We start from the raw sequence: 70,806 nt of genomic DNA on the forward strand, positions 1-70,806 counted from the left end.
CTAACCTTTCCCCCTCAGGCTTTGTTTATTTGCAGCTCTGGTGGCCACAGACCCAGGGCTTTGCCTTTGCAACCCCAGCTGCTGCTTCTTGACTCCTCCAGCCCCACCCCACTGGGCAGGGCAGGGGGCAAATGGGGCTATGACACCAGGGCAGGGCTACAGCTCCCTCCCCAGCATGGGCAGCACTGCCTCTCCTGCCTGCACCACTGTCACATGTGCCACCCCGGCCCTTCACAGCCTCCGGACTGGGTGCTCTCTGCTCATCTGCAGGGCTCAGACACAGCAGTGGGGCTGAGCAGGGGAAGGAGTCTTCTCCTGGGGGTGGTTTCTGGCTGAAGGCTGCAGAGAAGGAGAGGCAAAAGTGACTGAGAGACAGGTGAGAGGCAGGAGGTCATGGGGCCAAAGGCTTTGTTAGCAGTTCCCTTTGGGTCCTTCCAGCAGCCCCAGGTGAAAGCTGGCTGTTGATTTGCTATGTACAAGTGGGACCAGTTCCCATACTTTCTGCTAAAATTGGGTTTAGACTGAGCAAAATCTTTGAGCACCGTCTTGCTAAGGCCAAGAATCAATTCTGATGCTGAAGCACCGCAGACAGATGTTGCCTCTGCACCCCAGGGGTTACAGCTCCCCGTGTCTCACCCGGCGGTGTTCTGGCAGAGCCCTGCTGTGGTCGTGGTGGGCACTGCCTTCGCCCTCGGCTCCCTGGTGGCATTTTGCCCCTACAGCCCCTCACCCAGGGCTGGGCAACCCCCATCTGAGCGGGGTCCAGAGGCTGCTAAGCGGGCGGAGGGCGGTGCGGAGCTGCCGGAGCTGCAGCAGGGCGGCTCCGAGCACAGCGCGGCTCTCGCGCGACCCCTGGCGGCAGAATGAGGGGCAGCGACGGCCCGCGGCGGGGGGCAGCGGGCATCGCCCCCTTGCTGGCAGCGGGCATCGCTCCCTGTCTGGCAGCTGCCATCGCCCCCTTGCTGGCAGCGGGCATCGCTCCCTGTCTGGCAGCTGCCATCGCCCCCTTGCTGGCAGGGGGCATCGCTCCCTTTCTCCCCCGGCGTTCCCACTGCAGGGGCCATGTCAGGTCAGAGAGGCCGGCAGGGAGCAGGATCGCACCCATCCCGGGCACGGTGACGAGTACTGGTTACTATCTGTAAGAACAATTTAAGGTTGATTTTGGCAGGGGCAGACTGGCTGTGGGCAGTCCCCCTCATCGCAGCCAGCTCTCAGGGAGCTATAGAGAGCAATGAGGTCTCCCTTCAGCCTCCTCTTCTCCAGGCTCAACACCCCCAGCTCCCTCAGCTGCTCCTCCCCAGCCCTGTTCTCCAGACCCTTCCCCAGCTTTGCTGCCCTTCTTTGGACCTGCTCCAGCTCTCAATGTCCTCCTTGGAGTGAGGGGCTCCAAACTGACCCCAGGATTCAAGGTGCAGCCTCACCCGTGGCAAGCACAGGGACTTTTGCACCCTCCATGACCCAAGGTCTGTCCCCTCACCGGGACACTGGAGGCTACTCCCAAACCAGTCAGTGAGCAGCAATTATCTCCCTGCCGCCTCCCCAGTCCCTCCCCAAAGCCCTGAGACAGCAAAGCAAGGACACACGTGAGAGAAGAAAAATTTAAAAGTTTATTAAACATTAAGAATAACAGACAAAAACCCAAACCCAAAAAACCCCAACATAAAACCAAAAAAAAAAACCCAACCAAAAACCAAACCAAATAAAACAAAAACAAAAAAAAGAGAGATTTGGGCTGAAGAGCACACAGGATGCAATCCATGCCACGTCCCACAGCTCAGCTTGAGCCCTGCCACCAGACTTTTTTGTGTGTTTCACCCAGCTGCTGCCTGGAGGTGTTGCCAGGAACACCATGGCTGAATCGCTTCCTTTCCTCACAATTTTCTTCACAGATAATGAAAAAGTCAAAGAAATAAACCCAAACTGCACAGCTGGAGTGGAAATTACATGGAAAAAAACCCCCAAAACAAAACAAAAAAAACCCCAAGACAAAAAACCCAAGTGTGAAAGCACTGCCCAGGGGCTGTTACAAACCCACAGAGGGCAGAGATTCAGAGCTGAGGGCACAGCAGGGCAGGGGGCCCAGCTCAGGTGCCCTCCTCCTTTTGGTCTGAATTTCTTGCTTTTGTGGGTTCAAGTCAGAATTTCATTTCCATGGTGCTAACTTCAGCACCACTCAGCTAAAAAGATAAAGCAATCTCTGTTCCTCCCCTCCTTTGCCACAGAGCTTTCCCCATGGAGAGCCCCAGGGTGCTCCAGTTGGGTTTATTTCCAAAGGACATTGGTTTGTAAAAAGAAACAATTCAGAAGGAAGAAAACCCCAAACAAAACCAAAAAAAGACATAAAACCCAAGACAAGCAGCATTTTACCAATGCTTTATGGTGTAGGAGAGGGCAGTGAATTATTCAGTCATCGTTCTGCAAATATATATATTTCTATTTTTTATAAAATTACAATTTCTTATACCTACAAAGCTCCTTCATGAGCAGCCAAGCCCTCAGAGGTGTGCTGAGCCCAGCTGAGCCAGCCCTGGGACCTGAGCAGAAGCTCAGCTTTCAGTCAGAGACACAACCTGGGCTTTTAGCCAGGTTTTACCCCTGTCTTGTGCCTGATTTTTCAGCCCCCCAGGCTGGCTGAGCTGGGCAGCCCTCCCCACTCACTCCAGCACAGCTCCAACCCCAGCCTCACGCTTGCTCCACCACCCTCCCGCACAGCAGGAAGGGACCAGGAGGCATCTGAGCAGCTTCTGGGCTGCTGGAGAACCTCTGTGCTCCTCTGTGGCTGAGACTTAATAAATCTGTGATACCCAGCCTACAAAAACTAGCATCTCCCACCCCTTCCCTGCCCCAAAGAAACTAAAGGATTTCCTCTCACCCTGCTCCAAGCTACCTTTTACATTCTAAAGAAGGTTTTGTGGTCACCATGTGACTGCCGCTGGCCCTAAGGCTGACCTCCTGCACACCACTGCTGCACACTCAGCACCTCCAGAGCAACCCTGCTGAGGGGCACTGTAAGCTGTGATGATTTGCTGTGCTGCTGCTACAAGCACCCACAGCAGTGGCCACCTGAGCCCTGCCACCAGGCCCCTCTTCCAAAGGGAAGAGCTGATGCTGTTTCCGTGGTGGCTGCAGCAGGACTCCAGCCACATACCCTTGGTGTCTCTTCCCTGCCCATGCTGACCTTTAGCAAAGCACTTCCCAGGCTGTGAGCTGCTGCAGCTCATGGAAATCCACTCTGCTGAGGGCCAGTGCTGCCTCCTAAGAGATGCTGACAAGCCTGGGATGTTTCAGGAGGAATACTGGCAAAGTGCTGGGGGTCTGTAAAGCTGCACAAGGCGCTGGGTGCTTTGTGACAGCCTCCCGAAGGCTGCCTCCCAATCTCATGGAATGAGTGAGCTTTGTGTGGGGAAACAACACCAAAACACCCAGAAAACTCCGAGCAAGATGTCTAGCACCAGGCTGCCCTCACCTCTTAACAACCATCTGCAGCACAAACAACTCCACAGGTGACCAGAGCCAGGGGTTCAAGAAACGCCAGCTGGAGGCAGACTCTAGCAGCAGCAGCAGCAGCCAAGAAATGATTACAAGGGGGGTTTGGTTTTGTTTTTCAGATGATTTCTGTGCCTTTACCAAAATGCAAGAGGTGACTAAAATACACCTTGTGTTTCGTCCTTATTAAACAGTTTCTGCTGGAAAATAGCAAAGTCTCTTTATTTTTTGTTTATTTTTTTTCCAGGAATAAAACCCAAGCCACCTGTAAAGCACAGAGCCGATGTGCCAGCAGCAAAGGCTTCAAAATATTCAAGAGTTAAAAACTCAAAAAAAAAAAAAAAAAATTAAAAAAAAATAAAAAGCAACCAACAAAGCCCAAAGCATTTCCTCTCTGTACACCAAAGGAGAATATAGATCTTTGCTAGATTAAACACGAAATAGCTTTTTTTTTTTTTTTTTTTTGCTATATATATATATCTTTCTCTCTCTGTCTCTCAAAATACTCTGTCAGTATTTGTCCTTGAAAAATACTGTACAAAAGCAAGGTGCTAGAATTCTTCTGTATATAAACTTTACACACTTGATAAACCTCTCTGTCACCTTTTGGTCTCCAGTAAACCCCTTGGTTTCACCACAGTCCGTGACAACACCATCCCCTTTTCTGAGCTCCCCCAGTGTCTCTTTACATTCATTATTATTTTTTTCCACAAGTCCACTTTAAATCAGAACATCCACGTTCAGAAGCAACTAGAGAGATTAAAACAATGAAAGTTCAGAGCCATCAGCTGGTGTCACACTCAGAACCACAACCACTAAGGGATAAAACAAACAAAAAACAACCACCCAAAGGGGCTCCTGCAAATCAGCGACTTCGCCTAACCCAGGAGGGAGTGAGGCTGGAAAACAGCAAGAGAGAACCCACAGAAAATATATTACAAAACATGGTGGGGAGGGGGGAAACCCAGGAGGATGTCAGGTGTTCATTTCACCTCTACTCACAAAAACGGGATGGGAGCAGTGTGTGACCAAGTGGAAAGAGCAAAGCCCCTCCTGACGTGGCCAGCAGAGCCACACTGACAGCTCTGCTCTCAGCAGCAATCCTGCTCCCCACAGTGGCACTCCCTACGCAGGGCCATGCTCAGCATGCTGACAGCAAGAGCTGCTTTGCCTTGCAAGGGTCTGAGGGAGTCAGGGGGCTGCTGCTGGGTGAGGACACCCAGCCTCCTTCCCCACAGGGCCACTCCCCACACACGGCCACACTCAGCATGCTGACAGCAAGGTCTCCTTTGCCTTGCAAGGGGCTGGGGGAGCAGCTGCTGGGTGGGGACACGCAGCCCCCAGGAGGGCCCCCCTGACAGCAAGCGCTAGTGACAGGATTATTGCTTCAGGTACGGGAAGTGCAAGGTGGGGGGAGAGGGACTCTTACCTGCCTGGGGTCTGTGGAAATCAAAGGAACCTTAAGAGCTACAGAGAAGCTGTTATGGGATCTACCATGAGCAGAGCTAACTCAGGCTACCAGCACTTGAAATCTGCAGACAATTATCACCAGAACTTAAAACACAACAAAAGCAATCTATAAATTAATAGAGCTGCAGTGGAACACTACGTGATTTGTGCACTTGAGGAGCATGGTGACTGCTCTGCTCAGACAGAAAACAAGAGCTTGGAACTCTCCAAAAAGACAACTCAGACCTACTTTTTTTTTTTCTTTTTTCTCTTTTTTTTCCCCTTTTTTTTTTTTTTTTTTTTTGTTTATATACTGGGATCTTTCCAAGTAAATCAGGAGGATGGAACTGGTTACAGGAACGTAAAACCCCCTACTCTGAAGCAGCACTGAAAGAAATCAAACAAAGGAAAAAATAAAACCCCTACTAAAAAGCTTTCCTAGGGTGGGGTCTCAACAGTCCAGGTCAAAATGTGGCACCCTTTGGAGAGGGCTTGGTAACAATGGGAAGTGCTGAGATGGGGGCACACACGCAGACATGTACAGACGTGGCACACACGTAGCACACACAACAGATGTGCAGATGTGTCACGTGTGGCATGTGCACAGATGCGGCACACGAGTGGCACACACCTCTGTACACACACACACAGGCACACACACACACAGACGTGGCACAGATGTGGCACACATGCCTGCACACACACAGATACACGGCACACACATCACACAAGTGTCACACGTGGCATAGACACAGGCACACAATGTACAGACATGTCACATGTCCCACAGGCACACACACACGTACAGATGTGGCGCACACATGTCACACGTGCCTCTCACACACACACAGGTGTGGCACACACACATACAGACGTGTCACACACACGTACAGAGGTGTCATGCACCTGTACAGACATGTCACACACACTCGTACAGAGGTGTCACACACATGCCACACACGTGCCACACAGTGTCACACACACACCCCCCCGAACAACCCCTCAGGGTAAAGTCGTTTTTGTTTCTGCTTCTCAGTAAAGTGCTGAAGGCAGAAGGGTTGGTCTGGGCGTGGTGCTCTCAGACAGGAAACACATTGTCCAGCCAGCCAGTGCCAACCCGCCACGGAACGCGACCCAAACACCAAGAGAAAAGAATAAAACAACCATAACCGAACGGAACCGCAAGAGAACCAACCCCCCCGCCCCGGCACCCCCCGCCCAGCCCCAGCCCCGGCCTCCTGCCGCCACCGCCGCTCACAGGGGGCCGTGGCGTGCCTCGTACTTGGCCAGGACGTTCTTGCACTTGCCCAGCTCCTTGCGCAGGTCGGCCACCTCCTGGCGCAGGGCCGAGTTCTCCTTCTCCAGGAAGGAGGCGCGGATGGCGATCTGGTTCTCCTTCAGGCGCCGCGCGTCGCGCGACCGCTTGGCTGCCATGTTGTTCTTTCTGCGCCGCGCCCAGTACTTGTCGTCCTGCCGGGACACCGACCACAGCTGCTGGGCACGGGGCTGCCACCGACCCCAGCCACCGACCCCAGCCACTGACCCCAGCCACCAATCCCAGACACTGACCCCAGCCACCGACCCCAGCCACCAACCCCCAGACACCAACCCCAGACACCGACCCCAGACACCGACCCCCAGACACCGACCCCAGCCACCGACCCCAGCCACCGACCCCCAGCCACTGACCCCAGCCACCGACCCCAGCCACCGACCCCCAGCCACCAACCCCCAGACACTGACCCCAGACACTGACCCCAGCCACCGACCCCAGCCACCGACCCCCAGACACCGACCCCCAGACACCGACCCCAGCCACCAACCCCAGCCACCGACCCCAGCCACTGACCCCAGTCACCAACCCCAGCCACCAACCCCCAGCCACTGACCCCAGCCACCAACCCCAGACACTGACCCCAGCCACCGACCCCCAGACACTGACCCCAGCCACCAACCCCAGACACTGACCCCAGCCACCGACCCCCAGACACTGACCCCAGCTACTGAGCTCCAGCCACCAACCCCAGCCACTGACCCCCAGACATTGACCCCAGCCACTGACCCCAGCCACCGATCCCCAGACACTGACCCCCAGACACTGACCCCAGCTACTGAGCCCCAGCCACCGACCCCCAGACACTGACCCCAGCTACTCACCCCCAGACACTGACCCCAGCTACTGAGCCCCAGCCACCGACCCCCAGTGACCAACCCCAGCCACCGACCCCCAGACATTGACCCCAGCTACCGACCCCCAGCCACCGACCCCAGCCACCGACCCCCAGACACTGACCCCAGCTACTGACCCCCAGCCACCGACCCCAGACACCGACCCCCAGACACTGACCCCAGCTACTGAGCCCCAGCCACCGACCCCCAGACATTGACCCCAGCTACTGAGCCCCAGCCACCGACCCCAGCCACCGACCCCCAGACATTGACCCCAGCTACTCACCCCCAGCCACCGACCCCAGCCACCGACCCCCAGACACTGACCCCAGCTACTGAGCCCCAGCCACCGACCCCAGCTACTGACCCCCAGCCACCGACCCCAGCCACCGACCCCAGCTACCGACCCCCAGCCACTGACCCCCACCTGCACCTGCGCACCAGCCAGGAAGGGGTAGAAGAGGCCCACCAGAAAGCTAGGAAGGGGCTTTGGATGAGGCCTCATAGTGCTAGGGTGAGAGGGAATGGATCGGAGCTTGAGGAGGGACTTTGTTACTTGTAGTGATATGATGAGAGGGAATGGATTGATGTTGGAAGAGGGAAGATTGAAACTGGTGATGAGGAAGAAATTCTTGGCAGTGAGGGTGAGAAGACACTGGCACAGGTTGCCCAGGGAGGTTGTGGATGTCCCTCCCTAGAGGTGTTCAAGGCCAGGTTGAACGAGGCCTTGAGTAACCTGGGCTGGTGGGAGATGTCCCTGCCCATGGCAGGGGTTGGAACTGGATGGGCTTTAAAGTCCCTTCCAACCCAACCCATTCTATGAATCTATGAACCACACCAGGCCTCCTGCTGCTGCTCTGTACCTTCTCCTGCTGCTTGCACAAAGCAAAGCAAGAGCAAAACAACTGCTACAAGTGCTCCAGAGCCACTTTAGAACAGTTTATCTTAAGGAGGCATGCAGCAATGCTGGTCTGGAGCCAGTGTGTCTCTATACTGCTCTTCACCTGTACACAGACAGGACCCCCAGAAATCCTCTTACAAACAAGCCTGCAGCAAAAAGCTGTGACCCAAATCTTGTTTATAATTTCCCATCTCATTCCCCTCCATAAAAATCAGCTTTAAGCAATTTATTAGTGTGCCACCTAGGCTTCATCCCTCTTTATTTTAACAAATTGCTATGGCAAATCCCTTAATCCAGGCCTGGAAGAGGTAAGGCTGGCATTTCACAATCACATGCAACCCAGAGACGATTGACTGCTCTAATCTGCTTACCCTCCCCCAGCACCCAGCTCCACATGCCAGGGCAGAAGCAGCACTTGGGTCAAGCACTCTGCAATGAGTCAAGGGCACCTGATGGGATTATCTCAGGGAGACACAAGGCCCTGAACTTCTCTACTCTTAGGCTAAAAACTTTTGTGTCCCACTACTACATGCAGAACACTGGCATTGTCCACCTCTGGCATGGAGCAGTCCAGCAGCATCCTCAGCAAGGTTTGCTTTGATGAGTAAAGACACCTGGGAAATATCATCAATGGCACTAAGGAGCACACTCCTGCCTCCTGACACCCACACAGCCACTGCTGTATCACAGAATCCCACAATGGTGGGGGCTGGAAGGGACCTCTGAGATCATCCAGTCCAACCCCCTGCTAAAGCAGGGCACCCACAGCAGCTTGCCCAGGATCCCAATGTCCAGGTGGGTTTGGAATCTCTCCAGAGAAGGAGACTCCACAACCCCTTCTTGGCACACTACTGGATCATGGTATCAAACACCTCTCCTCAGGGTGGCCTCCCTGCCATGCCATCAGTAAAATCTGCCCTGGTAAGTGATGGCACAGGACAGAGAAACCTTCTAACCCCATGCTGAGGGTTCTGCAGCCCAAGTGACAGCAACACACCACCTAAACACTGCTGGAATTGTGATCTCTGTGCTTTTAAGGTGCACTTTAATGTCCTCAGGGATGGAATCAGAGGACAGCAGCAGCTTCTTTCCCTAATGCTGGCAGTCTGCTGGAAGTAGAGGGCAGCACAGCCTCTAAATTGCACAACCAGGGCTGCAGTCTGTGTCTTGGGCAGCAGCAGCAGAAGAATGAGATTGGGTCCTGACTTCATCTGATAAAAAAGATCCTCTTGGAAACAACAAAGTGGGAACAGAATTTTGCAAATCATGGCCGTTTTCACAGTTGTGTGATAAGCTCCATCAGTTGATCAATTTGTTCTCCTCTCTTCATGCTCTTCACTCCCTGCATCTCAGCAGCAGTGAGAGGCATGGACAAGGCTGCTCTAAGTATTGCATTAATTAGATTTTTAAATATTGTATTAAATCAGTTCTTGGCAGATTAATTTTGTTCTGTTTTCCTATAACTAGTTGAGATTCTTTCACCTAGGAGAGTTCCCATTCATTATTGGCCACAGAGCTAAAGCAGCTTCCAAAAAAGACTCAACCTACTTCATGATGTCAATGTCAGGGACCTCCATGGGCCCTAGAAGAGATGGAGCCTTCCTTGGGGAATTCAGCCCTTGCTGGTGAGACAAAGGATGGAGGAAAAGGAAACACAAGCAGACTGTTTCATAAGTGGGGAATATGGGACAAAGTAAGGCTGTCCAAGGTCACACAGGAAGTCTCTGGCATGCAGAGGAAATGAATATTGATCTCATGAATTTCAACTGTTGTGTAACTAATAAAAGACATCCTCCCCTCACAGCCTCATTCAGAACCCTGCACAGCTTTGCTCCACGACACAGCCCCGACTGGGCTGGCAGATTTAGCTCACCTAAGAAAGCAGATTTGTGCTCAAACTGTATCTCAGAGAGTGAACTGCCACAGAGCCTGCAGGAAGAACCTGGTCACCAGCTCCAACTTACCTTCAGGTCATCTGGGATGAAGACTTTCCGAGCCTTCTTAATCATGGGCTGCGGCTTCAGCTCTTCTTCAGAGAACTTGCGCTTGCGAGGGTCGAACATCTCCTGGCCGGGAATGCTGGAAAGAGCAAGATCTGCAGGGTCAGGTTCGTAGCCAACAGGAACTTGGATAGTCTCAGGATCAATGGGACTTGGTGTGTTTCGGTTTGCTGGCAAGATCTGACCTACAGGAACAAAGGACAAATTTGGCTCTCTTAGAAGGAAGCACGTACATCAGATCACTGAGGATGATTTTACAAGACCCCTAAAGACTTTGGAAGCAATAATCCTTGAAGCTTTCACTGTAAACCTGGGGTTGCTAAATTCTGTAGGATGCACATCCAGATCCAGACATGCTCATGCTGCTATTTTCAGAGCTGGTTGCCAGTTCTGGTTGCTCAGCTTGGATGGCCACATAAGACGCCCCCCCAGTCCTTCCTGCACTAGGCTGCAGGAAGAAGTCGCAATGCTCCAACCCATGCCCCTTCATTAGGATCACACCCTCAGAAACAACCCCCAGGTGGTGTCATTTCACTCAGCTTTGTCCACCTCCCCAGCTGTCTCATACACAGAGTTCTTCTCCTGTCCCTCTGAGAGCACACTGAGTTTACAGTTAATGTGCAGTACTTGCCAGAGGACAATGTCTCAGCAACCTGCACTTTCAAGCTGTGCTGAAGCACTCTGCCAAGCAACTGCTGCTGTCCATAAATCCTGCCAGTGATACTCCAGAAGACAGTGAAGGGTGTGGAGACACTGGAACAGGTTGCCGAGGGAGGCTGTGGAGGCTTCAAGCCTGGAGGTGTTCAAGGCCAGGCTGGATGAGGCCTTGAGCAGCCTGGGCTGGTGGGAGGTGTCCGTCCCTGCCCATGGCAGGGCCTTGGAACTGGACAATCTTCAAGGTCTTTTCCAAGCCAAGCCATGAACCTACAAATCTGAAAGAAGCAATGTGAAAAGCTACCTAAAGGTGCTCTGCAGCAAACAAAGAAGGCTGACTTATGTCACATTGCTCTTTTATGGTACAAAAAAACCTCAGAGAGAGGAGCCTCTCCCCAGGCAAGAACGGCACCCCCCTGGTTTTAACTGTAGGTAAGACCTTCCAAGACGTGACAGCACAGAGCTGGGCACCATTCCCACTAAAAGTCCAATTTAAAATCTCAACCAAAGGTTCCAAATATAGGATCCTAAAGTCAGCTGCCTAATAGGGACTATCCCTGGGGGCAGAACTTTCAGAAGTTTTTCACATGCCTCAGAAGTCCAAGCCTCACAGACTTCAGAGGGAGGGCTGATTGAAGCAGATACTCTTTTATAGTTTTGGCTATCAGCTAATTCACTTTGACATTAGAGACACAGTGGCTTTCATAAGAACTTACCAAAACATCCTGTAACTGCATAATATTTCCTTATTTGTGCCCTCATCTGCAATATTTGGGGTGTAAAAGGGTAAACATGAGATGCCATTGCTAACTCCAAGGCCAGTGCTAACAATGTAGGTCTTATTTTAATCTAGAAGATCACTGCAACAATATTGAGGCTGCAGAGAAGGTGCACAGGGGAATTGCACTGCACAAAGCCAGGCTGGGTAACAGAGGGACTGGCTTTTGGAACTCCTATTTTAAACCACTGCTGATAAAAATCAGCTTCCAGAAAGCGCTAGGAAGGCCCTGGGAGAAGTGGAGGATCGAAGTTAGTACAGAATGTATACACCTATAAGAGAGGGAGCGAGAGGGAAGGATCCTGCACAGCCTGTGCTGCATCAGCAGCAGAGCGCATGCTCCCCTGCCTCCGGGCCCGGCACGGCGCTGCCAAAAGCCTCGGTGATGGAAATTGGACGTTTCCTGAAGGGCCTCCTTAATAATAAGTCAGTAACTGCGGTCTGCTCGGTGCTGGCCACAGGGGCTGAGGCAGCAGGCACCGTTAGGGCACCATGAAAGCATTGACAGAGGCGGCAGCACCGCTAGGGCAGCGGCACAGGAGGCTGCAGCGGCACAGGAGGCTGCAGCGGCACAGGAGGCTGCAGCGGCACAGGAGGCTGCAGCGGCACAGGAGGCTGCAGCGGCAGCAGCGGCAGGCAGCAGCAGCAGCAGCGGCAGGCAGCAGCAGCAGGGGCAGGCTGCAGCAGCAGGGGCAGGCTGCAGCAGCAGGAGCAGGCAGCGGCACGGGCAGGCTGCGGCTGGCCGCTCTTTGCCCGCCCGAGGGCGCCCCTGGCCGCCGCCTCCAGCCGCCACGGCGTGCGGCACGGCCCCACGTTCCGCCTGCCCCCGCCCCGCCACCTCCAGCCGAAGCAGCGCCCAGGAGCGAGCGGGGAGGTTCTGCTCGGCCCGGAGCCAGCTGCCGTTACCCGGGGGGTGTCGGACGCTGCTGGGGGCACAGCCAGGCCAGGAGCGACTCTGAAGCCAGCCCCGTCTCAGCGCGCCGAGGCGAGCTCGGAGCCCTGCTTTAAATGGGTGGCTAATCTCATTTCGGCTCCATGGGCTGGCAGAAACAGGCTTATTTAAAGGATTAAACGCAGGAAAGCTTCCTCTGATGTGAGTGTGCTTGTAGCAGAGCAGCCAGATAGGTTTTTAACGCACAGATAGATCTCACCAATTCTGTAATACAGATAAAAAGGCAGACATTAGCTCAGGACATGGCTACAGTGAGGATGAGGAGTGGTTCTGGAAGTCAAAACTGATTCTGAAACCTGCCCCAGCTTTCTAATTGCCACAAAAGAGCCTGTAAGTAGCGACTGCTGAAACTCTGGATAGAGGGTATCAGTTTATCACTGATCAGGAATGTGCCACATTACACAATGCCAAGAGCTTCCCAACCACTGGCCTCAAGAAATTCTACAACATCTCTGAAAAAGAAAGAGCAAAAATGCTTCTTTTAAACAGGGGAAATATTGAGGCATTGCAGCTTGCCAAAGCAACAGCAAAATAAAGAGCAGTGCATCTCCAAGGTGATCTAGGAGAGGAACCCAGAGCGATCAAGATCCTGCCTTGTTCCCTCTGTCACACATTTCATGGATTCACAGAGTGGGTTGGGTTGCAAAGGACCTTCAAGATCATCCATTTCCAACCCCTGCCATGGGCAGGGACATCTCCCACCAGCCCAGGTTACTCAAGGCCTCGTCCAACCTGGCCTTGAACACCTCCAGGGAGAGGGCATCCACAACCTCCCTGGGCAACCTGTTGCAGTATCTCCCCACCCTCACTGGAAAGAATCTCTTTCACTTCCCCTGGTCTACAAAGTTCTCCCCTCCTTCAGCAAACGTTAAGATGTCCCAGTACCAAAGCAAAGCTCACTCAAGGAGAATGCTGTTCACCAAAGTAAAGCCTAAACTCATGTGCACAACTGAACATCAGCAGCCAGGAGCCTGAAGCCCTGGGAGATACTCCTATGTGCACACCTCTATCAGCGCCTGCAGCTTGGCTCTCTGTTCTGTCATGCTCCAGCAAATGATCAGGAGCTCCACTGAGAACACCACAGTTAATGAGGGTGTCTAAAACCCCAGGCAGAAAAACTTGTACTTCCTTGTCCAACTCCTGGCTCTTGGTCTCATTTGATTCACTCCATCAAGTTCTGCCCACGACACGAGCCAGGAACCTGTCCTCATTAGCTCACTGGCTAGTGGCCATCACGTCTATGTGGTGCTGGGGCTCATGGTAAGCCAAGAGGATGGCAGGGGCTGTGCTAGCCTTGGCACTGCCATTGCTGCAGGGCTACAGTAAGCGGCCTCACGTTACAGGGCTCTCCCAGCCCCTCTCCCCGTGGGTGCCCAGCACTTGAGCTGTGCAGCCTCCTGCCAAATCTGTGCAGGGTGTTATTTTTATGCACTAAATTCCTCGCAATCAGAGGTAGGTCAAATAAGAACAGCAAGCTGAACGTCATGTGCCCAGCAGCCCACTAATCCTCACACCAGCAAGCTCCACAGCTGTCAAAACAGCCAGAGAAAGAGCTGGTCGGAGGCTGTGATGCACAAGGAATCGGCCAAGGAGGAAGCCTCCAGCACCAGCAGAGGTAAAGCCCCTGGCTGCTGGGGCTCGGGAGCCAGCTGCCTTTGTTGCCAGTCCCTGTGTTATTCCAACAGCCTGCAGGCACAACAGAGGCCAAGGCTGCACTGTTTCATATGCTTAGCTTTGTTCTCAATGGGGGCCGAGGATTGCCAAGTGTTCTGGAAAGAACTTGGCCCCTCTGTTTAAGCTGCTGAAATGAGAGCTCTTGAGCATTGAGCTCTTTTGGAAACCCAGCTGCACAGCTCCACGGTGGTGGTGGATGCAAGCTGGGAACAATGGTTAATGGAAACTTCCCCTCATACCACCCTGGGGATGTGTCTCAAGCATGGCCTGGAGAGACCACAATTATGTCAACACTGGCCTTTGTCTGGAGGCCTCCCTGCTTGTGGAACTCCACTCAAGCCACACTGAGTGTGCCAGGACAGGCAGCTCCTGGTGCCTCCTGGCAAAGGAAGCTGCAGGCTGTGACAACCCCATCAGGCACAGCTGCCCCAGCATCTTGCCTTGGCTAATGCTCCTGGTGTTGCTCTGGCAGATATTAGCAAGAGCAAAACATTTTCCAGCAAGGACTTGAAAGAAATGTGGCTGTTCTAACCCTTCCAGTCCTCGTCCTCCTCCCAGCAGAGACTGCCAGCAAGGAAGTCCAACGTAATGGCAATATTTCAGTGCAGTTCCTTGTTCAAAGAGAGAGATGGACTCAGGCCATCCACTTGTGTCATCTAGGTCACCAAACGGCTGGTGAGAGAAAACAACCAACCCAGCAGCTTTTAATTGCTTGCAGTGATTAAAATTCACAATTCAAGAGCACAACAGTGTTTTCATGCACCTAGAAACCCAAAATGCTGAGCTGATATCGTGGGGAGCAAAAGCACCATAACCTGACCCTTAACTTCCTCCTCGGGAACACCCCAGCTGTGCCCAGAAGACTTCAGATGGAAAGAACCTCTTCAGCTGCACAGACTTCTTGCTTGTACTGCAAGAGATCCCCGCTGAATTACGTGGAGCTCAGTGTTGAATCACTCAGCTCCACAGAAATGTGCCTGATTTTCAGAAACTCTCCCTCCTTTCACTCAGCCCTTCCACACTTGAGCAGCTCAGCAGCTGGCTGGAGAACAGCGAGGAGGGAAAAGACAAGAGAAGGGAGTGGAAATGTTCTAATCAAAATATTTTCCCCTATTTTCTACACGCATCTTGGAAAGAAAGCAAAAAGGAGTTTCTCGTTCAAGTTATTAGCAGCCCAGAGATAAAGCAGTGTTTGCTCACAGTTTTTCCTTCTGTCAGCTGAAAGCACTCTGGGTCTGTTAGCCAGACCACAGGGCAGTTACACTGCCAGATGCTCCTCACCCTACTGCTCTGCCTATGCAGTTTCCAAATCTCTACCCACCTGGGTGCTGGCCAGCTCTTTGGGATAGTTCTGTTCCTCTAACTCACAGCCTGGCCCAGACTGATCTGTCATCCATGTCTGCATTGATCCTTTCCACCTCCACCAAAAGTTCCCTCAGTGCAGAACACAAGGCAGTGGGCAGGAACTGAGACCAGCAGAAATCCCCACAGGCAGGAATTCAAGAGGAGTAAGAGGAGCATCCTAGAACTGACTCCAGAAGAGGCCACAAAGATGATTTAAGGGCTAGAGCAGCTCTGCTGTGAGGACAGGCTGAGGGAGCTGGGGTTGCACAGCCTGGAGAAGAGAAGATTCCAGGGGGACCTTAGAGCTGCCTGAAGGCATCCTCCAGGAAGGCTGCAGAGGGACTTTTCATGAGGGTGTCTGGAGACAGGCCAAGGGGGAATGGTTTGAAGCTGAGGCAGAGCAGGGTTAGACTGCAGCTGGAGAAGAAGTTCTTCAGGATGAGGGTGGTGAGACTCTGGCACAGGCTGCCCAGGGAGGCTGTGGCTGTCTCCTCCCTGGGGGTGTTGAAGGCCAGGCTGGATGAGGCCTTGAGCAGCTGAGTCTAGTTGAGAGATGTCCCAACCCAGGGCAGGGAGGTTGGAGTAGATCACCCCTGAGATGCCTTCCAACCTGAGCCATTCTAGGATTCTATGATGTAAGGACAGCATCTCACCAGACTGTAATTCCTCAGCTACAATGTTATAAACATCATCTAATTTTCCTCCTATGAGTATCTGAATGTCTTCCAGAATGAGTCCATGGACCATAAGACCATAATCTGTACCTGCACTCAAGGGAATGACACCCCACACTGTGTGACCCTCCAGCCCTCACAGGGCAGGACAAACCCAACCCCTCTCTCTGCCTTGGGGGTGAAGAAGACACTTCACCCCTGGCTGTACTGATGCAAGCAGCTAGTAGAGGAGCTTGATCTTCTCCTGAGGCAAGAGGAGATTGTTTTGCCCAATGCTCCAACCTGGCACAGCCATTCCTCTGTTTTCTTACACCAACTCGATTCTGCTGAACACGGGGTGACTGCAAACACTTCCTGAGGAAAGAAGGGTTTTAATCCAGTGCAACCACAACATAGTTCCTGCTCGTAAAGACCCCCAACAGCCTGGCACACTGCAGTGTTTTTAGGAGGTGTACTTTTGAAAGCCTTCAGCATTGTTTACAAACCCTGTGCATTTAATTACAACAGAGCTGTCACTTCCCCTCTCAGCATTGTGTGCCTCCCGCTCTGGGCCTCTCCACTATTATTACAGGCAGGACTGGGAGTCTTATTAAGATTGTCTGACACTTCCCATTAGAGGATGCAGTCTCCAGTTCCTCAGCCCTTTGCCAGATTTCAACCCTTCTGTTTGGATTTGTGTGCTCCAATCAATGGTGTTGCTGCCAAAATGGTTCTAAGGTTTCCCGAAAAAGGTCCAGCAAAAATACTTTGTTTTGAACCTGTTAAAAATGTCTGGCAAGCTTTGCACTTCCCTGTGCTAGTGGCCTGGGCTCTGGGAGGGAGGGAAGCTCCTTTGCCTTCTTAACATCTACTGCCTGCATGCTCAGGCTGGGTGAGAATGGGGCAGTTTGCCATCATGAGCACAGTCAGACACTGGAATAATCTCCCAGGGGAAGCAGTGGGCAGTTTTCATCTCCCCTGCAGTGGGCAGTTTTCATACTCAGCTTGCCAGGGTGCTGGGCCAGCTCACTGCAACTCCACTATCACCGAGAAAGGTTGGGCCAGGTGATCTCTGGGCTCCCTTCCAACCTGGCATTCTGAGATTCTGTGAATTTCAGTAACCGATTAGGACTCAGAGCTAAGAAAGGGGCAAGAAGGTGAGGAGGGTGAGGATGAGGGAGGCTGGCAACCAAAGAGTAGAGAGGGAGAGCTTGGAAGAAGCTGCTTGAGCAAAAGCTGGGATGAACACTCAGGAGAGCCCTGTGCTGATGGCACAAACATGGCTCCAGGTTCCCCACTGCCACAGATCTTCTTCTATCAGCACTGGCAAAGTGCCCTGTCCCTCTCCAGCTCCTTAGAGCAAGCATCCCCTCCTCAGCCCAGGCAGCTGGACTGTGTAGGGTGCTGACAGGTCCATTCCAACTCATTTCCAAGGTGCCTGTTATAGGGGGGTTGCAGGGGAATATCCAGGTTGCCTTTTCCATTTAACATGAAATGCAACAGCTGGAGAAGCCCAGCCATAGTTTCAACAACCTTTAGTTCCTATCACTACTTTTCCCAGAACATTTGCTCACTCAGCAGTCATGTGCATCACCCATTTGGATCTCCTCAAGTGGCCCCATACATTGTTTGTCACAAATTAATCCAGAGCCTCCTGCAGAGACACAGCTGAAGACTTTTCAGGAGTTCCCTCCAGCACTGACAGCTACAGCACCTGCCTGCTTCACACGGAAATGAGGAGCAGGCAGCCAGTCTCTCAGGTTAGCCACTGTTAGAGGCACTCTGTGTCTCAGAGCAGCTCTCACCAGCTGCTGGTGCAGGAGTGAGGGCCACCCAAGGTGTCAGTGGGCTCTTGACAAAAGGGATGCAGACACACAGTGTGAGAAGCTCATGTCATCGAATGACTTGGTCAAAGTTGTGCTGAAGCTCCATAGCAAAATCCAGGCTCTCCAGACAAAATCCTTCTGTCCTTCCTGCCAGATTTCCCCTTCTCCTCCTGCCTTCCCTGCATCCTCTCACATCTGCAGCAAATGAGGTCAAGATCCAAGATCCTACAGACAATCACTTCCTTCCTGGTGCTGCCCTGATTCAACCCAGAGCTGCTCTGAGCTCTGCATTCAAAGAGGGAAAAGAGAAAAAAAAAAGGTGGGACCTAATGAAAGCCTGCAAGTAGTCAGGGGAGGGGGGCTGGCTATCTGAAGCTGCACATGTGGCTTTCAGTCAAGCATCTGCAGACTTCTGAGGGCTTGACTTTGCAACTCCTGCATGTAGTTAGCACAGTGTGCAAGGAATATTCTATGCCTGCTGTGCCAGTAACATTCTGCCCTCCAAAAGCCATAAATAAACAAATAAGAAGCACCAGCAGGTAACATTTTTCCATTATGTCTACTGGACTTCAGGCTAGATCTTCCCCAAGGTCCCTACTCTGAAAGCCTCACCCCTCTTCAGCCTGTGTGAAGGCAGCACTTAGCTCAGCAAGGGCCCAGCTCTGAAAGGAAATCGATCTTTGATTCCCTCCCAAACCAAGCCCTGCAAGATACCTGGAAGCAGCTGTTCCTGTTCTCTGCGTTTCCCTTGCCGAAGCGCTACAGCAGCAGAAGGTTTGATCCTGCTCCAAGGACACTGCACAGGATTTTCAGACTCTGGAAAAGCAAGAAATCCCTCTGAAATGCTTTTCTGATTGTGTGGGAGGGTGCTGCTCTCCTTAACAAGATGGGTCAGGATGGCATTCAGTGAGGCCAGGGCCTGATGAGAGGTTGCAGGGCTCAGGTGCTCAGACAGATGTTTAGCTCTAGTTCATACTTGGCTTAGAAGCACTCTTCAGGATGCTGATATTCTCTGGTGCATTGGAGCTTCCTGACATCCTTTGGCACATCATGGCACTTGGGGACATGCATAATGGCCATGGTGGTGTTGGGTTGATGGCTGGGCTCAAGAGGGCTTTTGCAACCCAAACAATTGTATGATCTCTGTGTATTTGTGCTAATTCACAGTTCACATACAGCAAGGCTCCTCAGAAAGTACAATTCCTTCTTTTCTTAAAGGGAAGGTTCCAGAGAAGCACCAGAATCGTTAATCTCTTCTGAAGGAGAAAAAAATGACCCATTTTTCCTCCCTTGGACAACTACATACCCAGCTTTAATAACCCAATCTCAAGGAGCAGATCTTAGATAGAGCCTCTGCTTTAGGTAACAGCTCATACAGCACCCATTGCCATGTCCTCACCTGGAACACCACTCAAAACAGCTCCAAAAGGACAACACTTGTCCTCAAGATGAGCTCATGGCACTGCCAGTGTGCTCTGCAAGACTCCAGACTGAGCTGCTGTCCCCTTGCCCCGGCCGGCTGGCTGCTGGGCATGCAGGACAGCAGGCAGGGAACAGGTCCTGCAGACAGCCCCTGTGTCATCCTGACAGCATCGTGCCACCCATGACCCACCTACCTGTTACCCAGTTCTGCTACCCAGACCCTCCTTGCCTGGGTGTGTTATCAAAACACGGCCAAGGGAGATTTCAGCAGGCATGAAGCAGCCACGTGAAGCAGGTCCCTGTCCCCTGGCTGCCAGGCTGGGAGGCAGGAAGCAGATGCTAGCAGCTGCTCACGGAGATCCCTCAGGAAAAAAAGGGGTCACTGGGCAGGGTTACAGCAACCTGCAAATCTGCTCTGGACACACACAGCTGAACCAGCTGCTGCAGCAGCTTTAGGCTTTCTGCCTTTATACTTTTTGACACTCTTTGTTCACAAAACCAAAAGACACTCTTATGTGACAAAACTACCTTGCTGCTTCAGAGGGAGAGGTTTGTACAACACAACCACAGCTGAAGAAGTGGAGATGCCAGAATGGGGACACATTGTTCCCATAACCTTCTAAGTAAGACTGAGGACAGGTTTTTTTCCCCTCTCTGCCTTAAATTAGGACCCTCCAACATGTTTTGGAAAGAAAGAAACACCCCAAACCAGCAAAACGAGGAAACTTCTGCTCAGTTTGCTACAATCCAGTAGCAAACTACAGATCTCATTTGCTTTTACACACAAGTTTTAGGGATAAACAAATCCAGAAGAGCAAACCCCCAAACCAGCAAAACCTTAAATTAGCAAAACCCCAGAAGAGCAAACCAGCCAGAACAGTAAAAACCCCAAACCTGCAAAAACCCCAAACTAGCAAAAACCCCAAACCAGCAAAATGGGGAAACCTCTGCTTGATTTTTGCAGCCCAGTAAGTGCAGAGGTATGGTTTGCTTTTCCACCACCAGTTGTGTTCCCAGTGAGCACACACAGAGCAAGCACGAGGTGTATGTTTGTGTCTCCTGCTCTGGTGATGCATTTATCTTCATTTCTGAAGGACACAAATGCATCAAGCTCAGGGATTCTGACAAACAGGTCAGAAGAGGAAGGGAACCACAGCTCTTGTGAGACCCCCACCTCAAGTACTGCCTCCAGCTCTGGTGTCTGCAGCATCAGAAGGACACAGAGCTGTTGGTGTGAGTCCAGAGGAGGCCACAAAGATGATCCAAGGCCTGGAGCACCTCTGCTATGAGGACAGGCTGAGGGAGCTGGGATTGTGCAGCCTGGAGAAGTCTCCAGGGGGACCTTAGAGCTGCCTTCCAGTACCTGAAGGGATCCTGCAGGAAGGCTGCAGAGAGATATTTCAGGGGATGTCTAGAGACAGGACAATGGGGAATGGTTTGAAGCTGAGGGAGAGCAGGGTTAGACTGGAGCTGAGGAAGAAGTTCTTACAGTAGGAGGGTGGTGAGACTCTGGAACAGGTTGCCCAAGGAGGGTGTGGCTGCCTCCTCCCTGAAGGTGTTGAAGGCCAGGCTGGATGAGACCTTGAGCAGCTGAGTCTATCTGAGAGGTGTCTCTGCCCATGGTGGGGAGGTTGGAGCAGATGAGCTCTGAGGTCCCTTACAGCTTGAGCCATTCTGTGATTAACTCCACTGCCACTTCTTTCAAGCTCTTTCCCCTCACTTTGGGTGTCCGCAGGTTAAAAATGCACACAGAGGACCTCGTGCCCTGGGAACTGTCATGAAATGCAAGCCAGGAGCAGCCTCATTTACAGTATCAGTATCCAGAGCTGCACATTTCAACATCAGCTGCCAATGGAGGCATCCCAAAGAACTTTCAAACCGTCCTGGGACTAGAAGGTTTAACAGAGACCTTTCTCCCCTCTGAATGCAGACTATGCTGTAGAAGCCTCTGCCCACCCAGGCACAGAGCCAGCAGGCAGACAACCAGCTGAGCACCATCCTGATGAAAGCCAACATGTTCTGCTGCCTCCAGAGGCAACACATCTCTGCTCTGAACACCACTGTTGTGAGGGTGTTTAGGAGGGGGGAAGTGCCAATGGACTTAGCTCTGCCAGCCTCAGTCTCTACAACACTTAACAATTTACCTGAAACCTCCCCATGCTGACCCCAGGTAGCAAACCAAACTGACTGCTTGGCTCCCTTCTTACAAACCTGGGCACCCCACAGGATACCTGTGAGACAGGACGTTGTTATCCAAGGCTGGGGGAAGGGCAGGGCAAGAAACAAGCCTTCATTTCCCTCTTATTCAGCAGGTCACCCGCAGACAACGATGGTGCAGCCATCAGGGCTCCTGCAGAACTGCCACGCTGAGCCCCCAGCACCAGGTCTGCAGGAGCTGGCCCTGCAGAAAAATGCCTGGCTGTGCCCTGGTGGAAGGAGAGCACTGAAGAGCTGGCAAGCACTGCAAGCTGAGGGCAGCAGCAACTCACAGGCTGGGAAAACTATGTGGGCTTTACCTTTTACACTCCTGTTAACTCTGATTTTCATGAAGTAGGTGGTGTTGCTACAGCAACTGTCACATCACATCATTTCTGCTGTCTCTGTCACAGAGATCATCTTATTTTATCTTAAAGTCATATTGTGCAGCTTTTCTTCTTCCATTCCAAAGCATTCTGTGTGTTGGATATAAAAAAACCACACAAAATAGAGCGGTGCCACAGAAAAGACTTTTTTTTTTTTTTTTTAATGCAGGAAAGCTCACAGAAGTTTTTTATTTGTTCTCTTGTTACCAATGCAGAAGGAATAAAGCAAACAGCACTGACCAGGTTTATGGTGCTCCAGGGCTGGTCTCATGATAAAGATGCTTCTACCTACAGAAGCTAAGCCTGTGTTCTGGTGCACTTCACCAGAAGTAACTCCCCTCTTCTCTTGCTTCCTCATGCCCAGGCCATCTGTGTGCACACACATTCCACACAGCTCACACCCAGCAAGATGCTGCTGCCCACCCTCTGCTCACACCTACCCTGCAGCCTGGGAGAAGCACTCACTGAAGCAGAAGTCTCAACCTATCTTTACCTGGTTCAGAAGGCTTGTCCTGGCTGCCAGGGATGAGGTGGCCACCCAGCCTTGCAGCTCCCTTGCTTAGTAACCTGTGAATTTGGCCCTGCCTCCTTTGCCTCCATTTTGCTGCCTGGATTGAGTCTTTGAAGGCTTGATGCCTGAGCAAAACTCAAATGCTGGTGATGGAAAGGCTTTATTAAATCCTTGTTATTAACATGCATTCCACCTCCTGCACTCACAGAGCTTCCTTTCAAAAAATAACCCCCCAATGCAGCACAGTAAATATTCAGTTACACCCCCAGGCTACTCAGAGAGGACAGGAGAGCCCTCTCTGCACTCAAGGGTTACTGCACAGACTACTCAGCATCCACCAGATCAAGCTCTGCCACTGCCACAGCTGCTGAGCATTTCCATCTGCTCCTTCCCAAGCATTTCCAGGCACTGCTGGAACAATCAATGCAGTCACCAAATTACACCTCACTCCTGCAGTGACAGCTCCTGGGCAGATGGAAATCTGCCTGCATGGATCTAACCTGTGGGCAAGAACTGTTCCTGTATGCCTGGCTAAAGGCTGTGCACACAGTGAAGACACCAAACAGCCTTCCAGTTACTCTGCAAGCTTCATTTCAGTGCCCCACTACTTGACAGCTGTTCTTCAGCTCAATTTCCTGGAGAAATGAGTTCTGTGCACCTCTGCCTAGCCTCCTCCTGACAGCTTCAGAAGTCGCTGGCAGAGAGGTACCCACACATTTTGCTAACAGTGTAAATGAAAGGAGCTCTTAACTCCCTGCCTGAAGAAGGCTACAGGAGCCTCCTTACACATCAAAGAACCCAAGGAGATGTTGCTGCTCATGAAACCAATTCCTTGGGCAGAAAGGAAAAAAGGAAAGCACCAAGTTATGGTTTTAGCAGTCAGGAAAGTCACTTAATCCTCTTGTTCTGTACTAGAAATGAGAAAATCTTTTCACCTCATCCCATTGACTCATTTACTAACCCCAGTGATTCCATGCAAAATGATTTGTATGACAACTGCCCTGCCACTTGACAAGCTCTCTGAATTCCACACAGACACATGGAGAGCCATTGAACCATTCATGCACATGTCCTGTCTTAACAATCCCTGGAGAATACAGTCAGGTGTGGCCAGCACAGCTCTCTGGTATGGTCTGAGCATTTCTTTCTCCTTATAAGATGTAGTGGAACCCAGAGCCCTGATAGAAAGAGCTTTTTTAGGTTATGTGCAGCACTTGTTATGCAAGCAATTCAAGTCTTCCAACCAAGACACAGTAGGAGTGTTTGGGTATCAACAAATTTGTTCTGGCAGCAATGAAACATTCAGTGCTGGGTTTGGAGCGAGGAGGGGCTTGGTTGCAGGGGGGATTTTGTTGTTGTTGTTAAAGATTTTGTTCAAATGCAAGCCAAAAAGCCAGGTGAGGGATGCTGGGTGGGACTCAGTTAGGAAGCAGAGGGCTCTAGATTTATACTGGAACCTACGTGTTGCCCACTTGAGGGACACCACTAAAACACAGATCAGCACTTGCAGGATCAAAGGTCCTCTCCAATCCTCTTCCTGCTGCTATCTCAGAGTCATGAACATCCACAATTGCTGAAGATTGGGAGAGAATGGGTTAAAGTCAGCAAATCAAAGACATGCAGGAGAAACACCTTGCCTCTTTCTGCTTAACTGGATAATTGCTTAGCAGAAACCTGCTTGATGAGTTTCAGCAGCTCCTAGAGATCAGGCAAGGCTGTTTCTGAGAGCAGCTAAAGCTGCTGACTGTATAAACATCTCTGAGCTGACCCCCAGGGTACCCCTCAGCAAGGCTTTGGAATACCTAGCATTTCCAGGAGGCAATGAAGCAGTCTGTGTACCAAAAATCCATCCAAACCCAGTAAGAGCAGTGAAGTGTTCTAGGCAGAATATTTTATAGATGTTAGATACAGAAAACCTTCTTGTGGCCAGAATAGAGAAGTGGTTTAAAGAAACGTTTAAGTGGCTGAAGAAAGACTAAATAATTCCCTCTGCAAGGTAACAGCAAGGTTCAAATGAAGAAGTAACAGATCCTGTCCTAGTAATGTAAGGGGTTAGGAAAATTCTAGTCCTGAAGGCTCATGTGACAAATCAAAGGGCTTCACTGGATCTGCACAATCCTCTGGGCTTATTACTTGATAGCATTTATCTATAATGCAAAGATTTGACTCGAGTAATTAGTGACTTTGAGTCCATCTGGCTAAAAGGAAAGTAGAGAGGGGCTGGTTTTCACATGGGGATTATCTTGTCCTGTATCAGCTGTGTGCAAGCACGTGAGATTTTACCCTGGGAAAATCCTGCTCTGAGTTCAAACCAGTCACAACTGTACCATCCCCAAAGCAGCTCCTACAGCAACCAGGGCAAAACCATCACAGAATCATAGAATGGTCCAGGCCAGAAGGGCCAGAAGGGCCAGAAGACCTCCAAAGGTGATCTAGTCTGACCTCCCCACAGTCAGCAGGGACACCCCCAACTAGACCAGGTTGCCCAGGGCTTCATCAAGTTATTCATTACTCATCTTCATTTCTATTTATTCACCCTGAGGTTTCAATTAACACTGCAACTGCTAATGGACATTTTAAAAAAAGCCAAGTTTTTTAAAACCAAGAACCGAGCTCTCCCTCCCTGATGCTGATGCCAGCCAAGAGTCTCACCACAGGGGACTCTCTCCGAGGTTCTCTTCTCCCTAAGGATGCAGGGCTGAGAAGGAAACTAAATTTCTATCCTAAAGAAGAATGCTCAGATCTGGGGGGCAGTAGTCCAGCTTTCACCAGTACTGATCTGCTCAAACACAGTTTGAAGTGTCTGGTAACGTCACCCTAAAACCCAACTTGCAGGCTCAGCACTGTCCATGTAAAACAAGCCAATCAAACTCCAGCTCCCCTGGTTGTGAGATGTCCCTCATCAAGTAACATGAACTGCTCCTCAAACACTCCTGCCTGCAGTCATGTCTTGTACCCCCTGCCCAAGCCCTCTGTCTCTTTGAATTCCCTTTTCACAGGAGGGTGCCCTCAGAGCTGGTGGGGGTTCAAACTCAGAGCCAATTTTCCAAAGCAGGCTGGATTTTGAACAGCTCATTTTTGTTTCACAGAGGAAGAAACAAGCTTGCATCATAAAGTTTATCCCCCCAAACCCAAAGCCTCCCATACAGTTAAAAATCAAATCCAGCTTTATTTTCCTGCATGAGTCAGGCTGCCTGCAAACAGCTTCAGAGGAAGGCAAGCCTGGGGTGGAGAACAGAACTGAAGTAAGAAATCCAGAGAGGAATGCTTTTTCCTCTAACAGCACACTCCTGTTTTCCCAAGACACTTGCTAATATTTTCATTTGAGAACCAGAGGAAAGCCACCCCCTTCCCCCTCAAAGAAGTTTTAAATATTATAAAGACACACAAGGACATGCTCTATTATTTTAACAATTCTTGCTATTTTCAGAGCCCCAGCACAGCTACTTCCTTCCATAATTGGACTTCAATCAAACCCTGGTGAAGCTTTTGATCTTGGAAAGAGTAACAACACAGCTCTGTTATCAGCACATCAGTGGCAAAGGGCAGGACATCCACAAGTTTTCAATAAAAGAAAGTTAATTGCTTTGACTTATGTTTATCAAAGGTCATGGCTATGAGTTCTGAGAGCACACACATAATGGTGCATGCTGAGAAACCTGGGATGGCCTGGCCAGGGTAAGTGTGGGGAGCACACTGTCTGTGTGCACTCAAAAAAACCTCACACAAACAAAAGAGAAGTTCAAAAAAGAAAAAAAAGGCAGCAAAACAATGCTAGATTACTATCCAAATATACCCCAGTGGATGTCCTGCCAAACAGCAAATATGTGGCTGTAAGCTCCAAAGTGAAATAAAAGCTTGGCCAGCAGCCCAGAGCTCGACTGTATTTTGCTCAGCTCGCCCCAGTCTGGCAGAACAGAGCGAACACATTTGCCGCCACGTGACGGAGGAGCCCGGCAGGCCAGGCTGAGCTCCTTCTGGTGCTTGAATGGGAGCCTCACACTGTGCACACCAGCAGCTTTGGGAAAACCTGAGCAAGGGGAAACAATAAGCCAAGGGCAGCAAAAATACTTAGGGAAGGGGTTTGCTTAAACAGTGGTGGTGCCAGTGCTGTGGTTTAGCCAGGTGTGAACTGGTACCGGTGCTGAGCACTGGGCCTTCTCCTGGATTCTGAGGGGCACACCATCAGCTCCTTCAGGGATGCAGACCCTCAGAGGACTTGGTTTGGAGAAGGCACTGTAAATGCTTCACTGGATCAAGAAACCTTGGCATTTAAGGACATGGTTTAATGGCCATGGTGGTGTTGGGTTGATGGTTGGACTTGATCTTGGAGGGCTTTTCCAATCAAAATGAGAACTTCCCATCACCAAATCACAAAATGAGAACTTCCCATCCACAGCTGAAAAATGGAGAATGCTGGCTGACTCCAACTCCCATACTCAGGAAAATCAGAGGTACTCAGACCATTCAAGACGTGGCCCACTAGAGGAAGGGCATGAGGGTGATGGGGTGGCACAGCCCCAGTGTTTTGGAGTCTGCTGACACCTCAACAGCCACCATGTAGCACCACTGCACACATACACATTCACAGAATGAGTTGTGTTGGAAGGGACCTTAAAGATCATCCAGTTCCAACTCCCTGCCATGGGCAGGGACACCTCCCACCAGCCCAGGCTGCTCAAGGCCTCAATGGAGGGAGAGGCCTCCATGGAGTGAGACAGAATTTGGCCAAAGGATTCAATCCCAAAAACGTGCAGGGTTTAATGGGATTAGAAGATGCCTCGCTGATGAGGTTTTACATCTTGATAGCAGTGATAAGAACGTTTTTAGTAACTGACTTAGGAAGGGACAAACAAACAGCATCCCTGGCCAGCCCCAGAGGCGCACGTGAGCCCCGAGAGCATGTTGCATGTGGCAGAAGAAAGAAAAGCCTCCACATGCAGGACCTCTGAAGTACATCCCTGCTGCTGATAAGAGCAACTCCGATGCACCAGCCACGAGAGTGCAGCAGCAAAGTGAGATTTGTTTGCTTGCTAACAGAAAGAAATGGAAGAGCCAGGCACATGCAGCAGCTGGTGAAATCAGAGACACACACGAGCTGAGAGTTACACCTCCAGTTCCTTCCTTCTACTTGGCTAATGGCTTTGGTTCACGTGTTCACAACAGCTTCTGGAGAGAGGCTACCATGACCTTCAACAGGGCCTTCAACTGTGTCACACTGAGAAAACTAAGCAGGTAAGAAAGTTAGGAGAAGGGTTTCTTAAACCCTGGTGAGGAGTCCACTGCAGTCCAGCAGAAAGATCAACCTTTCTGAGAGCAGCCACATGACTGCAGATGCATGAGCATCAGCTCTCAGAGGCTGGAGAAGCCATGCCCTGATTTTTAAAGTGCTGAGACACCAACAGCTAAGGTATTTCCAGAAGACAACCAAACAACAGCTGCCCAACATCTGTAACTGAAGGCTTGTGGTTTATCCCCCTCAAAAGGGAGATGTGAAGGGCTAACCTGGTATGTGCTGCACCCTCTTCCAGCTCTCACATCTAAGCACACAGATGAGTGATGCAGGTGTTCAGGTCACCCTCCTGCTCCGTTTTACTCAGTGTGTGTTGCTCAACCACCAGACTTCCACCACTTCAGAAAATCCCTCCTGGAATGAACAAGCCTCGTTGTTTTTTGCCAGTGTGAGCAAGAGTAAGGCACTGCAGCAGCAGCCAGCCAGGAGTGTGACACAATCCTGGTATCTCACCTCCTAACATTATTCATGCTCTTCTCTTCCAAGAGAAATAATCTTCACTACAGGCAGGGGAATTAATACCTCATGTGTCAATGTACCTGCACCAAGGAGAGGGCAGGCCCCTAGGCAGTGGGGGACAAAGGCCATGCTGTGGGCAATGCCTTGTGACTAACTTCAAGGAGGTCTCAAGGAGAAGGACTTGGGGTGTCAGCTGATGAAAAATTCACCATGAGGCAGCAATGGTCGCTGGCAGTCCAGAAAGCTAAGCTGGGCTGTAGCAAAAGCACCTTGGCCAGCAGATTGAGAGACATGATTCTGCCCCTTTACTCTGCTCTGCTGAGACCCCACCTGGAGCACTGAGTCCAGTTCTGGTGCCCTCAGCACAAGGAGGACATGGAACTGCTGGAGTGGGTCTAGAAGAGGCCACAAAGATGCTCAGAGGGATGGAGAACCTGCCCTATAGGGACAGGCTGAGAGAGATGGAGGTATTCAGGTTGTGGATGTCCCCTCCCTGGAGGTATTCAAGGCCAGGCTGGATGAGGCCTTGAGCAACCTGGGCTGGTGGGAGGTGTCCCGGCCCATGGCCAGGAGTTGGAAGTGGATGATCTTTAAGGTCACTTCCAACCCATACTTTATGAATCTATGAACTTGCTTGGGTAGCTGTGGGCCCTGAAAATCAAGAGTGAGAATTAAACAACAGTATCTTAAGGTGTTCATAGTTTCACCCCCTGAAGTCACAGAATGGTAGAGGTTGAAAGGGACCTCTGGAGATCATCTAGTCCAACCCCCCTGCCAGAGCAGGCTTAACTAGCAGTCTGCAGGTCTGACCACTCTTTACTCTTCTCCAGAACAGTGATCACCAGGATTCTGCTTCCACACTTTGGGTGCCCAGCTGCAGTCTCTCCACCCTCCACCCTCACTCTGCAGTGAGCAAAGAGAATTGGGCTACTCCATGGAGCCCTAGCCCATCACATAAAACAGAGACACCAAATTAAATTCTCTGGGGATGTATGGAACACAAGAAAGACTCCCACTGAGCAAATCTCTAGTGCTGTGAAAATGTTCCTCTGCCATCAATAGCCTGCTCAGCACTCACAGCTACTGCAGATCTGTATCTGGGTTTGCACTCTTCCAAAGCTAAGCTCAAGGCAATGTCTCAGACAGTTTAAAAGAAAAATAAATAAAGGGCAGAGAAAGAACAAATAAAAAATTGCAACATTTCTCAGTAAACTTTCTCCAGCTTAATCCTGAGAAAGCAGGAAGAGCTCTGGATTGTCTTTTCCTACAGCTTATTTTTGTAGAAGACACTTTGTGGCATGTGCCACTGCCAGAGCCAATGGGCCTCAGATTCACAGATGGCACTGGGTTGGAAGGGAGCCTCAAAGAGCATCTTGTCCAACCTCCCTGCATTCAGCAGGGACACCTCCAACCAGAGCAGGCTGCCCAGGGACACATCAAGTCTGATCCTGAATGTATCCAGGGATGGGACCTCAACCACCTCCCTGGGCAGCCTGTTCCAGTCTCTCTCTACCCTCACTGTGCAGAGCTTCCTCCTGATGTCCAACCTAACCCTGCCCTGCTCCAGTTTCAAACCACTGCCCCTCCTCCTATCACTACAAGCCCTTCCAAACAGGTAAGTGTTCCCTGCCACCAAAGGTATCAAAATGTCTTGATGCTGTGCTGGAAACAACACAGGAAGGTAGAGAAGTTCTAAGGAAGCTGTGAGTGCCCTGCCAAGGCTGTGTGCTGAGGGGCAGAGGGAAGGGGATGCTGGGGAGCAGGAGTCCAGTGGGCAGGCTACACTCTGCTGGGAGCCTGTTGTGTCATTGCAGCTTTACTCTGACACACCCATATTTACAGCACACAATGTACTGTACCATTCACAATGCCAAGAAACTCAACATATCTAATCTGGCAGAAAAACAAAGTCAGATCAGGTTAATCCAATTCTTAAATTGCACAACTTTGAAAAGCCAATAGGAAAACAAATCTTCCTCCAGCTTGGGCTCCCCTAGTCCTCCTCCCACCACATACCCTGCCACGACCTACTTTTCCTCTTTGATCCCTCAGCATTTTTAGCCCACTCTCACTCTCCCCTGGTTCTCATTCTCTTCTAACCAACCTCCAGCCCAGACCCTGGGAGCAGAGTGGAAAGTTACACTGATGAGAGCAGCCCTCAAAGGCAGCTTTGTGTGCAGTGCCCCGGCCAGAACGCACCATGGAGAATGAATGGCAAGAGGCACACACAAGGTCACTTGGACACCTGCCCTCCTGTGATACTGCAATCATTGTGATAAGATAACAGCCCTCAAATTTGGAGCTGGCTGTCTACAAGGCAGTATCAAGCCTGGAGTGCTTGTGCTGCAAAGGAGGAAGAGGATGTAGCAAGGTTGCTAAAAGTTCAGCACATCTTCAGGGAAAGTGACTGTGCAGGACTTCGGAGAGGGTCAGCAGTGTCCCACTGCCTGCGTTCAGCCCCTTCAAGATCCTGCCTACAAGCCTTACAGCTGGTTTTGTAACTTTCACAGATTCATAGAATGGTTTGGGTTGGAAGGAACCTTAAAGATCACCCAGTTCCAACCCTGTGCCACAGGCAGGATCACTTCTCACCAGCCCAGATTGCTCAGGGCCTCATCCACCCTGGCCCTGAACACCTCCAGGAAGGAGGCATCCACAACCTCCCTGGGCAACCTGTTGCAGTATCTCCCCACCCTCACTGTCAAGAATTTCTTCCTAATCTCCAGTCTAAATCTGCTCTCTTCCAGCTTCAATCCATTCCCTCCCATCCTGCCACTACAAGCCCTTGCAAAAAGTCCCCCTGCTTTCTCAACCAACATGTGAGTCTCATTCAATCACAAGGCTCCAGGAGCTGAGGATTTTAAAGGAAGAACGATGGTGTAAAAGAAGTTTGTGCCCCACTCACCCAACAGACACTAAACCACTGAAACCTGGTTCCTTGCAGCTTTGTTTCTTCAAGTGAATCCACATCTGTCAGTGTCTATAAGGCTGTTGGCTTTCCCTGAAGCATTTCATACAGATCAGGTGTTTTAAAGGTCTTATGTAAATTCTGATGTAGAAAATGCACATTTACATGACAGCTCTCCCGGCTCAGCAACATATTCCCAGCCTATTCACTCGTCTGCTCCCATGAAATTTCAGGAATGCAATTATTGTTTCAGAATCACCACTTGCTTGCTGCGCTTGGGTTAAAATCAGCCAACACACTTCAAAAACTCATGGAGCAGGAGCACGAAAGAAGCCACACACATATCCAGCTAGCACGACTGGGTATGGGCTGTTTTCCTAGCAAACCAGAGCCAAACCCACAGCCCAAAGCTCCTCTCTCACAGTATGCAGCAGAGCTGCAAGAGTTACACACAGCAGCCAGCCACATGCCCCTGCTGCAAGTGGGGCCACAGCTATAGGCTCACAGATGTCAGTAACATCTCTATTGCCACCAAGAGAGGCAGCAGTGGTGTGGCTGATTGCTGCAGGGTGCTCCACACGAAGGCAGTTTAACCCTCTCTGTGCTGTGGAGGAGAAGGGTTTGGTTTTGAGAGCCCAGTTCCTACTCGCTAAGCATCAGAGCTCAGCACAGAGCCCGGTTTGGAGCAGGCTCCTCGCTGGAACAGAACTCACTGCCCAAGGGTGAAATGGTGAGTTGGGGAAGATGGCTGAATTGTTTGAAATCATCTCCTCCCTTTCAATGCAGCCCTCTCCTTCTGAGCCTGTTTTATATTCTGCAGCCTTAAGTAATGTACTCCTCCTTAAAGTGGCAGCTTTAGTGCCACTATTTCAGTAATCTGGCTGTGCTAACAGTATTGATTGCTGCCTGCAACCCAGGGCTGCAGAGCACTTTGTGTTTACAACTTACACCTTATTGTTCCCTCACTACTTCAAAATGCAACCTACAGTTTCCTCCCTTGCCTCCTTACAATCTCAAGTCCTAAGCAGCTACATTTAATTTCTGGTTTGAGTGCTTTCATCTTACCCTGATTGCTGAGCTACCAGGTCAGCTCAAACACAACAATGTCCACATACAAGAACTAAGTTGAAGTGGGGGAGCCTTGCCAGCATTTTAAAAAACCATTAAGATGCAATCATTGCCACCCAAAGTAATGGCTCTTGCTATGGATGGAGAGCTCTGTTCAGACATTTGTTTACTAAATTCAAGACTACCAACCAGTTCTGTAATGAATTACTTAATCTTTGACCTATTGTCCACAGCCATGTTCCAGAACAAAGAATTTATAGCAAGCTGAGCTCCCTAAGGCTAATTGGAAAAGAAATCTTCTGTTTTTTTAAAAACCAATTCTCTATCCTCAGCAAATGTTTTACAAACTGTTTTGCTTTTGCCTCTCTGCTTGCACACCTACATACCTAAGGGTGATGCTTTGTTAATGGCCACGGTGGTAGGAAATTGATGGCTGGACTCAATGATTCATAGATTGGGTTGGGTTGGCAGTTACCTGAAAGATCACACAGTCCAAACCCCCTGCCATGGGCAGGGACTCCTCCCACCAGCCCAGGTTGCTCAAGGCCTCATCCGGCCTGGCCTTGAACACCTCCAGGGAGGAGGCATCCAGAACTACCATGGGCAACCCATTCCAGTGTCTCCCCACCCTCACTGTAAAAAATTTCTTCCTAATCTCCAGTCTCAGTCTGCTCTCCTCAAGCTTCAATTCATTGCCTCTCATCCTATCACTATAAGCCCTTGCCAAAAAATCCCTCCCCAGCCCTTTTGTAGACCCCTTTCAGGTACTGGAAGGCTGTTCTAGGGACTCCCTGGAGCCTTCTTTTCTCCAGGCTGGACAGCCCCAACTCTCTCAGCCTGGCCCCACAGGGGAGGCTCTCCAGCTCATCTTTTCCAACCAAAGCAATTCTGTGATTCTGTTCCAGATGACTTATTGCTGAGTTCACTCTAGGACTTGCTTGTAGTAAATGCATGCAAATCCATGGATCTGTGGGTTCCTATCAGGTTTGGCTTCAGCAATCACCCAGCTTTCTGTTCCGGTTCATAAGCACACACAGGTTCTAGGACTCTAACACAATCCAGTCTTTATTTCCTCCTACAAAAGGCCATACACCAAAACACACCTAAAAAGAGTTTCAAGATCCTCAGTTTTTATGACATGACAAATAATATCAACAGGAGAGTATCAGCAGAAAGATGAAGAGCTAAAGCTGTTTCTCTCTCCAAGTAGAGAAGAGAACCCTGAAGCAAGAGCATGCAACATCAGCAGCTAAGCAACGGTGTTGGATGGTGCACAATGAAAATCTGGGCCAAATCTAGCCCTGGCAGGATTTAGTTCAGAGAATGGGCCAAGGAAGCATAACTGTACAACAGCTTCAAGTGTGTCAGAACAGTGAAAGATTGAACAGTAACTTGTGTTCATTTGAAACCTGACAAGTAACACCTCAGTGATGCAGAGCTGAAGTGCTGTGAAGAGCCTGAGCAGAAAAGAAAGGGAAAAAAAAGAGAGGGGGGGGGGGGGGGGGGGAAGGGAAAAAAAAAAAAAAAAAAAAGCAAAGCTGTAGCACAAGCTGCCCTCCTTCCCCCCCCACTGTCAGCTCTCCCCCTGTCAGCTCTAAAGCTCTCAGGAGCAAATTGAGCTCTGTGATGAAGAGGCAGATTGGTTGGTGCCATTTGTTCATTAAAAGAGGTGATACAGGCTACACAATCTGTTTGCCATGCTCTCATTTTGACAGCCCTGCATTTCACACCCATTTTCTCTACTCCCAGGGTAGAATTGCAGGTTGAAGTAAATGGGCTTTTTGCAGAGCCTTCATTATCTACTTCATGTAGAAGAGATCAAACCACAGTTTTTTTCTGGAATGCACCTTAGCTGAAATACACTCTTTTCTGATCATCACAATCTGCTGTGGAATTCAGAAAAAATACTGAATATGGATTTTATTTGTTACCAAAGAAAATGCAACTTAGCATCATGCCTGGGTGATATAAATACTGATCAGCTCCGTGGCGTACAGCCAAGCCAAGGTGGCTCCTGGTTTCACAGTGCTCTCAAGTTCTGTTTGCTGATGACGACTACACCCTTTCACCCGAAGGAAACTCCACTGGCACACCAAGAGCTGTTACCCCCCCTTAAAAAATAAAGGCCCAGAAAGATGAATGACAGGAGAGTGAATGGTGACATTTTGCTGCTCCACCTAGGAGCTGATGGAGAGCAGTCAACAAGCTGCTTGCCTGCTGAGCAGTACTGAATTCAGAAAGACCACATGAGGAGCAAAGTACTGGCTGCTGAGATTAATTGGGCAGAATCTGGCCACTGCTAACTCCCACCACTGCCAATCTGCTGCAGTGTAAACATGGAGAGATTGAACAATTTAATGTGTTCCCTAGTGGCTTCATCTAATCATGCAGTATCAATGTCTTCTTCACACACATCTCCTGATGGCCTCCTCTCATAACTCTAACATTGTTTTATGAAAGGCTTCAGGGTGTACTTGCTTCTTAAAAATCAAATCACTGCACTACAGAGCATTCAATCACTCTCCAATAATCTTTGAGATGGGAAGCAAGGCTCTGAGAGGGACACTACTTTTTCTAGTTAACTTCAACAAGTTCTCAGATACCCTTGAAAATTCATTCTAAGGGGACAAAATCCCCTACTTGCTCCTTCTGTCCGTTTCCTACTACTGGCCAGCCCTTACTTCCCTGGGTAGATATGTCTGAGTAGGAAGTACCCTTGCCAATCAGAACTGAAGAGTCAGGCTAGCTGTTTTAAAAGCACAGCCTCAAACCCAAGATGTTTCATGCTGTTTACTGTTTGAACTCAGAACTGACTTCAAGTCCTTTCATGCAGCCAAGCAATTATTTAGCCAATAATCACCATCTAACAGTGAATATTAAAATCAGCTCTCCTGAAGGAGCTGCAGTGTTCTTGCTCCTAGCATGAACAATTCCAGTGTTCAGCACTTTTTCCCCCTCTTACCATGTGACAGGGCTATTTTTAATATTTTGCCTGAACAGATTCTGCATCTTCCTTTGATCCAGAAAGCTGTTTGGGGAGGCTGTGCTGCCCACTGCACTCGCCTGGCAGTAGCAGCCTGGAGCAGAGCCTTCCACATGGGCTGTGGCTTGGGCAGGGATGGCAGAGCAGGGAGCCCTGCATGCCTGCTGCTCTGGCAGGAGTCATGCTGAGCAGCTGCACAGGGACAGCCACGTGCCTCAAGCACATGGTCATGCAGGCAGCAGCTACCCAGGGCCTCACGTGAGTGCCAATGTGAAGAGCAGCTCTGGGTACCAGCTTGCCTGAGGCTTCAGCTGGTCATTCCCATGTGTTCACGTGGGAGACCAAAGGTCAGGAGATTCCCAGCTCCTCTTGGGGCTGCAGGTGAAGTCCTTTGGCTGCTAAAAGAAGGGGCTTGCACTGCCTGGCTCATGAAACACCTGGTAACTGCTTGTAAACAGTGATTAAAGCTTGGGAGAGGATTCCAGGTAGCAGCTGGCTGCTGGGAATGCTGCCCTTCACACTACAAAGGCTGTGCTGGAAGAGGAGGTCACGTTAAGAAACACTGGGGAAGGAAGACTGCAATAAAGGGAGTGTTGCACACACCCTTCTGTGGGCTGCCCCCTTCACCAAGTCATCCCCAGTATGCAGTGGAGAGGCTGGATGGAGCAAGAACAAACCTCTCCCAGCTGGCTGCTGTGCCTATGACAAACAATAGTCAACAGCAAAGGCTGAAACCTACCCCCATCAGGCCTGGTGTCAATCATCACAGCTCAGTGTCTGTGCACGCAGAAGGTAATGAGCCTGAGCTCTAGGTGAAACATCTCAGCTGAAGCTTAGAATTGTTTTGGTTGGAAAAAGAGCTTCAAGATTATCCAGTCCAACCACTCTCTAATTCTACCAAGTCTGGTGCTAAACCATGGCCCTCAGCACCACATCTCTGTGGCTTTGAAACACCTCCAGGGATGGGGATTCGGCCACCTCCCTGGGGAACCCATTTCAGGCTTTGAGACCCTTTCACAGTGAAGAAGTTTCTTCTAAATAAATCTAACAAGGAATTTAAACAAACCTGTGTCTTCTTGGGAGAGGTGTAGGAGGTGTAAGTACATTACACATGGTTGTAATTTTCAGCTTTTTCATTAATGCACCCTTAAACATTTTTTTTTCTTCCAACTGAAACTGAAGGCTTGCAGATACTGTGCAAAGGTGCATTTCTGCAGTTTGATTTTTCTTTCCCTAAATAACCTTTGACAAATCCTTTGCAAGTAATCTAAAGCAGCCAGCAACACAGACTGAAAACCACTGTCACAGGACGGCAAGGAACCAGGGAGTTCCTGAAAGCCTCCCACAACCCAGTCCTTGGGGCTGTCACCGTGTCAGCAGCAGCCCTGGGACACAACCCTGCCTCTGAGGCTTTGGTGGCAAACACAAAATTCAGACCTACACCACCAAAATCCTCCCAAACCTTCTCATTTTGTGTTTGCCACCAGCCTTAGCTGACGCTTCTGAACTTCACTCCGTGCAAACCCTTTCCAGCAGCTGCCCCATTCACCCACACAAGTGCTACACAGCAAAAAGGGCCAGGTAAAAGCAACCACCAACTAGTTACCTGCAAAATATGAACCTCTCTTCATATACAAACAGCTACAAATACTTCAAATTTCCTTCAAGGAAACAGAGATTCACATTCAAACAAAAAAAAAAATCAACAATGGCAAAAGGCAACACAAGGTATGCAACAGATGAAGAATCACAAGGATGTGACTGCAGTACCAGGTCACTTGAAAAGCAGTATTTAGAAAACCTGTTGAGTATTTTTTTTCCATGAGGGACACTACAGATCTCAACCAACTAAGCAGCGCCCAGTCCAGAGAGAGGAGTTTTAAATGTGTGTACACATGGTCTGCAATGCTAAAATAAAGCAAAACGTTTTTGTTTTTTTTTTTTTTTAATTAACAAAATTGGTACTGTGGAAGAAAAATGCATCAGACTTCTGTCTTGGAACAGCCACTACCCTGTGCTCCTTCTCTTCCAAACAAAACCCAGTATTTACCATATGTGTATTCCCTGAACTGAAATTCATGGGAAAAGCAGGGTTTGGATTTATCCCTTGCTGGAATCCAGAGAACAGATGATAAACTGGTGAGCCTAGCCATTTTTCCATCCCACAATCCACACAATCCAGTTGGAAATACAGGAGTCACATTTATAAGGAACCTTTTTGTTGTTGAAAGATTTTACCTTTAAGGAAACAACAAAGGCAAACCAGAAAAAAAACAAACAAAAAAAAAACCCACACAAACAAAGGACAACAACAACAAAAGACCAAAAAACTACCAAACAAAGAAACAACAAAAAAAAAAAATCAAAGAGGGGGAAGTCAAGAGTCAGGGTCAGCTCAGCTTTGCTGAGCCTGCTGCCACTTCTCAGTGAGCACCAATGCAGATTTCCAGACAGGGAGCTTTTTGGTGTTGGACTAGATGACTTTTGGAGGTCCCTTCCAACCCAGACAATTCTATGATTCTATCTCTTCCAGAGATGCTACAAAATCCAGATTTGAGCAATGCCATCAGCTTCTAAAGACTGCTAGGCTTTTCTTTCACACACAGGATGAAATCTTCTTAAGCCGCTCTCCTACAGACCTTCTGGGTCCAAGACACCCCATGTCCATCATGAGTCACACCTGGGGCTCCACGTGCATGTGTGCATCCTCCCCTGCCCACGGGACATGCAGGTACAGGGCTGTGAGCAGCTGCACATGATATGACACAAGCAGGAAGGATTTAACCATTGCTTCAGCTAGAGCCCACACGCTCAGGCAGGCTTCCATTACAAGACGTAACCCAAAGGCCTTCAATGAAGTATTTTTACCATTACTATCTTCTAAAAAATTCAGTTTTCCTAGCCAGCAGGTAAGATGGGATTAATTTGTACTGGGGTTGTATACTTGGTGCTATCTGTTCTTGAGTTTATTACAACACAAGCCACAACAGTCATGCATGCTCTGCAACGGCAGCTCACACCAATTAAAATAATCTTTCTTCATGCACAGTTGAAAACATGCATTTTAAGAGTCTTGAAGTATATCAACCAAAAGGCTTCACTGTCAAGATGTGAACATTTACCTGCAAGCCCAACTTGCAAATTTCAAAGCAGCACATTTGCCTTGGCAGTTTTATGAGAACCTTACAACGATTTGGTTGACTTTGGTTAAAAATTTGCTTAAAGTATCTACTGTCTTACAGAAAACTTGCTCAGAAGCTAAACTCTTCACATGATCTCTTCAGAACAGGCTGGCAGATTAGATTCTTTTTTATGTGACAGCACATAAAAATGTCAACAATCTGACAATAAGCCAGACTCCTGTTAATTAAGTCATAGTGCTTCATTCTGTGCCTAGTTGTAATAGGGGTGGTAGAGAAAAATATTAGAAATGGGATGAGGACCCTTTTGAAAAACACATTTAACCTCAAAATGGCATTATTCTTAAGGCATGGGGGAACACCTGAGCTTCAGATGCTTTATCCTGCTCCAAGAGATATGACTTCTTGTACAACAGTGGAAAAAAAGCACAGAGGAGTTGTTAATGAGAGAAATTTGCAACCCCGAGCTGCAAACAGCTTGGGAAAAAACTCAAACAAACAAACAGAATCAATGAGCTGAAAAGGCACAGGGGCAGCTGATCACAAATAAATTCTGACAGGTGATCGTTAAAAGCCTGGCTCCTAACCAGGCTCCGCTGAGGGAAAAAAAAAAGCAAACATGAGGACAGATTCTCTGCTTTTAATTTTCTGTGTCTGTGCGACAGAAAATGGTGTAGCAGATAGGCACCGCTTTGAAACTGGCTCAGGAAAAGCAAAGGGTTTTCTTCTCTGCTCTTGCCAACTCCAAGTAGATTTTGACTTTGGAAATCTTTGTAAGTTATTTGTTAACCATGAAATGCCTCGAAACTGAAACACAAAGCCAAGCCAAATCCCCATCAAGTAAAAGTAAATGAAATCCATGACTAAACACATGCTTCTGACCAGCGGCCAAGGAGTCTGCTGACAGGTTTGGGGTTTTTTGGAGGGGTGTTTTATTCCTGTTTCATGAGAAAAAGTCTTATAAGTCTGTAATGTTCTTATTTCATCCTGCTCCACAACTTTTGTCCTTCTATTTATTTATTTTGTTTCCTTATCAGATGATTCTGACAATGACTTCGCACGCTGAGCATGGCAAATGATAAAGCAGAAGGGAGAGGAGTGGTTTCCTGCTCCCGAGAGCACACTTTGCTCTAGCAAACCATGGGTGAGCAGAAGAGCACAAGAAATAACTCACACTTGGTCTTTTTGTTGTTGTTATATTTTTTAAAAGCAAAAAGGCCAAGCTCCATGTTTTCCAAACTTCAGTGCTGACCCTGTTCCACTGACCATGATCTCAACCATGCTGGTGTCAAGCCAGAGCAGTGACTCTGGATTCATGCAATGTCACTAAAGAGATGATCTCAAGTGCTAATAAATTAATAGAAGACTTCCACCAGCATCACGCATTGAATCAGCTTAAGATGACAATGGGATGCAAGCTACCAACTAAGGCCAGAGCTGATGCTCATTTCACTAAGATTATAATACAGTTCCAAAATTTAGATCCTGACCCCTGTACCATGGCAAATTTTACTTTACTTAATAGAAAAGGAGATTACAGGCAAAAGTTCAAACAGAAATTATCTGCCCTCTCCTGTGTTCTCACCTCAAATACTGGCCAGAGGAATATTCCCTTTTGGAGCCCTTCTCCTTGCTCGTTTAACACCCATTCCTATTCCATTCCTTGCACAAGAATGGCACAGGCACAGGCACATTTCCTTGGAATTCCCACAGCTTCCTCACAGAATTTAAACAAAAATCCCAGTGGAGCAACTTAATTACTGGAGCTGTTATTTTTATATTTTGGAAGGTGGGTGACCTGACTCCTACCAGCTCTAAGCTGCCTGTCAACCCCACAGGGAGAGGCAAAGGTTTGCAGGGGGAAGCAGGGCTCATGCCAAAATCCATGGGGAGCTCTGAGGGGTGATTTACCTGGTCTGACCGGGCTCTGCATGCAGTTCTGCGACACCATGCCTGGATGGACTGAAGTAGAAGCCCTGCTGCTGAGGTCCATGACAGAAGGTGATGCTGAGGTAGCTTGCTGCAGACCTGACTGGTGTGGGCTATGCTCATGCTGGTTCGGGCTGGGTGGAATGCCATTTTCTGAGAGGAATTCTTCCAGGTCCATGTATTCCAACTGGAAAGTGTCTCCATCGTATGGCAGTGTCTTGTCCCATAGTGTTGGGCCCAAGAAGGCTGACTGAGGGACCGTGGCGCTGCTGCTGTCATCATCTAGCTTCTTCTCTTTGTCTTTTTCTTTCCCGAATGCTTAAACAAAACACATAAGACATGTTAAGAGCTAAGCTACACCACCAGCTACTTCTTCACCTATTTCTCTTGCTGTAAAGGAATAGTCTTCATAAAAATAACTCCTTTGATGCAATCCATTTGTTAGACAACAGAAGGGTCACAGCAACCACACACCTTTGCTAGATTGCAACCCTGCTTTGAGACTTTATTTTTAGTTAACAAACCCAATGTGTGCATGGCTTTGATTATCAGCTTCAGTAAGTACTCAATAGACTTAGAAGTGAGTATTTCAGTGGAAGCACAAGGAAAGACGTTCTGTGTTCTGCTGAGAAGTTTGAACCTACCAACCCTGTTATGTATCATCTTCTCATAAAGCCCCTCTCTTGCCAGTCCTTATGGAAGGCAGTCCTCGAATTCAGTACTTTTAAACATTGCTGTGAGCTAGTAACTTACACCACCAGTGGAGACTGACACAATATGTCTTTTGAAGTGCAAAACAGCTAATGAAACACTCAAGCGTAGAAGCAAAGCAGAAATTAAAATGATTCTTCCTACTTGCTCTTCCAACACCCAGTGATTTCAAAACATTTTTGAAGGGAAATACTTAATTTCTCTTCAAGATATGAAAGAATCTGAGCCAGTAAGGCTTCCTGTCAACTACCATGCTTTCCCAACATTTTCTTTTTATCTGCACACAACAACCCCGGGAAATCCTGCGGGTGCGCTCGCAGGGAATTCACCTCGGAAAGCTGAGGGCACGAAAAGCCCCGGCAGGACCCTTCCCCGGGTTGTGTTTTTGATGTGCACTTGACTCGTTCGAAATATAAGGGGCGGTGACGTCCCTGCTACCTTAGCTTTCCAGAAAAATTGGAACTTCCTGCTGCTAGAACATCTTTCAGCTATATACGACTAGGAGTCCCGGAGGGCGATTTCTGACGGGCGGGCAGGATGGAGGGGATGGCCGGGACGCCAAGGGGAGCCTGTGACGGCACCGCGGTTCCAGCCGAAGGGGTTTAGCCGCCACGGTGTCCGCACCCCTCAAGCCGAGCCCTCGGCCGGGGCAAATCGCGCCCTTTAATTTATTTTCCAGGCGGCCTGAGCCGTCCCCGCGGCTTTTTCCAAGCGAGCGCCTCCCGTTAGGTCAGGCCGGCAGCGCCCAGCGCTCCCCGCTAATGCCCTCACCGAAATCATCCCATTACTTAATCGCCTTGAGGGATCGGAGGGAGGGAAAAAAAGGGAAAGCGAGGCAGTGGTCCCTGGGGTGACGGGAGGCCGGGGACCGCCATTTCAGAGCGCCGACACTCAGCGGGCCGAGCTGTGAGGAGGCCCGCGGGGGGCACAGCCACCCCGGGAAACCGGAGGAGCGAGGGCTGCTCGGGGAAGCCTCACCGTCTTCGTGAGCGAGCGGCAGCTTGAGCGGGTTTTCCAGCAGGGACTTCAGCACCCCGTAGGTGGGAGGTAGGAAGGTGGGGTTCAGCGGGAGCGGCCGCGACATGGTGAGCTTCGCTTCGGGACAGTTGCGCGGCAGCGGTTCCTTCCCCTTCCTCTCGCAGGCGCCGCCGCTAAGAAAGGCGATGACAAGGGCGCTGAACCGAGCCGAGCCCCGCTGGCGAGGGGCACCTGGAGGCCACCGGAGCAGGGGAGCGGGGAGAGGCCCCTGGGCCACGCAACTCCGCCACCGCCACCCGCTCTGCGCCGCGCGCCCCGGCCGCGCGCCCATGTGCAGGCGCTGCTGGCGGTGACGTCAGGTTCGGCGCGGCGCCGCCATTGGCGGGAGGGGAGAGGAGGCCGGCCCCGCCCCCCGCCGCGCCCCCGCGGGGGCTCCCCCCCCCGGCCGCTACCGGCGGCCATTACCGGCGGCGGGGGTAGCACTAGCGAGCTGTCTCCTCGGTAACCGGGAGGAATGTTAATGAGCTTGAATGTTTGACCTCGCTCGGTGCATCCGAGCGTGAGGCCAGCAGGCAGCGCGGCCCGAGGGAGCCAGGCCGGGCCTGGCCGCTGTGTGAGGGGCGGCGGGTCGTGCCCAGCCCAACGGAGAGCACCGGGGCTGAGGTCGCGGCGGCGACCTGCTTCGGAGCCCCGAGGCAGGGCAGGCCGGTGGGGTTTTCATCCTTTTCCAAAGGAGCCGTTACTGGGCACAGAAGCGTTAATTCGGGAGCCACCAGCCCGTTTCCATAACCAAGTTGCTGCTCTGCCAGTGACCGACGTCCACCAAGGTGAGATCCATCACCGCTAGCTGGGTTCCCGCTGGCTTGTCCTGATTTGGGATCGGAAGGGGCTTTCCTCGACACTTCCCAAGATCCTCGTTTAGGATGGTTGACTTTCTACCCACTCAAGCCTTCGGCCACCTTCAGCAGCTCTGCCTGCATAGGCTGCTCAAGAACCGCCCTCCTCAGGTAGTGCCTTCCACCCTCCAGGTGCTTGGCATTCCACCCCTGCTTCCACGCTTCATGGTGCAGGAATTTGTACCTCCCTTCTCCTCAGCTGGCACTTTACAAAGCTTTACTCTTTCTTCAGAAGTCAGTTCTTTTACCATTAATATAATCATAAATGCTCACTTTAAGTAAATAGATAAATTAAGTGCATACAAGTTTAGTTGGAATGCCCAGTATTTAGAAATAAAAGCTCCCCAAAGGACACAAGCCTGCCTTGAATAGTTATGTTCTCCCCTTATTTATCTGCCTGTGGTTATATTCACTGCCCAGTGTCTACTCAAATGATCACGCTAAAAGAAGCAACTAATCAAAGTACAAAGTACATTTAAATCAGTAAAATTGCACTGGCACAACCCAAACATGAAGACTGGCACTTGTCAGGCCCTCCAGAACCACAGAGAACATGAAGGCAACGTGGCACCAGGGAGCAAGGGGCTGGAAGAACCTTCACAGTGCACACAAGTGGTGTGCCTCAGGGCTGAAGAGGATTCGAGCAGGAATGGGATCGTTTTTGAGTCACCTAATGAGAAAAAAGCACTAGATGATTAAATGATTGTGCACACACCAACCTTGGCAACTAGCCAAATTGCTAGTTAAGAAATCCTTTAATTACAGAGGTATAAAGTGAGTGACATAAGGGTTAGGGCAATAACTGGCAATCCATATGCAGATGTGGTACAGAATGTTTTTATATGCAGTATAAAGAACAAAATACAAGATTTAAGAGGTCTGATAAGCAACGAAGAAGTGTAAACAGAAGATATAAAAGTGATGGAGATATTGGCAAACACCACTGACAGGTTAGTTGGGATGTGATGAAGGCTCAACCTGAGCAGAACTACTTAGGTTTTTATGGTTATTGACCATCACAGACAAAATACACCAAGCAGAAAGAAACAGCATTTGCAGTGCAACACAAGGACAGGAAAACTCTCACTGCATGGTGTGCAACAGGATAAATTAGGGGTCGATCCGTGCCAGAGTGGAATAAAACAAAGCAAACAGACACTAAGGGCTGCATACAGTTACAGACTCTGCATCCTCAACATGCAGGAGCTCGGAATTTGCTGGGTCAGAAGCCAAAACTCTTCTCTGCACAGGGACCAGCCAGACAAGCTGATCAAAGTACCTAAGGATGGTGCTTGAGCTGTTTTCAGTCTGACGCTACAACAGGCACAGTAATTTAACTCCAGCCTTACCACACAGGCAGGTCTCAGCCTGAACGGCCAGGCTGTCAGAACACCAGGTCATTGCTGCACACCAGTCTGTACCTACCTGTTCCCCATTTTTACTGGCTACACTTTTCCAAGGTGGTCCCCAAGTCCTTCATGCTGTTTCAACCACTGGCAGACCCCACAGGCTACACACCAGGTGACCCTAACACAGGCAAGACTGCTCATGGTAAACAAACTGAATTTCTGCATTATCCGACCAAAATACCATTTGTTGGCACGTATCCTTAGCTTAGCATTCCCCCACAACATGTTTATTTTATGGCTTATGAAGCACTGTGACAGCTACTTAGATTTTGTATAGAAAATACCTCGGTTGGTCCCCAACTGAAAAAATCTCTCAGCCAATGTTTATGTTTCTGCCTCTGGTGTTTTCATCACAGAAGTGTGATCAGAAATGGCCCAAAGATCCTATTTTGTTTTCAACCAAGTACCATGTAATGTACCATTTTCCAAGATTTTTAATGTTCATTCTTTTCCTTAGCAAAGATGGCCTTAGATGATTAAGAACCTATAAACGTAGTAAACATCAAAGACATCTTCGCCAGGAAAGCCTGGCCTCCTGCAGAAAACTGGGGAAAGGCAAACTTAGACTCAAAAAACCTTTATACTTTAAGGGGTCCTTCCATCCACAAGCCAAGCACACCAGGATCAGACACCTCTGAGGTAACACAAGCTGCCACTGCTGTACAGACAAGACAGGCTGGGGAACATGCAATGACCACTGCCCTGGGGCCATCATAGAATCATAGAATTGTCAGGGCTGGAAGGGACCTCAAGGCTCATCCAGTTCCAACCCCCCTGCCATGGGCAGGGACACCTCACACTACATCAGGTTGCTCTCACAGCCACATCCAGCCTGGCCTTAAACACCTCCAGGGATGAGGCTTCCACCACCTCCCTGGGAAAACTGTTCCAGTGTCTCACCACCCTCATGGAGAAGAATTTCTTCCTAATGTCCAATCTCAATCTACCCATTTCTATTTTTATTCCATTCCCCCTAGTCCTATCACTACCTGACACCCTAAAATGTCCCTCCCCAGCTTTCTTGTAAGTCCCTGAAGATACTGGAAGGCCACAATAAGGTCTCCTTGGAGCCTTCTCTTCTCCAGACCAAATAACCCCAACTCTTTCAGTCTATCCTCACAGGAGAGGTTCTGCTCATGCTCGTGGCCCTTCTCTTGACCGAAGCTGGTGTGGCTGCTGGAGCTCCCGGCAGTGCTCTGAGCACAAACACACAGCAGTAAACGCACAGCAGCGGGTACATGGAGAAGTTTGGGGCTATTCTGTAGAGTCCTACGAGCAGGCACACACAGTGCTCCCCACAACCCTGTCGCATGCCCAGCTGCTTCAGAGGGGTGCGGCTGCTGTGCCACCAGCACCCTGGCGTGGCCTGCTGGGCCCTTCCCGCCCGGTGCCCCATTCGCTATAGGGGCCACCACCCCGACACCTGCAGAGGGATGACGGTGGCACCGTCGAAGTTGCTAACGCTTGACAGGGATCACGTCAACGCCGGGCCTGACGCCTGCTCGCTACTCTGTGGGGCTGCGGAAGGCTCGGCCACGCCGTTCGGTCGCTCCTGCGCCCTGCCGGCCGCCGCCTCGACCCCTCCCGCGCACGGCCCCGTCACGCGGGATGACCTACTTCGGGCCAATGGCAGGGCGTGGGGCGGCCGCGTGCTCCCCCCGTGCCGATCTCCGCGGGCGTCCCGCTGAGGGTTCACGCTGAGGGGAACGGCGGCGGGAGGGGAGTGGCGGCTGCGGGAGGGAGGAAGCACCGGGAGGAGAACGGTGTGGGCGGGGGGAAACTGCAGTAGGGAGCTCCGCGGTACTATCCCTGTCACCGGGCCAGCGCCGCCGCCGGTGTTTTGTTTCCTCCCGGTGTCACCTCCCGTGAACTCGCTGTGACACACAGACACACACACACACAGACACACGCACCCCGCCCCGTGCCGCCGGTGAGCGGTGCGGTGCGGAGCGCGGTTGGTTACGGTGGAAGCCGGTCCGCTGAGGCTCTGCAGCTGTGTCCCGGTGCTGGGGCTCCCGCACGGGGAGGGCAGGGCCTGGCGGGCCTGTTTCCCACCCCCAAAACGTACCCATGCTTTACGAAGGAGATGCTGTTTGCTTTAGCTAAAATATTAAAATGGGCACAGTTCCTAATAAAGGGTTTTTCTGCACTGTTCTGCTCCCGACCCTATTCTCTTTCTTACTGCATTTCCATAGTTTGTGATGGTGATTGGGACTTTTGCTTTTAAATACCTCCTGGAAGTAAGATTAAAAGTTCTCCTCCCCATACAGAAAGTGTGAGTGAATGTTTTGCTTGAGGGATCCCTCTAACCAGTATCTTCCAGAGTGCTGCTTGTGTTTTCTCCATATACCCAGCTGTGAGTTTTGTGATTCTGTGCAATAGTCCAGGCTCAGCATCAATGTCACTGCTGAGAGATGGACCCAAACCTTCTCCTGTGCTGGAAGGCAGGGAGATCACAATCAACTTGGCATCTCCAGCCCCATATGCAGTTAAATACCTCACTCTGACCATCTCCTGCCTCAGGGTTCAGTAGGAGCCAGCACTGAGAGAAATCTCTTGAACCTGAGCAAAACCTCCTCTGATCAGGTATGCATCTGGCCACAGCTGGACTGCCAGTGTTGTGGAGCTCCTCTGTTGGGTTGCTTGCTTTTAAATGTGGAGAAAAGAATTGCAAAAGTAGCAGGATAGATAAATGGTGCAGGAAAAGAGGCTTTTGGGTCAAGGCACAGGACAGATTGGAAAAACAAGTGGTATACAGTACCTTAAACACCTCCTGGTGTATTGACAGTGATCCCCAGCCCTGTAGGAGCTAAAGCAGTAGCTGAGAGGGTTGAGTGAGATGCACACAAAAAAGCCAGAGGAGAGAACTCAAAGAGGCTCAAGACTGAGCCTTTGGTTTAGTTCTGATTTCTCCTGACAGTGAAGCACTCTGAGGTCAGCCTCTGGTAGTGGTCCATTCCCAGCTATGTTTCATGACATAGAAGCCACCAGAGAAGGTTCAGATATCCACACCCTAACTGCAGCAGCTTTCGGAGGCCAGGCTGAGGAGCAGCAAGGAGCAAAGCCTGTCCCCCACCTCCTTCCCCATGGCAGAGGCTCTGGGAGTAGCTTTGGCTTGGCTCTCCCAGTGAAAGCTGCTACCAGCAGTGCTGAATTACTTAAAAATTGGTGTTTATTGTCCACGTGGTGTGCAGCTGAGCGAGCTGCTCTGGCTGCTTGCAAGAGGAAAAATGCTTGTTGAATGAACCATGATCTGCCCCCTGCTTTCTCATTATTTATTTAATTGTTTGGGTTTTTTTAAGGTTTAGTTGAATGTGGGAGAGGCAGGTTTGGAACTGCTCTGGGGTGATGGCAGAGGAACTGCTCTGAAGTAATCTGGGATGGTTCCAAAAGGCATTCCAAGTTCTCAGAAAAATAGGTATTTGCTAGCCAGTGCTTATATGCCATGAGTTGAAAGACGAATCATTTTCCCTGCCAAGGTTTACAGACAGCCTCTACCATGACAGTAGATCAAATGCATGGACTTGCCTGGGCAGCTGACCTGGTTTGAACCCAGCGAGTGCTACTCTCAGTGCTGACTACGTTTTGGGAACAAACACTCTGCTCTGCTTTTTAAAGCAACCTCAACCTCATCAAGCATTAACCAGCCTCTCAAGCCCAGATTGGTGCCTCTGCCAGTGCTTCAGACCCAGGAGGTGACAGATGACAGCACTGGACTGAGAGGAGCTGTCAGGGAGTAGCTGTCCCTGTGCTGCAGTCAGACCTTCCCCTGAATAAGGACAACTCCTAGCTAGTGCCAAGGGGAGAAACAACTTGATCCTTCCCATTCCTCTTCTTTTCTCACTTTGGGCTCGCCTGCTGCAGACAGACAGTTAGAAATAGCTGTTCTTACATGCTCAGGCTGTTTGATTTTGGGAGCTGGCATTGGTTTTGCTGGAGATAGAAGAGCACCCACAGAATCAAACAGCCCATCCCCAGGCAGAGCTGCAGCAGAGGGAGGAGTGAAGGGTGCAGGAGCTGAGCATCCCCTCCTTGTTCAGAGTTTCTATTAAGTCGATGACCTAGATTTCCCTGACTTCAAGTGGCTGTTTTCAGAGAACTTGCCAGAGGCACGATGCTGGCAAAGGTCAGGCAGAATTTAGCCTGAAGTGCTCTGCATGCACAGGCTTATCAGATCTGGATCTGGAGAGCTTGGTGCTGGAAATCCACGTTCTTCAACCAAAGGAGAAGCTCTGAAAGTCCCTGAGCTCACTAATCCTTGGCTTCAGCCTTGTGAGGCTGCCCTGAGCTCAGGGTTTCTTTCTGCCCTGTGCTTCTCTGAGCAGTTCTGTGGCATCCTCTTTGCTCCCAGATTTCTCTCTTAAAAAAATAAATAAATTGCAGAAAACCTAAACTGATTACTAATCCCATGGGATTAGATTATTAACAGCCCAGAAACGTGGTATACCTCTCTTACCTTTGGAAGAAAGCCTGGGCTGTGGAAAAGTGGCAAAATCCTCACAGGGAATAATCAGGCTTCTAAACATAGAGACATGAAAGCCATGCTCTGTTTCTTGGTGAAAGAGTCACTGTAACTGCACACACTTTAAAGCAGCATCATTCACCTGCATGCACTTTGTCCTGGAGGTTTATATTCATTAAGTCTTGCAAATGAGGCTGGTTTGGTTTTTTCCCTTCCTATTTTTTTTTCCCCAAAGGTACTCCTACTTTCCACGCAGCAGCAGCAGAGGTTCTGCTGCTGATACTAACACAGCAATGCTTCCAGCTGGAATTCATAGACTCACAGAATGGGTTGGGTTGGAAGGGACCTGAAAGCTCACCCAGTTCCAACCCCCTGCCATGGGCAGGGACACCCCCCACCAGCCCAGGTTGCTCAAGGCCTCATCCAGCCTGGTCCTGAACACCTCCAGGGAGGGACATCCACAGCCTCCCTGGGCAACCTGTTCCAGTGTCTCCTCACCCTCACTGTGAAGAATCTCTTGCTGATCTCCCCCCGCCCCGCCCAAATGTTTGCTGTTTCAAACAGTGCTCAGCTATGCAAAGTTGCTTAAATGCATTAAAGTGCAAGGTTTAAGTTAATAGAGATGAGCACAATGAGAGCTGGCAGCTGGATCATAACAACCCTTCCATACACAGCAGAGAGCCACTGCTATTGTTTGCTGCTTGACTCTGCCTTTGCCCTTTTGTTGTTGTTGTTTTCAAATGCAGAACTGATTCTATCAGGACTGAGGAGATTCTTGTCCTTCTCTTTTCCTACCCAGGCTGTTAGATTCTAAGCTCTACCCTGCAATCATCAGGCAGAAGCAGTTTAATATCAAATCAGCTTTGCATTGTTTTTTATTCACTTGTTAAAACCTTTTTAAAAATTATCTTTTGTTAATTACTTTGTAGAGGAAATTCCCTCTGCAAGGCAATTAATTACAGATTAGTTTTTATTTCAAGGCTCACAACCAGCATTTCACAGGCAGGGTTTGTTTTGGGTGGGGGGCTTTGGTTTGTTGTTTTTAAAGCACCAAAGGGCACAAACAGATTTCCAATTTCTGTAGCGATCTGACAGCAAGGAACTGAAGATGTTCTTCTCCTGCTCCTTCCCTTAAATGGCTTTGACCTGGAGAACACATCCTGGTGACTCGCAATAGAAAGAAGGCTCTGAGCTTAGTTATTTATTTCTTTTTTTATGTTTTTATAGCAGTTGTAAACTTATCAAAGGAAGAAACAGAGGCTTTTGAGATGGCTGCTTGCCAACATCACTAATCAGCATTTTAATGAGATTTGGAGGCCTAAATTAGGTCTAATTAACAATATAGATGAAGCAAATGTATAATGGCAGAAAAGGGATACAGCCTGCTGCATATAGAAGGTGCTGCAAACAGACATCCTGCACAGAACACACACTCCTAGGCTGCTGGAGAGGGCTGCAACCTCTTCTCTTCTGCTTTTTTTTTTCTTTTTTTTTTTTTTTAAGCTGTTACACCTCAGGTGGTAGGAAATGCTCTGAAATTGTGCCAGGGGAAGGTTAGGTTGGAGATGAGGAGCAATTTCTTTGCTGCAAGTGTGGTCAGGGATTGGCACAGGCTGCCCAGGGAGATGGTGGAGCCCCCATCCCTGGAGGGGTTCCAGAAAACTGTGGCCATGGCTCTTGGGGCCATGGTGGTGTTGGGTTGATGTGGGACTGGATGATCTGAGAGGTCTCTTCCAACCCAAACCATCCAGTGGTTCTGTGCCTCTGGCTGATCCCCCCACACTATGCTTTCTGCTCCCTTTAACAGCCTCCTAAGTCCCCCCAGCCTGGCGATCAGCTCCAGCATGAGCTGGGCTCTCTTGCTTCTTCCAAGAGCTCCATTTGCCATCACCCCCCCCGTGGCTGGACCATGTGTTCCCATTGCCTGTGGGCTGGGTGAGTGGCCTGCAGCTCCCCTTCCCCAGCTCCTCAAAGGCAGGGTTATATTTAGTCCACACACACTCCTTTTCCTCCCAGCCTTTGAGACATGCAATGATTAACAACTACAAAACCTCACCCTCAAAACACAGCCTGGTTCCTCCTCCCAAAGTCTGTTTTGTGCAAGGAGGGAGAACCCAAAAGGTCTGCTCTCCTCCCCCCCCGCAAAGTTTTGTTGTTATTTACAGCACCCTACTTCAGTTCAGGAAATATTTCAGAGCAGGGAAGCATCTTTAGGCAGAGCTGCTCAGATGCAGCCTAATGCAATTAAGCACTTGAAAGCCCTGCAGCTCCTGCCCCAGCACAACATCTTCCTCACAAGGGGTGGCCATTAACCAGGAGGGCTCCTACAAAGCCTTCTTCCATGTCTCAGGGTTAATGAGCCTAATTTCTCTATTCCAGACAAATCAATATCTCTTATGATTTATTTAGCCCCTAGAATGGGTTGGGTTGGAAAAGACCTTAAAGCTCACCCAGTTCCAACCCCCTGCCATGGGCAGGGACACCTCCCACCAGCCCAGGCTGCTCGAGGCCTCATCCAGCCTGGCCTTGACCACCTCAAGCCAGGGGACAATCATCAGGTTTCAGAGAGCTTCACACTTGCAGAACATTTGAAATATTGGGTTTTTTTTAAATGTCTACTTAAATTCTGATCACTGAACAACAAAAATATTCTTCAACAGCTGTGGCATGGAAACTGCAGATGAACAGCAGCAGTAACAATGTGGGGAGAAAAAAAAAAAACCAGCCCCAATGGACATCAGAAGAGGATGAATAAAAACCAAAGCAAAAGCTGCCCCTTGCACAACCTCAGGCATCATCTCTAGGAACACTGTGCTGAAGTGCTCACAACACTTGAAGCAGGAGGACCTCAAGGGTTGCTCAAGACCAGGTTTATCTGGAAAGCTGCAAGCAGGGCTGAGCTAATGGGTAGCATCTGCAGCTCATGAGACAGTCTGTCAGCTCTGAGCTAACATCAGGAGTGTTCCAAGCAAGCTTCAAGAGCCATTTCGAGAGTGGGTTTCTTGAAGTGTGTAAATAAATACATTCACAGCAATTTCCAGGAGAGCCAAACCGCAGGGCAGAGCCAGCCAGGACCATTCTGCATCTGTTACAACACTCAGGCTAATGTTTGGGTTGATTTAGAGTGGAAATATTTGTTTTTCAGCTGGAATTTTGGTAACTCAGAGCAGATGTTCGCAGTGGTGTTGGAAGACTGTCCTGCCCACGCTTCACTGGGGAAACCAAGTGCTGTGACACATGGAATCTAGGAAAAACTCCATGCTCTGTGCAATTAATGTCTGCTCTGACACAGGGTGCATGGCAGTGGGGCTCCAGCCAGCCTGGTTACCTTTCCAGGCTGTCACATCAAGCATGCAAAGGCTGCCAAAGCTGCTCAGTTGGCACTGGTTTGTGACCCTGGGTGGAGGAGAAGAGCTCATCTACCAGTTTTTGTTTTCCAAGCCTTGTAGTTGAACCACCTCAGCTCCCCAGCTTTGTTCCCCCTTCCATGAGCTAGGAAGTTGTTAAACAAGAGTGGGGGGAGAAGGTTTTTTGTCTCTGTAAGGAGTAAGTTATTTGTAGCTCCTAAAAATCACTAGAAATTCAGTGCAGGATTATTTTGAAGTCCTCTATCACTTAAAGATCTCTGACTACAGGGCAGCCACCAAAACAATCCTCTCTTCGCCACTGCTTCGCTCCCAGCCCTCAGCACTTGGCCAGAAAAGGAGAGGAGTTTGTCTGCAGGCTGCCTGCAGGAGCTGGGCTGAAAGCCACGGGCGGCTGCCTTCACTTCAGCGGCACCGAGCTCCTCGGCTCAGAAACGAATGTACTTTGGAGGTGCTGTCTTCTCCACAACACTTTTCCCCCTCCTTCTCCCACCCAATTTTTTTTTCTTCCTCCCCCTTTTCCCCTTTTCCCCCTTTTCTTGTTTCCCCTTCTTTTTCCCTCTTCCTCCCCTCTTCTTTTTCCCCCTTCATCCCCCCTTCTTTTTCCCTCTTCCTCCCCCCTTTTTTCCCTCTTCCTGCCCCTCTTCTTTTTCCCTCTTCCTGCCCTCTTCTTTTTCCCTCTTCCTGCCCTCTTCTTTTTCCCTCTTCCTCCCCTCTTCTTTTTCCCTCTTCCCCCCTCTCCTTTCTCCCTTTTCCTCCCTCTTCTTTTCTCTCCTTTCCCCCCATCCCCCCCCGCTTCCCTAAGGGAAGAAGTTAGTCTCCTTCCCAAGCACAGACATCCAAAGCCATCTGCTGATGTGAATTCCAGGGCTCCAGTGGAGCTCTGCCTGATGGCTTTACCTTATGAGGGCTGTTGTTTCTTCTAGGAACTCTCAGCTACTCCTCTGCAATGTTCTTGTTTCCCAGGAAAGCTCCAAAGGCGCTGGCATGCAGCTAGTTAACAGCTATCCCATTTGCAGCCACCTTTCTTTCCAGGTGTCATCACCAAAGGCTGCAAGCAGAGGAACCTGGGGCTTGTTGCTGCATGGAGCAAACAGTTTGAATTGCTGTTGCTGCTCTTGAAGGTGTGCATGGAGATGTTTCCTCACCCATTTGATGCACTCAGATTAATGTATGATCAAATGCTGAGCCTGGCAGGGCTGCTGGGCAGTTTTCTGCACAAACAACCTCATCATAGCCCATCAGGAAATCTGAGCTGCCTGGAACCCCTGGGGGTTTGGTCCTGGATGCCTGCTGGGAGCTGGGCCATGCCCACCCATCAGAGTGGGTCAAGCAACCTGCACAGGACACTGTCCTGCAAGAAAACACTTTGGTTACTCCGAGTTACCAGAAGGTGAAACTAGTTTACCTCTGAGCTGCACTGAGGTCCTTTGGAAGTCAGTCAGAGGCTAAGATTAGTAAGTAGCTCCTGAGTAATCTCCACCAGGACAGTTCACTCTCCCTGGGCTGTTGCAGGGCCTCAGGTGCTGGATCTCACTGCCACAGACTGGGCTTTGAGATCCAAGGGATCCATGGGATTGCTGTGTTCTTGGCATCAGGGTCAGGATCCCTCATGGTCCATGCCACTGTCTCCTCACGAAAAGGAACTGTAAAGGTGGGGCTGGCTGTCACCTGGAGGTGCCTGTGAGTTCCATCAGAGTGAAATACTCAGTGGAGCTCACCAGAGGGGATTCTGTAGCTCTGACACACTGCAGTTACAGACAGTGATGCACTTTGGGTTCATGCAGAGGATGCAGAGTGCAGCCCCCTCCTGAGAAGGCAGCAGCACAGGCAGCTCTGAGGAGACTTTGCAGACTGCCTGAGAAAACATTCGCTTTAATCTTGGCAGTTGTGTAACTGGGCAGGAGCTCTGATTTCTTTCCAATGCTCAGAACAGTTCTCCTCAAAATGAAAAAATAAAATCGTTTTTTAAAATCAGCCTGATTTAGCTTTTCTTTTGCAGGCTGGGGGTGCTCCAGGGGTGGAGCTGCTGCTTCTCAGTGAGGGGACATTGCACACAGTGACCTGAGCAGTGAGGGGACATTGCACAGAGTGCCCTGAGCAGTGAGGGGACATTGCACAGAGTGCCCTGAGCACCGTGGCAGTGAGGGGACATTGCACATAGAGACCTGAGCAGTGAGGGGACATTGCACAGAGTGCCCTGAGCACCCTGGCAGTGAAGGGACATTGTACAGAGAGCCCTGAGCACCCTGGCAGTGAAGGGACATTGCACACACAGACCTGAGCCCCCTGGCAGCCTGCTCCTGGCCAGCCCTGGGCACGAAGCCAGGCTGTGGCAGGATAGCAGCAGCTCTCCTGAGCTGGTGCCTCCCCAAAGCCTCTTTGCTTTCGTTCAGACTTGGGGTTATTTCTGCTCCAGCAGCTGCCATTGCCTGTTGCAACACAAAGCTGCCAGCCAGGTTCCCTGCAGCAGGAATTTTGCTCTGCTCCAACCCGAGTGGGAGCAGCCCACATTGCCCTGCCCCTTGGGTTCCAGACACTGCTCTACAGCTGCTCAGGTGGCTGCCACGAAGCCCAGCAGAACAGCCTGGCACCGAGCAGAGCCATCCCAGTATTCCTCTGGGTTCTCCAAGAAAGGGAGGATTTCACTCTGACTCTGGATCCTACCAAGCAGATTGGGTTCAGTGCCTTCTGCCGGTGCCCCGGCGTCAGGGCTGATGGCTGCCTTGGGGGCTGCAGAGGAGCCACAGCGTTCCCCGGCGTGTCAGCCCGGAGGAGCAGGGAGGCTTCCCTGCAAACGTGCTGCCACTGCAAGTGGCGGCTCCAGGGAGAAGCCTGCTAGCTGCCTTTTCATCTCCTCGGCACCCCAGCTCATGAATAAACATCAGGAAGGAGGGAGCAAGATAAAAAGCAGCCAGGACCCATGTGGAGCTGGGGATGGCTGCTCTCCCTGGGCTCCCCGGGACCGTAGCAGGTGTCTTGGTGTGTCCCCAAGGGCAGCAGAGCAGCCCAGCACCGGTGTCCCAAAGCAGCTCTGGCTGGGAACAGCCTGGCAGGGAGAGCTCTGCTCCTTCTCAGCAGTGTGCCCAGTGTTTCCTCTTGCTCTGGATCTTGATTATCTACCAGGCTTTTGTAACTAATTTGCAGGGATAAGAGGAGCTGAGTGACAGGCAGGGCTCCTCTGCTCCTGCTCATCCCATGCCATCAATTATGCAGCACTGGCTCTGACTTGCACCACAGAGCCCCACAGTGACTAATTACAGTGCCCAGCCTGGGTCCCCAGAGGCACAGTCTGGAGATTAGAAACTGCATTTCGGACTGGGAGCTCCACCAGCCCTGCAGAGCTCAGTGCTCCTGGTTTGCTCAGGCCACCGGGGGTGGAAGGGATCAGGGAGGCATCAGCATCAGGCTTTGGATGGAATCAAGACATCAAGAAAGATGCTGGGACAAGCTGGAAGAGATCACTTTAGTGTTCCATGAAAGCAATCCCCAGGGAAAGGTTACAGCTGGTTAAAGCTGGTTATAGAGGTCAAAGGCTAGGCTCCCTCCAGCAGGGTTTGATTTTTGGTCTTGCTGTCATTGCAAGCAGTGAGGGCAGAGACTTACCAAGGTAGTTAGGTACCTACCCATGCCCAGCAGCATTTATAGCAGCATCTAAGGAGGTTAGGTGCCTAATTCTCATTAACTCCATCAACGTCTTTAAGCTGCTAAACATCTTGGGCAGGCTGGCAGGTGTCTGTTTGAGCTGGGGTGGCTGTGGCTCCTCTGCAGCAGCTGAAGCTCAGGTTGATGCTTTTTGGAGCTGGAGGTATGGACAAGCCATAAGGCCCGGGAGCACAGAAGTGAACCAAGGCTCCCAAAGTTTTGCTGCACTGCTATTGGAGGCTGGACGAGACCTTGAGGGAGGTGTCCCTGCCCATGGCAGGGGGCTGGAACTGGATGAGCTTTCAGGTCCCTTCCAACCCAACCCATTCTGTGATTCTGTGTTTGACAAAGCTGAGAGCATGCCTTGTGCTGTGAGCAATGAGACTGACAACCCCCCCTGCTGCTGGGGGCAGGGAACCCTGCTCCTCAGCTTGCACCAGCACCCCCCAGCACTCTCTTTCTCCTCTTTAAATCATCACCAATGCCTACAAAATTATTTTGTTCTACTTAAAGACCAGCTTTGAGGAGGTGACTGATTTCTGCTGATCCTGGAGGTGGTTTCACAGGTTTCATTGTACTTGAAACTTCACAGCTTCCCCTGAAGGATTTGATGCATCTCTCTCTGAGTTCAGCAGAGCACAAAAGTAGAAGAATTCTCATTCTTGCCTCACATTGTTGACAGAGGATGGTGTCCCTCTACCAAAACTGTTTCTTTTCACTTGACAGCTTATCAAAGGCTCAGTGTTCCACAGCTCAGCCACCAAACACCAGAAGTGTTTCTTGTAAATGTCACCAGGGCTCCAAGTCTTGTAATAAGTTGCTGAGTTTCAATTAGCAAAACTTATCGGCAAATTTCTGCCATAAAAGGATAAACCAAAACCCCTCTTCAGCAGTTCAAGGCCCCTCCCTCACTACCAGCAGCACTGGGTGAATCCCAAGCACCTCACCCTGCAGCTTTCAGTCCATGGTTCTGGGAACCATTACCTGGAATTCACCTCCCTGGAATTCCCACCAAGGGTCCCCTCTTAACTCTGACGCTGGTCAAAGCTCCACTCCAGGTCAGGGATGCTAAGCCAACAGGGAAGCCATGAAAAGACTGGAAAAGACTGGGAAAGACTGATCCCTGCAGACCAAATTGGGACAGGTTCAGGGCTGAAGGGAGGCTTCTGCAGCTCCTGCCTCTTCTGTAGCAGGCAGCAACACACCCAGCCCCAAACCGGCAGAACCTCCTCTGGCTGGAAGGGGAGAAATGGTGCCAGGTGCTATCACACGAGACTAGGAAGTGGCTAGGTGCAAAAGTGTGTCCTAAGGAATGGGAACTACACAGACTACTCCCTGGCAGCACAGCTCCTCAGCTCTTGGCCCCAGGAAGCTCTCTGGTTGCATCCTCCTCTTCCTCAGAGCAGAGGAAGCTCAGGGCGCTGCTGACAGGATGGATCCAGGAGGTTGTCTGCGTCACGTGGCTGAAAAGACACAAGAAATGCTTTTAGCAACCCCAAAGAGCTTCAGCAGCCTCCAACCAAGACATGCCAGGTGTGCTCCAGGGCTGCAGCGAGCAGACAATGCTTTCAGGTCAGAACTCTCTGTTTCTTGACAGCCAGCAGATTTTCACCAACCAAATGGAGCCTTGAGGGTGCTGGAGTGGGGCTGGAGGTCCCATTTCCCCAGCCACTAGGGACAGTGCTGTTGGAAGAGGCTGGTGACACTTCCTGGTCATTCACAGGGCTGTAGAGAATTAACCCAGCAAGAGTGAGCAGCCCAGCAGAGTCTTACAGAACTCCAGCAAGAGGTATGAACATTGCCAGCACAGCAGCCAAAGCCTGAGGCATCCTGGCCAGGAGGACGCTGACCAACTGTGGCATCAGCCTGGGGAAATGCACTCTGGTAGGACATGAACTGGTGCTCCAGCATCACTGGGGCACTCCTCTTCTTGGAGACAAAGGCTGAGGAGTCACAGAGTGGTAGGGGTTGGAAGGGACCTGTTGCGATTGAGTCCAACCCTCCTGCCAGAGCAGGATCACCTAGGGCAGGTCACACAGGAACACATCCAGATGGGGTTTGAAAGTCTCCAGAGAAGGAAACTCCCCAACCCCTCTGGGAAGCCTGCTCCAGGGCTCCATCACCCTCACCACACAGAAGTGTCTCCTCATGGTGAGGTGGAACCTCCTCGGTTCCAGCTGGTACCCTTTGTTCCTTGTCCTATCACTGGGCACCACCAACCAGAGCCTGGCACCTCCATCCTGACCCCCACCCCTCAGCTATTGATAGACATTGATCAGGCCCCCTCTCAGCCTTCTCTTCTCCAGGCTAAACAGCCCCAGGGCTCTCAGCCTTTCTTCACAGAGTAAATCCAAACAAGGATGTTCCTCACATGTCCTCTGGACCCAGTCCTGCTTCCACAGCCTTTACCCATGGAACAGAGGGAGTCAGCAGGACCTTTTAGGGCTGAAACCCTGCACTTGCACACAGCCCAAGCTGCTCAAGCTTCTAGATGAATGGAAAGAAGCTGCTCAAGGCTGGTAAGGCCAGAGAAATGGAACAGCCTCCCAGTTTGGGGGTGAGAACAGTGTACACCTTCTGACTGGTAGCATGCATGGGACCATACTGTGTGTGGGCAAGACACAGCCTCTTCTGCCTTCTGGAATAATGTGTTCTTGGTACAGGAAATAGCTTCTTTTCACTTCAAAAAACCCAACAAATCTTGCTAATAAATTCACAGTTTTTGCAGTCAAGTCAGTGCAAAGATGGATTTTGTAATCTAAGTTCATGACAAGTAGCTGAGGAATCCTGTGTGTGGAACAGGCACCATGGGAGACCAGCAGCTCCTCTCCCAGCTTCTCACAGGCTGCCTGCAGCCTGAAAGCAGGGTGACAGCTCCCTGTGGCTGAGGGACTGACATGGTTTAGTCACAGGTAAGAGAGGCCAGGACTAGTCTGCAGCTATTTCCAGTATACATGAGGCCAAATTTTGCTCTTGTGTCACAGAACAGTTTGGGTTGGAAGGGACCTTCAAGCTCATCCAGTTGCAATCCCCTGCCATGGGCAGGGACACCTCCCACCAGCCCAGGCTGCTCAAGACCCCATCCAGCCTGGCTTCAAGCACTTCCAGGCTTGGAACTAACAGGCTTTGCGGGGGAGGGTCCTGTACATGCTAGAGAACAGAGAAAGGTTTTGTGAAGGTGAAATGACCATTTTCTTACTCTCTTCTTCAAAGCAGAGCTCTTAATTGGTGCTGCAAACGCTCCTGAGCTGAACTCACATCTTTGTAACTTGCACCAGACTTTATCTCCTGAACCCTCCTACTGGGGGAGTTGGTTTTAAACCCTCTGCCAAAATCCTTACTAGGAAAAGACCTCTTATAAATAAACACTAAGTCCAGATAGCCCAGCTCAGGGTGCAGGCAGACACACACAATACACACAGATTATGTAGGTGCAGAATAAGTGCATAAACCACCCCCGAAACCCCCTCCCCTTGGCTCTATATTTTTAGCTCTCCAAAAGTGCTGTGGCTAAAGAGCTTTGACATAATCAGTCCCAAGAGATAATCCCAGATTTAGTGGTTTGCAGAACATTCTTGCATTAGGACTGCATCCTCTCTGGTTTGTGTGCTGGGACCAGCAAGAAAAGTGAGAGGGAATTCAGACTTGCCCCTGGGTTCTGCTTCATTACTGAAACTTTGGTTTGAACACCAAAGGGATAGTTGGAAATTTGAAATATAAAATCCTTTTTTGCCATTTGCTGATCACAGAACTGTTTGGGTTGGAAAAGCCCTCTAAGATCCTCCAGTCCAACATCAACCCAACCCCATCACGGCCACCAAACCCTGTCCCCAAGTGCCATGGCCACAGGTTTCTGGAACCCCTTCAGGGATGGGGACTCCACCACCTCCCTGGGCAGTCTGTGCCAATCCCTGACCACTCTTGCAGCAAAGAAATTTTTTCTCCTCTCCAACCTAACCCTCCCCTGGCACAATTTCAGGCCATTGCCTTTCCTTCTATCACCTGACACTGGGGAGCAGAGCCCAACCCCCAGCTCCCTGCAGCCTCCTTTCAGGGAGCTGTAGAGAGCAATGAGGTCTCTCTCAGCTTCCCCCTCTCCAGACTGAACACCCCCAGCTCCCTGCTCAAAAGATTAATTTCACATTTTCAGAGCAATTAACAAGATTGGAAGATTTTGAGGTTTCCCAACAAGTCCCTGCTCTCAGAGGGGAGCCAGATTTATTGTTAGGAAACAGAGCCATCTGAGCTGGAAATACATCAGCAGCTGCTTCTGTCTCTTTCAATGGTTTGAAACTGGAGCAGGGCAGGGTTAGGTTGGACAGCAGGAGGAAGTTCTGCACAGTGAGGGTGGGGAGACACTGGAACTGGGGTTGGACAAGATGAGCTTGGAGGCTCCCTTCCAACCCGATGCAATCTGTGAATTTGGGAACATCTGACACCTAACAGTACCCCAGGAGATGCTGGGCAGGTCCTGGAAGGTGGCAGTGACCTTAAACCTTTATTGACTGCAGTGGGATCAAGAGCACTTGTCACCTCCTGGACCAGTGCCCTAAGGCCACAGAAGTGTTTTTGCATTGCCCTGTGGGGTCACAGATTTTGCTTGAGTATGAATGAAAGCTTGAGGCACAGAAAGTGACACCCTAGCAGACACCCTTGCTCTTTATTCCTTGATGAAACTGATTAAACCCTGAGCAGTGTCAGGAGGCAGCCACCCTGCTGAGCACTGCTCTGCTGCTGCTGGCTCTGCCCAGCCCCCAGTCCAGCCTCAGGAAGACAGGAGGTGTAGAGTGGTGGCCATGATTTACTCCACATGTGCCAAATCCTGCCCTCACAAAGGAGAGTTTAGTAGGGGTCTGAACATCTCATTTCCAGCCCTGCTCCTGCCTGGCAGGTGAGACTCAGAGCTGTGCTGATGAGGGTGCAAGAAGGAAATGCCCCAGCAGGGGTAACACAAAGGAGCTCACTGCTGTCAGAGGGATTTGGAGGTCTAGAGAAAAAAAAAAACAAAACCAAAAACATTCTTTCAGCTTCATGTATTTTCTCCCAGAAGAAACTTCACCATCAGCCTGATGTGGCAGGGCAGAACCTGGGCAGAGTATGCAGGATCTGTGGAAGCTGGAAGAATGTTTCTGCAGTTTGGGTCTTGACATTAAAAAACAAACAACCTCTCAGGAAAAACCAAACAACCAACCAACCAAACACCCAAGTGCCCAAGCAAAAGCAGCTTAAGGTCTTAACGTTCTTGTATTACAAGCTCATGTTATCATAAAACCCAGTGCCAAGGTTCCCACTTTTACATCTGAGATTGTTTTACGTTACAGTCATGCAAAATGATTTCAGTGGAAGACAGAGGAGCTGAATTCCCTACAAGCCAGAGAGCTGCAGTGAACACAAAGATCAGCCACAACCCCAAATACCTACCCAAACAGCAGCAGTAAACCCAAACACTTGCAGTAAACCCAAACAGCAGCAATAAAGCCAAGTACCAGCAGTAAACCCAAACATCAACAACAAAACCAAATATCTGCAGTAACCTCAAGTATCAGTAATAAACCCAAACACCAGCACTAAGCCCAAACACCAGCACTAAGCCCAAATAGCTGGAGGTGTTCAAGGGCAGGCTGGATGAAGCCTCAAGCAACCTGCTCTAGTGGGAAGTGTCCCTGCCCATTGCAGGGGGGGTTGGAACTGGAGCATCTTTGGGGTCCCTTCCAACCCACCCAATTCTGTCAATAAAAAAGGGGAAAGAGCAATCCTGGATGTAGGGGTAGCCTGCAGCAGTCTGTCTAAGAATCACTCCTGGATTTAGGGCTCTCTGGTAGCAGCTTACCTACAAAGCAGAGGTTTCACATGGAAGTGTTGTGTGCTTCAGAGTGACAAAGCAGGCAGTGGAGCTGCCTGGGACAGGAGGGACAGAATTTGGCTTGTGTTGAGTGGGAGTCCCCAGGAAGGCTGGGGAAGGGCCACCAGCGAGAGGATGAGGGCAATGGCAGAGCGCACCCCTGCCCTCCCTGGGCAACCTGTTCCACTGCCTCCCCACCCTCACTGCCAAGGATTTTTTCCTCATCTCTGGTCTCAATCTGCCCTCCTCCCACTTCAATCCATCCCCTCTCACCCTAGCACTATATTGACCCTAAGACATCTGAGGGGCAAAGATCCCAAAAGTTTAAAACAGTTGGGAACTTCTCAGTTGCCCTTCAGGCCAATGCAAGTGAAGCTAAAGGTTCCTGAAGGCAGTAACAGCCAATGGGGCACAGCTGGATCCTAGCAGGCAGTGCCTGGGGGGGGCAAAGCCACAGCTGGTCCTCACCAACTGCCTGCATATGCAAGGGGTGGGTGGCAGTGGGAGGGAGCACAGCAAGGCCCTACCTAATTTTAGATGCCAGCCTCAGGAGACAGAGCTGCCATATGTTAAAGGTGAACTCAGTGGGAGGATGGAAGAGATTAACTAGAATGGGGAGCGGGGAAATAAAAAACTTAGTGTCCCAGCTATGGGATTGGAGTCTATTCCTAAGGGATTCTGCAGCACCAGTGCCAAACCAGCGCACAGGATGCTGCACTGGGAGGGCAGCTCTCAGCAGACTCCTTCTCCTACTTGAAAATCAAACCCAGAAGTCACTGATTCACCAGATCTGCTCAGAGCTAGGATAGCCTTTCTGACTGCACTGCTGCACTGCTCTGGCTTCACAGGATCACAGAATGTGAGGGGCTGGAAGCGGCCCTGCATATACTCAGGATTTGGTTTGACAGGGCTCTGGAGAACTTAGTTCTCAACAGATGTTGAAGGAGGTGACCTCCACCCATCCCTTCCAACCAAGACCTCTCTATGATTTCATTGGAAGGTTTGGGAACTGCAGTGGACTGTGACAAGCCCAGCAGGCTACATTCCATTGTCACCTGGATAAAATGAGCTCAAACCCTCAGCTCTTCACCAACCTGACTGATACAAACAGGGAGAGAAGCACCAAAGCCAAGCTGGTGAGGAAAGAGCCCACCAGTGATGTGTTCCCACTGCACATTATTGGATGGGGCATAGCTCTGGTTCTGGCCATGACTGACTGATGGTGATGCTCCATGCCAGACAGAAGAGTGCCTGCTCCCTGAAGCACACTAGGGTGTCTTAAAATCACACCTGGGGCCAAATCCAACCTTTGCTTTCCAGCAGAGTTCTAGCAGCAGCAAAGCTGATCTCCAACTCCTAGTCTCCTTCTGTCATTGTTGTCCTTCCTGTGCAGGTCAGAGAGGCTGGAAATGGCTTTTTCTGCAGAGCACACTGAGGTGCAGCTCAGAGAGTCTCTCCTTGCTGCCTGGGGGCAGACCTCTGCACATGACCTTACTGCCCAGCACAGCACCCCCAGGTTTGTGACACACAAGTGGCTTTTGCTCACACTTGCCTGGACTTTGTGACTGATCTTAGCAACCTGGCTGATGGGAAACCAGTTCCTGAGAGCCTGAAATGACTTCCTGCCTCCAAGAGGTGACTTCCAAACCTGCTTTAAGGTGAGGGCTCCTGGAGGAGGTGCAGCTTTCCCCAGCAGATAGTGAGAGCTCCCCTCCAGCCCTGTGCATCTTTGGGTCCTGTCAGTCATGCACAGAAGTGGGTTTCAGTGCAGTGTGTAACACAAGCCAGCTGGTTTGCTTCTTTTAAACTCTGATTTCTCATGCACTTCAGATTGCTACACCCCCTTCAGCGATATTTATGGAAATCTCAGAGCAAGCTGTCTCAAGCTCCTGTGCTATTAAGATTCCATTCTGGGGTGTTTACTGCATGGAGATTTATAGCATATAGATTTATGGACTCACCTACTTGATGGCCCAATAAATGTGGGAACTGAAGGCAGCCACTAATTAAAAGCCTATTTGATTGTCCTTAGTCCTGGGGATTCACACAGAGTCACTGCAGCCTCTGTGCAGGCTCCCAGCCTGGCTGCAGAGTCAGGCAACAATTCCCCCAGAGCTCAGTGTCACTGTGGCCACACTTGGGGAATTCTAACACTTTTTTTTTTTAAATCTGTTGGCATAGGTGGGAGTGGGCTGGTGCTGAAATACTCTTAAGCCCCTCAGAATGAGGAGATTTGACATTCCCAGCCAAAGAGAACAATGAGGTGACAGCACCAGTAGCAGGGCTGTGAAGTGCCAACCGTTCTGCTAACCCCCACTGAAACAATTAGACTGAACCCTGCTGAGAGGATGCACCTCAAGCTAAGTTCCTCCCAGGAAAGGCTATTTTCAGTCTTGGGGAGAATTTTCATCTTGAAATCTCCAGCACTCAGTGTCAGAAAGCAGGGACTCACCCAGCCCTAGCTCTGTGTAGTTACCTTTCCCAGACTGACTCCACAGACACCCCAAGGGCAGTAAGGAGCATGAGCTGTCTCTCACAGAGAGCCTGGCTTGGGCTCTGCAGGGCTTTTGGGAGCAGGGATGAAAGCAAAAGAAGGAAACTGAAAAAAAGTTAAAACTGATGGCCAAGATGCCTTACTGCACTGCCCAGCTACTCCCATTCCAGTGAGCTCCTCACACCACCTCAGTGTGGAGGCTCTGTGAAGAAGGAAACAAGTTTGCAGGCAGTTGTCACAGAGGGGGAGCTCCCACCCTCCTCTGCAATCACAATGGGGAGATCTTCCTCCCCTGCAGCAGGGGAAGACTGGCAGGCAGAACTTTACAGGCTAGACTGCAGGAGGCAACAAGGATGGAAAAGCTGAGGCACTGTCACCTGGAATTCTAGGAGCAGCTTAAGAGCAGGGAAGAACACTCCTGAGTCACCACCACCCAATGATCAGGTGTGCAAAAATTCCTGGCAAAGCCTCCTCATAGGAACTCCTCCATGCAGATGTCATGGCAGCAGCTGGGGGGGAGCTTGTAAGCCATCTGATGCCCCTCTCCCTACAGGTGTTTAAGGCCAGGTCTAGTTGAGAGGTGTCCCTGCCCATGGCAGGGGGGTTGGAGTAGATGATCTCTGAGGTCCCTTCCACCCTGAGCCACTCCAAGCTGCTGTGGTGCTTTCTGAAACCACCCAGGCCAGCTGAGAGCCTGCTGTGGCTGCCTGCACCTTACAGTCCCATCTGCAACAGCTCAGCAGCCAAGTGCACAGCTCCAAAGGCATTTCTGGGGGGTGCTCAGCAGACCTGGCTTAATGCTGAGTCAGCAGGAGAAGGCCCTGGATGGGAAGCAGACAGCAGAAAGGAAAAGAGGGAAGGGATGTTTCAAGCATGTGAGGTTTCCTCTGTTCTGCTGCTAGGCTTTGCTCTTCTGGCCAGTTAATGCCACCTTCAAGCTCAGTTCCCAATTAAATGGTTCTAAACCTGGAGTACTGCAAGTGTCCTACCCAGGATAGCATCCAGCATCCACCGTAACCTTCCAGCTGTCCTGCAAAGCCTTTCTGTAGCAACAGATGGAGACCAAGGGAGCAGTGCTCTGTTTTAATAGTTGCTCTTGGATTCATTTCCATTGCTCTGAAATTGGCTTTTAATTCACTTACATTTCCTCAGTTATTTTTCTACAATTTTTTTTGGTCTAAATCCCAGGGAGTAACCTACATCTGTCTGAAAGCAAAAGCTGCCCTTTGATTAGAGCTGGAATGCAGCAGCATCCTCTGTGGCTTTGGAAATCTCTGCAGGTTAGCTGGAGGCAGCAAGGGGTGAGTCCAGGACAAGGGAGCAGTGTGACTGAAGAAAAAAAGGAAAGGAAAGGGAAGGGAAGTGTTCCTGCTCCTCCTGGCTCCCCAGGGCTGGGGCTGCAGTGCTCTGCAGGTCACTTCTACAAGGGTTTGGGAGAAAAGAAATTTTCATAGATCCAGAGAGTCACAGAATGGGTTGGGCTGGAGAGGACCTTGAAGCTCATCCAGTTCCAACCCCCTGCCATGGGCAGGGACACCTCCCACCAGCCCAGGTTGCTCAAGGCCTCATCCAGCCTGGCCTGGAACACCTCCAGGGAGGGGACATCCACAACCTCCCTGGGCAACCTGTGCCAGTGTCTCCCCACCCTCAGACTGAAGAACTTCTTCCTCAGCTCCAAACCATTCCCCTCTGCCTGATGTGCTTTTCTTCCAGCTCTCAGCCATTCCCCCCAAGCTACTCACTTGATAAAATACTTGATTCCATCTGCTGTGTAGGCTTCTTCCCATCCATAAGGCAGACCTAAGATGAAAGGCAGAAGTGAGATGTCTCCCAAGCTCAAGAGAAGATTGTGGCAGCTACAGTGCTGCAACCTCACACCATGCCCTCCACAGACTACAACTCAAAAGCTTCATTTCTGATTAATCAATTTAAAAGAGTCAAAATCAGCTCTTCCTGGGTTTGTAGCAGGCAATCTCAACAACAATTCTAAGAACTATTTGCTGTGCTCCCAAGCTAGAAACCACAGGGCGATACTTTGCCTCCTAGCACTGGTTTTCTGGAGGCTGATAGGGCTGGGCAGGCAGAGTGCAGCAGGGAACTCTCTCAGCTCTTGATTGTGATTCACACCCATGTGAAGTGACCCCAAAGTCAGCTCTGCTCTTACAGCCACTGCATACAGACCTCAGCATCTACAGGAGGCAGAAGCCTGGGCAGGATGAAGTCCTCTGCCTACAAGAAAGCCAGGAAGGGATTTTTGGCCAAGGGCTTGCAGGGATAGGATGAGGGACAGTGGATTGAAGCTTGAGGAGGGCAGATTGAGACTGGAGATCAGGAAGAAATTCTTTCCAGTGAGGGTGAGGAGACACTGGAACAGGTTTCCCAGGGAGGTTGTGGATGCTGGATGAGGCCTTGAGCAACCTGGGCTGGTGGGACATGGCACTTTGGGACATGGTGGAGTGGTCACAGAGGTGGTGGGCAGAAGGTTGGGCTTGATGATCTTAGAAGACTTTCCCAACCTTGATGACTGTAAGTGCTGGAGAAAGAAGGATAGGGCTCCTGGTGTCCAGGATGTGACCCTGCTGTGAGCTACACAGAGGAAGGGGCAAGGTCCTGAGTCCCTCCCTTTTTGGAGACTGGAAGTAAACCAAAACTCCAAAGTGCACAAAGGTGGTGCTGCAGTGCCTGAGGTGTTCAGCTGCTTTTGTTCAGGGCACTGTGGATCTCCAGGCCCAGCTCAGAGCCATCTGTGAGGCTGCTTTAGATTACAGACCTTGCTCTGGGGTGGGTGCTGGGCTGCACACAGTGATGGGCCCTCAGAGCTGCCTCAGCCCCAGATCACACAGCTATTTTCCTGGAATTTCCTTCTCCAAAGGCTCCTTTCCTTTCCTGCCCTCATCACACCTTTGTCTCTACTGTGGTCCTTACTCCTTAAAGCAGGAAAGGGCTACCTGCAGTTCTCAGAGGTGAAGAGGGCTCATGAGAGCAACTGCATCATGGCTTGGCACAGTGAAGCACAGAGAATTGTACCTGTAGGCACCTAGTAAAGCTACCAAAACTCCAGAATTCAGGATCCTGGGAACTGCTAATTGTAGAACTGCACCATTACAGCTCAGTGCAGCTTGCAGAGCAAAAAGCACATTGGATTCATTTTTTTTTTCCCCTGTCATTTTCCCCCTCTATTAGGCACTTAGCTCAGGCTCCTTCCATTTTCAGTTGCACACAGCTCTAGACAATCTGTTCCTCAAAACATGCCACCTACAGCCTCTGAGAGAGATAACCCACAGCTTAAGTGCAAGGGAGGTAACACAGAGCAGTTTTTAAAGACAAGGTAGCTTTTAAATTCCAGGTGGGTTTTAAGTGCAAGGTAGCTGCTCTGTAATGGTTTTCAGGCTCTGACTCCTAGGAAGGAAGGAGGGAAAGGATGTCTGAGGTAATAAAGATGCTAGGCATGGTCACAAGTTCTCCCTTCCTCTCCCAGAAAAGATGGGACCTTTATTCCACATGGATGTTTCCTAATGATGTGCATGGCAATAGGATTCACCCTCCAACAGCTTCCAGCTGCCCTGGCCTGCATGCAGCCTGCCAACCCCAACCCAGTGGCAGAGGCTGTGCTCAGCTGAGGGTGAGCAAGGGCCTCAGCACCTGCTCTGTGCTCACAGGGATCCCCTGCCTTACCCAGCAGGCAGAGTCCCACTCTGCTCACCAGCAATTGCACTAAAATGAATGCATTTGGTTCCCCTTCTGACTGGAGGAGGGCATAGAGGCAGCACTGGGAACTGATGCTCTCTTTTCTTTGCTTGTCCAGGAAAAACTAAGCTTTAAAAACCCGCTGACTACCTTTGTCACCTCCCAGTGAGCCTCTGGAGATCCCCCCCAGCTCCCTTTGCTTCCTGGCTTTGTGTGCACTGCATTGAGTATCCTATCCATGCTTTATCTGCTTCCAAGTCCCACCTACCCCTATAGGGTTTCAATGCCTCTCTTCCACATTTTCACTCCCTCTCTACTTGTTTTTCCACTGCTGTTCCCTTTACTCCTTTCCTTCAGTGCTGGATTGGTACTTCTGTCTCTTGGCATCTCCCATGGCAGCCAGGAGGCTCTCATGCTTTGAACTGCATTTCCCTAGACATCATCTTCCCTTCCTCCCCGCTCCCTTTCTCCATGAATCATTCATAAGTTGATCTACTTCCTAGTTCTTTGTTTTTTCACACCCTCCAGGGGCAACTTTGTTGCCTGTCCTAGGACTTGCTTTGAGAGGCTGCTAAGCTCTTACCTGGAGTAAAGGAGCTCAGTCAGAAATCAGGTCTGAAAGAGACAGGATTTAGCCTATATAAACTCCATCAGTCTTAGGATTTCTACATATTTATCATTTCTTCTGTGAATTGCTACAGTCTTTGATGAAACTCCATAAATAATGTATCTTGGCTGCAGCTGTCTGCATCTAGCACCTTAAGAACAGAAAAAAAAAAAAAAAAAGACAGATCTACAATATCCTAAACCCATTTCCTTTCAGCAGCAAAGACAGAGCTCCTGGCTAGCCAAACAGTTGTGATTATTTATCTTTGGCAAGGTAAAGAAAGAGGTAACTCTGCAAAAGTCACTGCAGGTGCAAAAGAAATGGAGGCAGGTGAAAGCACCAAGCAGGGTAAGGAGTCCCCTGGGAGAGTGCACATTGGCCCAAGCTCCTCAAAACCCACTGCTGATCTGTGCTGAGTGGCTGCACTAAAATAGGGTTAATGCAAAGGGGATCTCTGTCAGGCTATGCAATGCACCCCAGGTGACCCAGCAGCTGCTGCACAGGTACCAGGGCTGCTGGAGCTCGTGTGCAGCAGCAGGGCACTGCCCCTGGTGACTGCAAGGTGCCTGCTGTTGAGAACCACTGCTGTGAATTAACAGCAGAGAAAGCAGAGAGGAAATGGAGCCCTAGGGCAGGCAAAATTGTCCTGAGCCTTCACAAAGTATGGATCATAGAATGGTAGAAGGGGTTGGGTGGGAAGGGACCTCAAAGGTCATCCAGTTCCAACCTCCCTGCCATGGGCAGGGACAGAGGTGTGAGGGTGCTGAGCCCTGGAACAGGCTGCCCAGAGAGGTTGTGGAGTATCCTTCTCTGGAGCCTTTCCAAGCCCACCTGGCTGTGTTCTGTGTGCCCTGCCCTGGTAGGGGGCTGGACTGGATGATCTCTGGAGGTCCCTTCCAACCCTACCATTCTGTGCTTCAGGACACATCCTGCCCAGTGTGTGCACTGGAGTTCTTCAGAACTGCCAGAGTGCTGCAGCCCTCCCAGCAAGGAGGCTGCTGCTCTGTGCCTCCAGGAAGGAGGAGGAGGAATCAGCCTCCCTCTTTGAGAAATGGCCCTTTTCAGAAGCTGGATATTGGAAATACAACAAACCCCAAAATTACATCTACTTTTTTTTTTTTTTCAAATAAAGATTAACATTCTACTCTCAACTAAAGCTTTGGGTCCTGCAGGATCCAAGCAATCTGGACTGTGATTAAAATGAGAAGGAAGCAGCCTAGCTGATGCTCATTTTCATCCAGGCAGGAGGTTAGCAGCTACAGTACAAAACAAGCACAACACACTTAACAAGGGCAAGAAAATCCTTCCTCCTGCTTAGCTGATGGCAATCCAAGGTGAACCACTGGTTGCAGAGAGATGGCAGAGGCCACAGGAGCCTGCAGCACACACCTCACAGCAACACTGCTGTGAAAACATCCCAGTTTGGAAAGAGCACAGCCAAGGCAGCTCCCAGCTGCCTGCCTCACCAGACAGCAGCTGTTTGAAGGCACCCTGGAGGGGACACAGACTGCTGGGAGAAAAGGTAGAGAAGGTAAAGAGGAAGGAAGGCAAATAAGCCACCAGCAACCAACACAAGCCCATCAGCTTTTGGGTAAGCCTCTCCTCTTAGCCCTGAGATACCACAGAAAGCTGATGCCAGGAGCTCCTGTCACAGGCTGGCACCTGAGCAGCTGCCCCAGCTGCTGATGGGAGCTGGGAACATCTTGCAGCACACAGAAAGCTAAGGCTGCATTCCTGGAAATGCTGACCTGGAAGGAATTCAACTACTACCAACAATGATTCCTTTAGGAGGCTTCCACCCCACACCTAGAAATCTGGCAGTGCTCAAGGTCAGACAGGAGACCTGTGCTTTGTTAGAAACTGCAGGGAAATGGCTTATGGCAAGGGGGTTGCATTAGATGAGTTGCAAGGTCTCTTCCAGCCTAGGCCATTCTGGGATACGTGAGGAATTCTCCTCAAAAGCATGTAGGCTGGGGTGGAAAAAAGAAGTTCCATTCCTAGAAGCAAGCACTCTCTTGAGAACATTCTAGTCCTGAACTGGTACAATCCACTTCCAGCTGGTGAAGGAGGATCTGGGATCACAATCTCACAGTATATCAGAGGTTGGAAGGGACCTCCAGGGATCATCAGGTCCAACCCCCCTGCCAGAGCAGGATCACCTAGGATAGTCTGCACAGGAATGAAGCCAGGTGGGTTTGGAAAGTCTCCAGAGAAGGAGACTCCACAATCCCCCTGGGGAGCCTGTTCCAGGGCTCTGTCACCCTCACTCCAAAGAAGTTTCTCCTCATGTGGAGCTGAAACCTTCCACGTTCTGGTTGGAACCCATTGGTCCTTGTCCCATCGCTGTGTACCACCAAAAAGAGCCTGGCCCCCTCCTCCTGCCACCCACCCCTCACATGTTTATAGACATTGATCAGATCCCCTCTCAGTCTTCTCTTCTCAAGACTAAACAGCCCCAGGGAGCTCAGTCTCCCAGGTGATAGCAGCTTCTTACTCCAGAGTTACAACCCTCTGCTCTCAGGGCACTCC

At 50.3% G+C, this 70,806-nt stretch overlaps 2 protein-coding genes across 2 annotated transcripts in view; both read right to left on the reverse strand.

Annotated features, from left to right (window-relative positions):
• Positions 1–6,189: 6,189 nt before the first annotated feature.
• Positions 6,190–41,976, reverse strand: HLF (HLF transcription factor, PAR bZIP family member). The gene is made up of 4 exons (XM_054393859.1): positions 41,871–41,976; positions 40,164–40,499; positions 9,970–10,190; positions 6,190–6,405 (listed from the first exon to the last, which is right to left on the reverse strand). Exons 1-4 carry the CDS (start codon positions 41,974–41,976, stop codon positions 6,190–6,192), a joined length of 879 nt encoding a protein of 292 aa, XP_054249834.1.
• A 15,022-nt stretch (positions 41,977–56,998) lies between these two features.
• The window catches only part of STXBP4 (syntaxin binding protein 4), a 53,309-nt gene continuing 39,501 nt past the window's right edge, over positions 56,999–70,806 (reverse strand). Inside the window, exons 21-22 of the mRNA XM_054393916.1 lie at positions 65,726–65,783; positions 56,999–57,110 (exon numbers count right to left, since the gene is read on the reverse strand). Of these exons, the coding sequence (XP_054249891.1) occupies positions 56,999–57,110; positions 65,726–65,783 (170 nt within the window). The remainder of the gene's footprint in view (positions 57,111–65,725; positions 65,784–70,806) is intronic.

The sequence above is a fragment of the Indicator indicator genome, chromosome 29, assembly GCF_027791375.1.
Source record: "Indicator indicator isolate 239-I01 chromosome 29, UM_Iind_1.1, whole genome shotgun sequence".
Lineage (NCBI taxonomy): Eukaryota > Metazoa > Chordata > Aves > Piciformes > Indicatoridae > Indicator > Indicator indicator.

Excerpts from the sequence above, each read along its gene's own strand:
- HLF (XM_054393859.1), bottom strand. The coding sequence starts at position 41,976 with ATGTCGCGGCCGCTCCCGCTGAACCCCACCTTCCTACCTCCCACCTAC. Across the intron at positions 40,500-41,870 it reads GCCGCTCGCTCACGAAGACG|CATTCGGGAAAGAAAAAGAC; the intron begins GTGAGGCTTCCC and ends GTTTTGTTTAAG. Across the intron at positions 6,406-9,969 it reads TCATCCCAGATGACCTGAAG|GACGACAAGTACTGGGCGCG; the intron begins GTAAGTTGGAGC and ends GTGTCCCGGCAG.